The 72,089-nt window shown below is 36.5% G+C and overlaps 5 protein-coding genes across 7 annotated transcripts in view; 2 read left to right on the forward strand and 3 right to left on the reverse strand.

The window, feature by feature from the left end:
* Window positions 1–2,695, forward strand: part of LOC138320485 (calcium-binding mitochondrial carrier protein SCaMC-2-like) — a 17,636-nt gene extending 14,941 nt beyond the window's left edge. Inside the window, exon 10 of the mRNA XM_069263466.1 lies at window positions 1–2,695. This exon is cut by the window's left edge and continues 4,553 nt beyond it. The gene's annotated coding sequence lies outside the window, so the exon portion shown is untranslated.
* Window positions 2,696–6,169: 3,474 nt separating this feature from the next.
* On the reverse strand, window positions 6,170–33,186 carry LOC138320486 (beta-mannosidase-like). Of its 2 annotated transcripts, none has more exons than XM_069263467.1 (18): window positions 33,068–33,186; window positions 28,724–28,870; window positions 28,106–28,254; window positions 27,522–27,721; window positions 26,953–27,020; window positions 23,804–23,976; window positions 23,231–23,396; window positions 21,795–21,961; window positions 21,532–21,669; window positions 21,129–21,208; window positions 18,383–18,573; window positions 17,714–17,893; window positions 16,529–16,626; window positions 13,326–13,473; window positions 12,054–12,231; window positions 9,446–9,536; window positions 8,196–8,384; window positions 6,170–7,253 (listed from the first exon to the last, which is right to left on the reverse strand). In XM_069263467.1, the coding sequence occupies exons 1-18, from the start codon at window positions 33,183–33,185 to the stop codon at window positions 7,014–7,016; spliced, it is 2,721 nt and encodes a 906-aa protein (XP_069119568.1). In that variant the 5' UTR covers window position 33,186; the 3' UTR covers window positions 6,170–7,013. The 2 variants fall into 2 exon arrangements, with proteins under 2 accessions (XP_069119568.1, XP_069119569.1); XM_069263468.1 differs by having other exon boundaries at window positions 6,170–7,249; window positions 8,192–8,384.
* Window positions 33,187–35,422: 2,236 nt separating this feature from the next.
* LOC138320487 (GTP-binding protein 4-like) lies at window positions 35,423–46,249 on the forward strand. Its single transcript, XM_069263469.1, has 17 exons — window positions 35,423–35,538; window positions 36,072–36,242; window positions 36,435–36,538; window positions 36,817–36,900; window positions 37,320–37,473; window positions 37,726–37,818; window positions 39,186–39,335; window positions 40,874–40,981; window positions 41,362–41,451; window positions 41,740–41,850; window positions 42,806–42,880; window positions 43,095–43,146; window positions 43,389–43,489; window positions 43,659–43,771; window positions 44,170–44,317; window positions 44,809–44,958; window positions 45,857–46,249. Exons 1-17 carry the CDS (start codon window positions 35,491–35,493, stop codon window positions 46,007–46,009), a joined length of 1,905 nt encoding a protein of 634 aa, XP_069119570.1. The 5' UTR covers window positions 35,423–35,490; the 3' UTR covers window positions 46,010–46,249.
* Window positions 46,250–51,320: 5,071 nt separating this feature from the next.
* On the reverse strand, window positions 51,321–52,624 carry LOC138322074 (uncharacterized). Its single transcript, XM_069266128.1, has 2 exons — window positions 52,522–52,624; window positions 51,321–52,135 (listed from the first exon to the last, which is right to left on the reverse strand). Exons 1-2 carry the CDS (start codon window positions 52,622–52,624, stop codon window positions 51,321–51,323), a joined length of 918 nt encoding a protein of 305 aa, XP_069122229.1.
* Window positions 52,625–60,723: 8,099 nt separating this feature from the next.
* LOC138320488 (pro-neuropeptide Y-like) lies at window positions 60,724–70,928 on the reverse strand. Of its 2 annotated transcripts, none has more exons than XM_069263470.1 (4): window positions 70,820–70,928; window positions 63,643–63,825; window positions 62,811–62,881; window positions 60,724–60,907 (listed from the first exon to the last, which is right to left on the reverse strand). In XM_069263470.1, exons 2-4 carry the CDS (start codon window positions 63,819–63,821, stop codon window positions 60,867–60,869), a joined length of 291 nt encoding a protein of 96 aa, XP_069119571.1. In that variant the 5' UTR covers window positions 63,822–63,825; window positions 70,820–70,928; the 3' UTR covers window positions 60,724–60,866. The 2 variants fall into 2 exon arrangements, with proteins under 2 accessions (XP_069119571.1, XP_069119572.1); XM_069263471.1 differs by having other exon boundaries at window positions 60,724–60,912; window positions 70,820–70,927.
* Between the last annotated feature and the right edge of the window lie 1,161 nt (window positions 70,929–72,089).

A 72,089-nucleotide genomic window follows, 5' to 3' on the forward strand; every position in this document is an offset into this window, starting at 1 on the left:
AACCAGGGATACCGATTTTGATATGTTAATTCAGTCAAATGCTTTTCCTGATAATGTTTTTGTTGCATCTTTAAATATTGTTTGTTGTAATCTGTATTGGTGTCTTTTTTTCCATGTGATGTACATTTTCATTTTGAACTTATCAAATAAGGCTATGAAGTGTCTTGTAGATGACAAAGAAATGTTACCAAAAGTGCAGGCTTAATCACAATTCCTCTCCATCAGGATAGGAAAATATGGTAAAGTTAGAATTTGTTTTCAATGTTCCATATTTGTGCTTGAATGATTACTACACATTTTATATAGAAATAAACACTTCCTTTTTCTGGAAAACCTGTAGTATCTATTACTTCTTCAGTATTATTAATTGAGGAAAAAAAAGATGAAATCCTGATTTATGATAATTTTAAAAATCTTTAAGAATTTTTTCGAACATCTTGAATGTTACAATTATTTATATGAATATGAATGCTTTCGAAGATGTCTAACTTTAATGCGACTTTGATATTAGGAAAATCAGTTTGAAAGAGCATATTTATAAACATGTTTACATTTAAATGTTATTTGTAATACCTGACACTTTATGAATCATATCCGATGTTTTGCATATACATTGATTTTGTTGTGACTGATAGCCATACAAAATTTAATGACCATGTTTTTGCGTCATTTTGTTGGTATGTATGTTGTACAAAAGAGTGCTTCACAGTTGTGTTTTACGCAAATTTTATACAATACATGAGATAATCACAAGATATGTTTTCTTTTTATATATGTAAGATTAAGTTAAAAAAACAAAGTTTCTTGTGTTGTTTCTGATTCAAAGTTTCCATTCCAAAACGTTTTACCTTGTTGTTATGATTATTTTGTTCTTTTGTTTGCTGAATAGCAGAAGTTCCGTTTTAAATCTTCATTTCAATTTGCCACATTTTGTTTTAACTGTTTTTCTGCTGGTCTTTGCTCACATGTATCTGTTACTGGAGATGTTAGCTGTTGACAAAGTGTTGAAAGGTATTTGTAGTTACCCAGTAGTAATTTTCCTCTAGAATGTGGTAGACCTAACAAAAAAAATTGTCGTCTGCTTTCAGTTAAGTTCATCAAGTTTCAAACACCAGTCAAGCATTTGTTTATACCATAGAAAACTAGATTTATGGTCGGGTTTTGTAAGGTTCTGATATATTATGACAGCTTCTAATGAATATCGACGAAGCTTAAGGATATCAGTCTAATTCCTTCATGCTCTGTGGCTGTTTAAGAGTGTATATTGTGGAAATTTTCATCTGATGCTGGGACTTTTTGTTCCTGGTAACATACAAAACTTGGTTGAAATAATAATTTCGTTAAATGAAGACTTACGATACAAAGTTTTGAACATGTTCTGTTTAGTGATTGTCTGTCATGGGAAAAACTTTTGATGACTTATAAGCTGTTGGTCAAGTTCTATGAGCTTTTGATGCAGCAATGTTTCAAAATGCAAAGTTAACAAAAGTTCCTTCTGCTTTCTGTGTAGCACATGTCGTTGAGGTTATAAGTACGATCTGGTTCATGTGCTTATTGTGTTTCATTGATATAGAAGTTAGATGAAATCTGCCTCTATTGGATAATTACACTGACTTAAAGGCCCACTACCTTTCCAGAGTAAAACATAAAGCTTTCCTAAAAACATATATAACATCAGAAAATACATATCAATGGCCTAAGATGAGGTAATACCACTCAAACATGCAAGATTTTCCTGTGTAAGATATGATAACTGTGGAGATTGCTTTTGCTATTTTGCCGTCTGGCGCAGTGACAGTCAACTAACCGCACGGTATTTAGGACGACGACGGGAAACATAAGACGACCCGCGTTATGAATATTAATTTTTTTATTCGTTTTAATTAATTTTCAGAAGATGATGATAAGTGAAGTATTAACGGTGAGTTAATAACTTTTGCGACTCTACAAAATTATCGATCTCGTATAACATTCCCATTTTAATAATTAAAAGCTGTTTCGGAAAGGTAGAGGGCTTTTAAAATTTGTGTATTTTCTACTTATTATCTTAATTCTTCTTGTTATGATCAGGAGATGCATGTGAAAGATGATAAAATTGTTTATATCTTTATAAATAAAGACTACTTAGATCATGTATCAAACAAAGAATTGATTTGTTTCTTTTGTTCCGTAGTTTATCTTTAAAGAATTATGATTTTATCTTCTTAAGACTCTATCACATACAGAAATTAATAACTGTGACTGAATCATGACGTGGTCAATCATTTCTAGATCATATCTTTTAATTATGACATGGCCAATGATTTCTAAATCATCTCTCTCAATTATGCCCCAGATATATCGCCTAATGCACGGAAAACCTATGTAGGAACAATACTGCCAGCAAATAAAGCAGAGGATAAAATAGGCCACAAGTCAGAATTGTTGACTATATATGGTTCAAGATACAGGCCAAGCATATATATGACTTAGTATAATCAAAGAGTTATGAATGTAAGTCATTCCAGTAATTGTATATACAGTATAGAAGAAATTGACATCTGTTGTCCTGCTTTCCCCTTGGGACCCTTTACGCTGTAGACCTTTGTTACTGAAGTGGCAGATGTTTATTGCTTGCAGTTGTGAATCTTTTATTATATAAAAAAACTGCTGATTTATTGAATAAATAATTTGATTATATGTTCAACTAACTAAACCTCTACTGTACTTAGTCTCATTCTGCAAATGATGGTTCTAATATGATATTTCAGAACTAAGTGGATATACTGAAATAATACCTCTTGATCAAGTGTTATTTGTAATGCTGCTTTTTGTATGCTTATGCTGTACATTGTATTTATAACCAGTATTTATTGTTGCTTATAAAGAATATTTATAATATGTAGACAGTTATTTTTGTGGGTAAAATATTCGCAATTTGGACTTTAAAACTGAAAAACTGATAAATATTAGCAAATTAAAAATTCACAATTTGGCTTCAAGAGGGTACACGACAGATCCGATGTATGTAAACTGCTGAATAACTACGTTTGGACATCTTAAACCCCACCAGAAGTGAAGATCCACCACATTCCAAATGAGACCATACAAACAGAACTCATGATAGAATTAAATATATCACAACCCTTGGAAATCATATTCAGGAAACTATATTTAGTCGGGATATACTGAAATAATACCTCTTGATCAAGTGTTATTTGTAATGCTGCTTTTTGTATGCTTATGCTGTACATTGTATTTATAACCAGTATTTATTGTTGCTTATAAAGAATATTTATAATATGTAGACAGTTATTTTTGTGGGTAAAATATTCGCAATTTGGACTTTAAAACTGAAAAACTGATAAATATTAGCAAATTAAAAATTCACAATTTGGCTTCAAGAGGGTACATGTATGTAAACTTAAATACATGTCACTTATAATATGGTTTTGATGGGAGCAAGACCTTTACCTATAGCCATCTTAATCAATTATAAACTAATCCAATTAAAACTTTTCAGTTAGTGAGATTCTGTTCAATATTGTTTTAGACAGGAAAAATATTCCTCAACTTTCTCTTGATGTGTTTTGTAAAATGTTCTGATGTGGTTTGTAAAATGTTCTGATGTTTTTAGCCCACCATCATCAGATGGTGGGCTATTCAAATCGCTTTTTGTCCGTGGTCTGTCGTCCGTCCTTCCGTCCGTCCGTCCGTTAACAATTCTTGTTATCGCTATTTCTCAGAAAGTACTGAACGGATCTGTCTCACATTTCATATATAGGTTCCCCTAGGGCCCTAGTTGTGCATATTGCATTTTGGGACCAATTGGTTAACAAGATGGCCGCCAGGCAGCCATCTTGGATTTTGATACTTAAAGTTTGTTATCGCTATTTCTCAGAAAGTACTGAAGGGTTCTTTCTCAAATTTCATATGTAGGTTCCCCTAGGGCTCTAGTTGTGCATATTGCGTTTTGGGACCGACCGGTCAACAAGATGGCCGCCAGGCAGCCATCTTGGATTTTGATAGTTTAAGATTGTTATCGTTATTTCTCAGAAAGTACTGAAGGGATCTTTCTCAAATTTCATATGTAGGTTCCCCTAGGGCTCTAGTTGTGCATATTGCGTTTTGGGACCAACCGGTCAACAAGATGGCCGCCAGGTAGCCATCTTGGATTTTGATAGTTTAAGATTGTTATCGCCATATCTCACAAAGTACTGAAGGGATTTTTCTCAAATTTCATATGTAGGTTCTCCTAGGGATCTAGTGCATAATGCATTTTTGGATTGATCGGTCAACAAAATGGCTGCCAGGCTGCCATCTTTGATTTTGACAGTTAAAGATTGTTATCGCTATTTCTCAGAAAGTATTGAATGAATCTGTCTCAAATTTCATATATAGGTTCCCCTAGGGCCCCAGTTGTGCATATTTCGATTTGGGACCGATCGATCAACAAGATGGCCGCCAAGGAGCCATCTTGGATTTTGATAGTTGAAGTTTGTTTCTGCTATTTCTCAGAAAGTACTGAAGCGATCTGTCTCAAATTTTATATATAGTATGTTTGCAAAAGTTTAAAAGGCAAAGAAAAGATCCCTCTTTCCATTGTCAGACATAGATCATTCTTTGGTGGGCGCCAAGATCCCTCTGGGATCTCTTGTTAAAAAGACCTTTCAAGTTATTCATGTTTTGAAGGTCATTAACTTTCTATGAAGCTTTGCAATGGTAAAAAAAAATACATTTCTGTTCAGTAATTCATATGAGTGACTATATGGCAAACATATGTATAACCTTTCACTATAAAATTCAAAATTCCTACTTTAAACTAATACACTGAGGATATGATAATTATGATATCCTGATAATCATGACTTGTAATTTTGATATCCTGATTACTTGTATTGACTCATATCAATGGACAAGATCCAAGGTCATTTGCCAGTAACACTTTAACTGCATGATCATTCCATCAAAACTTTGAAATTGACTTTCACTGGCAAACATTTTTAATAGACTGATTTGGTGATTTGATTGACCAATACAAAAAGTTTACTAGAACACTAATCTTGTGTTGAATGTCGTGAGATTTTATGAATGCTGAGAGTAAGTTATTACAGATTGATTTGTATTGTGTCAAGCATGAAAAAGCGTGGTTTTCACCAGAATATATTACTTTTCCCCCTTATAATCAACAGTAGATTTTCACGTATCAGCAATAATATCAAGGCTTTCTGACAATTAAACGTTTAGAACTTTTGACCATTTACTCTTTTCTTTTTTATCAAATCCACTTTTCTCAGCCTATTTATTTAATTGAATAAAAAGTTTTATGAAATTAAGATTTAGTTAATGTGTTATAATTTGTAGAAGCTGAAATTAAGGTTGTGAAGGGCCAAAGGAACCAATTCAACCCAGAGTTGTCTTTCTATGTTCATATGTTTTTTGTTTGCTATCTGTCCTTGTATTTATTGCAACATCATTATTTTGTGAGCAAAACTCGAAAAGTTGACAGATAACTCTGTAATATGTGAATACAAACCGACCTGCAAGGACAGATAACTCTGTAATATGTGAATACAAACCGACCTGCAAGGACAGATAACTCTGTAATATGTGAATACAAACCGACCTGCAAGGACAGATAACTCTGTAATATGTGAATACAAACCGACCTGCAAGGACAGATAACTCTGTAATATGTGAATACAAACCGACCTGCAAGGACAGATAACTCTGTAATATGTGAATACAAACCGACCTGCAAGGACAGATAACTCTGTAATATGTGAATACAAACCGACCTGCAAGGACAGATAACTCTGTAATATGTGAATACAAACCGACCTGCAAGGACAGATAACTCTGTAATATGTGAATACAAACCGACCTGCAAGGACAGATAACTCTGTAATATGTGAATACAAACCGACCTGCAAGGACAGATAACTCTGTAATATGTGAATACAAACCGACCTGCAAGGACAGATAACTCTGTAATATGTGAATACAAACCAACCTGCAAGGACAGATAACTCTGTAATATGTGAATACAAACAAGGTAATTGATGTAATTTGCGATAAAATATTATGAAAACCAATAATGACTGTATTACCATATGAACAGTGTGTTTCTGTAAGTATTCTATACAAGTCATGTATATATACAATGTAAAAAAACAACATATTAAATAAATAAAATAAAACAATTTATTGTTTAACAAGATCATCAGGCTGGTGATAATTATAACAAAATAATCACAATTAACAACAAATGGGATTTCTTTAGTGCACTAGCAGACGTACAAGCAGACTCTTCGCTTCCAAATTAGGTCCTAACTGTCATGTGAGTTTTTGATGATGGGGTGATTGGATCCTGTAAAGCATTTATTTTATGGGTGAGAGGCGACATCATTATAAACCAAAGGCTGATCAAAATAAAATATTGTGTCATTAACTCATTTGGAACTATCAACATAGGTATAGGATATGATACAAAAATTAATCCAAATTAACATCAGACTACTTCTCAAGCAAATTATACTTGTGTCTCTCCCTTTCTCTCTTAATGATTGGGAAACAAGTCATTTGTAGAAGCTGGTTGTATTATTAATGAAAAATGAAGGCCCTTTACAATTGTATAAAATATCCTGTGATCTATTTCTGTCTGTAAGACCTACATGCTATACATTACACATAGGTGATGAAAGAGATCAGCCATATTACAGTATCATCACTCAGCCTTGGCCAGATAAAGAACTCATAAAAAATATACTTAAAAGTGATAATGATGAACTATCATTCACTTAGAACTCTGAGGAAAACAATATTCACACCCAGACCAGTACTTTTAATTAATCATACTCCAGACATCTCACAACGGACATAAAAATGATGATTTGATAAATATTTTACACAGTATTACACAGTATCACACAGTATCACAGTATTATCAATGATTAATTTTTCTCTCAAAATACCATTTTAAGTTTTCAGTCAAATAATCACAAATAAATGAGGATATAATCACCCATGACATACTAATGGTAGACGTCTGACAGCGACCTTACTGACAGAGAGCTATGTAGATCAGACACATTGACTGGCTGACTAGACAAGAACTGGACAATTTTTTTGGGAGTGACCATCAGAAAACCATTGTCCGAGAATCTGCCTTTAATCTGCGTGTCCAGCCATACGAACACAGAAATGGTGTTGGTTGTTATGGTAACATTAAACACCTGTTTGTCTGTAGTCCAGGCCTGTTGTACATCTGCTACCTGTGCAAAAAAAAAAAAAAAAAAAATCTATGAAAATTTAACCTTCGGGTTGCTTTGCCAGACAATTTTTTTTTTTAATTTGTTTATGCATAGAACTGCATTCAGTTGGCAATTATTGGAGTATGAATACCAACTGGATAACGGAAATGAAATATACTAACGCTTCATGTTGAATTTGCTGTTGTCTAGTTATCATTCATAATCCCATAATTGGTAAGTGAATGCAGTTCAATGCTGATAATTTAATATATTACATAAGAATTTTATAATAAAATCTTGAGAGTTTGTATCCATATTTAAAAAGAAACCAGTTCATTATCATCAAAATAAGCAGCTGAGCCCTTCATGTATTGAACATTGCCAACTACCTTGGGTAAGGTACATAGTGGGGGTGAAGTAAAAATATATATATGTAGTGAAAATATATATATGTAGTGAAAATATATATAGAACATAATAAATGTCTCTTGGTGAGTGTCAGTAGGGAGAAGATTGTCACCATTTGACGTAGTGACTTTGAATTTGACTCAAGGTCATTTCTGTGTAACATTTTACTATGATCATCAACAGAAGCTACCAGGCAAATATCACAACCCAGGATTCCATAGCTTTAATACCGAGCATAGTCATAAATGTGTTAAGAAATTTAACCCCTGTGACTTTAATTTGATTATGGATTCTTATAGAACTTTCATCAATAAATCTATCAGATACATATCAGGATTGTTGTAGTGAATACAGATCTTGTTTTGTTAAACATTTGATTTAACTATCTTTCACAACAAAACATACATTATGACATTAGGATGTGTTGCGAAACAATATGTTCCAAAATATCAAGGTCTAAACAATTAATTAAGTCAATATCCAAGAACAATGACGCGTTGGATGGACAACAAAAGCTGCATCATAGGATATGTAGTTAATAAATATATGACTTACCTGCACCACAGAATTTTCAAGCCCAACAATACTTTTATACTCGGTTAGTGGTTGCCAGGCAACAGGTTCATTACTAGGATCACCAAGATGAAAAAACAGGAAGCAGAAGTTCTTGCCCTGGTTACAGCCTCCCTGCTTCATAATAGTGGACATACTGTTACAGAAGATAAGTTCTGTGGTCTTATTCATCTGAAAAAAAAGAAGGCGCTAGTTTTTAGTTGATGTAAAGACCGTGACTTTCATAAACTTCTTTCCTTTTTCCACTTCTTGTAAATATTTTGAAGCTAAAACGAAGTATATCAGGTTCATAGAACTTTGAGACTTATTGAGTAAGGTTGTACCCAGGTTTGTAGGGGTGTGAGACTTACCGAGTACAATTGTACCCAGGTTCATAGGGATGTGAGATTTACTGATTACGGTTGTACCCAGGTTCATAGGTGTGTGAGACTTATTGAGTAAGGTTGTACCCAGGTTCATAGGGATGTGAGACTTACCGAGTGCAGTTGTACCCAGGTTCATAGGGATGTGAGATTTACTGATTACGGTTGTACCCAGGTTCATAGGTGTGTGAGACTTACTGAGTACGGTTGTACCCAGGTTCATAGGTGTGTGAGACTTACCGGGTACAGTTGTACCCAGGTTCATAGGTGTGTGAGACTTACCGAGTATGGTTGTACCCAGGTTCATAGGGATGTGAGACTTACTGAGTATGGTTGTACCCAGGTTCATAGGGGTGTGAGACTTACTGAGTACGGTTGTACCCAGGTTTGGAAGGGTGTGAGACTTACTGAGTATGGTTGTACCCAGGTTCATGGGGATGTGAGACTTTCTGAGTATGGTTGTACCCAGGTTCATAGGGGTGTGAGACTTACCGCATACGGTTGTACCCTGGTTTGTAGGGATGCTTGACTTACAGAGTACGGTCATACCCAGGTATGTCGGGGTTGGAGACTTACCGAGTAGGGTTGTACCCAGGTTCATAGGGGTGTGAGACTTACTGAGTACGGTTGTACCCAGGTTTGGAAGGGTGTGAGACTTACTGAGTATGGTTGTACCCAGGTTCATAGGGATGTGAGACTTTCTGAGTATGGTTGTACCCAGGTTCATAGGGGTGTGAGACTTACCGCATACGGTTGTACCCAGGTAGGTAGGGGTGGGAGACTTACCGCATACGGTTTTACCCTGGTTTGTAGGGATGCTTGACTTACAGAGTACAGTCATACCCAGGTATGTCGGGGTTGGAGACTTACCGAGTAGGGTTGTACCCAGGTTCGTAGGGGTGTAAAACTCTGCCAAGAGTACAGAGACATGTGTAACTGTCCAGATAGTCTAAGTCCTGAGCTGTAAATAATCAATACATTTAGTACATAATTTAGTGATACATTATTTGCATGAATATATTTCACATTCTTTACATTCAAAGTAAGAATCAATGTAAAAACACTGTACAAAATAATCATAATATAATTGTTTTTCACTTTATAATTCAATTAATCACATGAAAATAGTGTGGGCAGTGATCTACCTGTATACCTGCCAAAGGTTAAAACTTGGCAGTGACCTACCTGTAGTCTGGCCGGAAGGTGAAACTGGGCAGTGACCTACTTGTAGTCTGGCCAGAAGGTAAAACTGGGCAGTGACCTACCTGTAGTCTGGCCAGAAGGTAAAACTGGGCAGTGACCTACCTGTAGTCTGACCAGAAGGTGAGACCGGGCTGTGACCTACCTTTACCTACCTGTAGTGACCTACCTTTAGTGTGGCCGGAAGGTGAGACCAGGCTGTGACCTACCTGTAGGAGGGCAGAAGGTGAGACTGGGCAGTGACCTACCTGTAGTCTAGTAGGAAGGTGAGACTGGGCAGTGACCTACCTGTAGTCTAGTCGGAAGGTGAAACTGGGCATTGACCTACCTGTAGTCTTGCCAGATGGTGAGACTGAGCTGTGACCTACCTGTAGTCTGGCCAGAAGGTGAGACTAGGCAGTGACCTACCTGTAGTCTAGTCGGAAGGTGAGACTGGGCATTGACCTACTTGAAGTCTGGCCGGAAGGTGAGACTGGGCATTGACCTACCTGTAGTCTGGTTGGAAGGTGAGACTGGGCTGTGACCTACTTGTAGTGTGGGTGGAAGCTGAGAATGGGCAGTGACCTACCTGTAGTCTGGCCGGAAGGTGAGACTGGGCTGTGACCTACCTTTAGTGTGGCCGGCAGGTGAGACCGGGTTGTGACCTACCTGTAGTCTGGCCTGAAGGTGAGACTGGGCAGTAACCTACCTGTAGTCTAGTCGGAAGGTGAGATTGGGCATTGACCTACTTGTAGTCTTGCCAGATGGACAGACTGAGCTGTGACCTACCTGTAGTCTGGCCGGAAGGTGAGACAAGGTTGTGACCTACCTGTAGGAGGGCAGAAGGTGAGACTGGGCATTGACCTACTTGTAGTCTGGCCGGAAGCTGAGACTGGGCAGTGACCTACCTGTAGTCTCACTGGAAGGTGAGACTGGGCAGTGACCTACCTGTAGTCAGGCTGGAAGCTGAGACTGGGCAGTGACCTACCTGTAGTAAGGCTGGAAGGTGAGACTGGGCAGTGACCTACCTGTATTCTGGCCGGAAGATGAGACTGGGCAGTGACCTACCTGTAGTCTGGCCGGAGGGTAAAACTTGGCAGTGAGACTGGGTAGTGACTTACCTGTAGTCTTGTCAAAAGGTGAGACTGGGCAGTGACCTACCTGTAGTCTGACCGGAAGGTGAGACTGGGCTGTGACCTACCTTTAGTGTGGCCGGAAGGTGAGACCAGGCTGTGACCTACCTGTAGGAGGGCAGAAGGTGAGACTGGGCAGTGACCTACCTGTAGTCTAGTAGGAAGGTGAGACTGGGCAGTGACCTACCTGTAGTCTAGTCGGAAGGTGAAACTGGGCATTGACCTACCTGTAGTCTTGCCAGATGGTGAGACTGAGCTGTGACCTACCTGTAGTCTGGCCAGAAGGTGAGACTGGGCAGTGACCTACCTGTAGTCTAGTCGGAAGGTGAGACTGGGCATTGACCTACTTGAAGTCTGGCTGGAAAGTGAGACTGGGCATTAACCTACCTGAAGTCTGGCTGGAAGGTGAGACTGGGCTGTGACCTACTTATAGTGTGGGTGGAAGCTGAGAATGGGCAGTGACCTACCTGTAGTCTGGCCGGAAGGTGAGACTGGGCTGTGACCTACCTTTAGTGTGGCCGGCAGGTGAGACCGGGTTGTGACCTACCTGTAGTCTGGCCTGAAGGTGAGACTGGGCAGTAACCTACCTGTAGTCTAGTCGGAAGGTGAGATTGGGCATTGACCTACTTGTAGTCTTGCCAGATGGTCAGACTGAGCTGTGACCTACCTGTAGTCTGGCCGGAAGGTGAGACCAGGCTGTGACCTACCTTTAGTGTGGCCGGAAGGTGAGACCGGGTTGTGACCTACCTGTAGGAGGGCAGAAGGTGAGACTGGGCAGTGACCTACCTGTAGTCTAGTCGGAAGGTGAGACTGGGCATTGACCTACCTGTAGTCTAGTCGGAAGCTGAGACTGGGCAGTGACCTACTTGTAACCTGTAGTCTCACTGGAAGGTGAGACTGGGCAGTGACCTACCTGTAGTCAGGCTGGAAGCTGAGACTGGGCAGTGACCTAACGGTAGTAAGGCTGGAAGGTGAGACTGGGCAGTGACCTACCTGTATTCTGGCCGGAAGATGAGACTGGGCAGTGACCTACCTGTAGTCTGGCCGGAGGGTAAAACTTGGCAGTGAGACTGGGTAGTGACTTACCTGTAGTCTTGTCAAAAGGTGAGACTGGGCAGTGACCTACCTGTAGTCTGGCCGCAAGGTGAGACTGGGCGGTGACCTACCTGTAGTCTGGCCGGAATGTCAGGTGACCTGTGACAGGATGACGATTTTCCACAACTGGGATTTGATCAGCTATCATATCTACACAGACAGTGTCACCATTCAAGTAAGGGGAGATAAGTAGAGGTGCAAAGAAATGTCTTGCAAAGTAATGTAGCATCTTCCATTTTCCTCCATATTCTGAAATAAAATACACAAATAGTGGTAAACATAATACATGTATAAGTCTTGTGCACTAGAAACTTTGCACTTAAACATTGTTGCACTCACTACTCACTAAGATTTCCCTTTATTACCTTTATTTTCTAACCTAAAAAAGCCCAAGAGAAAATGGAAGGGGTAAAGGGAAGAGCTAGGTGGTGGTATTGCTAATAGTTACTTGGTAAGAGATGTTAGTTTAACAAGGACATAGTCATTCAGATCCCCCGCCAATGGAGATATCAAAGCTGAAGTAAGTTTGATTGTGGAGACTTATGTGTATGAAAAAAAAACAGGAAAAAGTGCAAAAAATGAAAACCTAAAAATAGCAAAAGGTACTACTTGACCATAAAATGAATGTGTCTATGAAGTGGAAATATCTCTGCTGGTTTAAGAGTTATGCTCCGTAAATGAACCTGCTACAAAAATATGATGTTTTCAGCAATGTTTCTATGGTTACAGAAAAAAGCACAAAAAGTAAAAACCTAAAAATAGCAAAAGGCACTACTAGACCATAAGAACAATGTGTCTATGAAGTTTCATGGAAATATCTCTGCTGGTTTTAGAGTTGTGCTCCGGAAACCACTCTTACACAAAAATCTGCCATTTTCAGCAATGTTTCCATGGTTACAGAAAAAAGTACAAAAAGTGAAAACCTTAAAATAGCAAAAGGCACTACTAGACCATAAGACTAATGTGCCTATGGAGTTCCGTGCATATGTCTCAACCAGTTTTCCAGTTATGCTGCGGAAACGAACCTGGTACAAAAATATGATATTTTCAGCAATGTTTCCATGGTTACGGAAAAAGTGCAAAACATGAAAACCTAAAAATAGCAAAAGGCACTACTAGACAATAAGAACAATGTGTGTATGAAGTTTCGTGGAAATATCTCTACTGGTTTTAGAGTTATGCTCCGGAAACCATTCGTACGGACAGACGGACGGACGGACGGACGGACGGAACCCATTTGTATATCCCCCGCCCAACGAAAATCCCCCGCCAACTTCGTTGGGCGGGGGATAAAAAGACTCAACATGAGAAGGGGAGTTGTTATGGGGAAAAAGATGACAAACCTAAAGAGGCCCAAGTGGGAGCCTGCCAGATATCGTTGAGTTGCCAGTACATTGCTCCCATAGTGTTCCCTCGACCAGAATCATCCAGATGATTTTGCCAGCGGCGGTAATGTTCCGTTTCTGTTTTTATACCAACCGCCTGTGTTATCTGTGGTAATACAAAGTCTAATGTTGTGTTAAAGAATTCAGAATCAGTATCACAACTGGTCAATGTGTTAAGTGTCAAAATTCATTCATAACCATAGAATTTCCTCAACATATAAGTCTTCCAATATTTCAATATCATTCAACATAAAGATCATACTATCCTAGTGGCTATAATATGAAGGTCATACTATCCAAATGATTACTACATATCAAGGTCATACTTTCCCAGTGGTTGTTATATCAAGGTCATACTATCCCAGTGGTTGTTATATATATCAAGGTCATACTATCCCAGTGGTTGTTATATCAAGGTCATACTATCCCAGTGGTTGCTATATCAAGGTCATACTATCCCAGTGGTTGTTATATCAAGGTCATACTATCCCAGTAGTTGTTATATCAAGGTCATACTATCCCAGTGGTTGCTATATCAAGGTCATACTATCCCAGTGGTTGTTATATCAAGGTCATAATATCCCAGTGGTTGCTATATCAAGGTTATACTATCCCAGTGGTTGCTATATCAAGGTCATACTATCCCAGTAGTTGCTATATCAAGGTCATAATATCCCAGTGGTTGCTATATCAAGGTCATACTATCCCTGTGGTTGTTATATCAAGGTTATACTATCCCAGTAGTTGCTATATCAAGGTCATACTATCCCAGTAGTTGCTATATCAAGGTCATAATATCCCAGTAGTTGCTATATCAAGGTCATAATATCCCAGTGGTTGCTATATCAAGGTCATACTATCCCAGTGGTTGTTATATATATCAAGGTCATACTTTCCCAGTGGTTGCTATATCAACGACATACTATCCCAGTGGTTGCTATATCAAGGTCATACTATCCCAGTAGTTGCTATATCAAGGTTATACTATCCCAGTGGTTGCTATATCAAGGTTATATCATACTATCCCAGTGGTTGCTATATCAAGGTCATACTATCCCAGTGGTTGTTATATCAAGGTTATACTATCCCAGTAGTTGCTATATCAAGGTCATACTATCCCAGTAGTTGCTATATCAAGGTCATACTATCCCAGTAGTTGCTATATCAAGGTCATACTATCCCTGTGGTTGTTATATCAAGGTTATACTATCCCAGTAGTTGCTATATCAAGGTCATATATCCCAGTGTTGCTATATCAAGGTCATATATCCCAGTGGTTGCTATATCAAGGTCATACTATCCCAGTGGTTGCTATATCAAGGTCATACTATCCCAGTGGTTGCTATATCAAGGTCATACTATCCCAGTGGTTGTTATATCAAGGTCATACTATCCCAGTGGTTGTTATATCAAGGTCATACTATCCCAGTGGTTGCTATATCAAGGTCATACTATCCCAGTGGTTGCTATATCAAGGTCATACTATCCCAGTGGTTGCTATATCAAGGTCATACTATCCCAGTGGTTGCTATATCAAGGTCATAATATCCCAGTGGTTGCTATATCAAGGTCATACTATCCCTGTGGTTGTTATATCAAGGTTATACTATCCCAGTAGTTGCTATATCAAGGTCATAATATCCCAGTAGTTGCTATATCAAGGTCATAATATCCCAGTGGTTGCTATATCAAGGTCATACTATCCCTGTGGTTGCTATATCAAGGTCATACTATCCCAGTGGTTGCTATATCAAGGTCATACTATCCCAGTGGTTGCTATATCAAGGTCATACTATCCCAGTAGTTGCTATATCAAGGTCATAATATCCCAGTGGTTGCTATATCAAGGTCATACTATCCCAGTGGTTGTTATATCAAGGTTATACTATCCCAGTAGTTGCTATATCAAGGTCATACTATCCCAGTGGTTGCTATATCAAGGTCATACTATCCCAGTGGTTGTTATATATATCAAGGTCATACTTTCCCAGTGGTTGCTATATCAACGACATACTATCCCAGTGGTTGCTATATCAAGGTCATACTATCCCAGTAGTTGCTATATCAAGGTTATACTATCCCAGTGGTTGCTATATCAAGGTTATATCATACTATCCCAGTGGTTGCTATATCAAGGTCATACTATCCCAGTGGTTGTTATATCAAGGTCATACTATCCCAGTAGTTGCTATATCAAGGTCATACTATCCCAGTGGTTGCTATATCAAGGTCATACTATCCCAGTAGTTGCTATATCAAGGTCATACTATCCCTGTGGTTGTTATATCAAGGTTATACTATCCCAGTAGTTGCTATATCAAGGTCATACTATCCCAGTGGTTGCTATATCAAGGTCATAATATCCCTGTGGTTGCTATATCAAGGTCATACTATCCCAGTGGTTGCTATATCAAGGTCATACTATCCCAGTAGTTGCTATATCAAGGTCATACTATCCCAGTGGTTGCTATATCAAGGTCATACTATCCCAGTGGTTGCTATATCAAGGTCATACTATCCCAGTGGTTGCTATATCAAGGTTATACTATCCCAGTGTTGCTATATCAAGGTCATATATCCCAAGTGTATATCAGGTCATATATCCCAGTAGTTGCTATATCAAGGTCATAATATCCCAGTGGTTGCTATATCAAGGTCATACTATCCCAGTGGTTGCTATATCAAGGTCATACTATCCCAGTGGTTGCTATATCAAGGTCATACTATCCCAGTGGTTGCTATATCAAGGTCATACTATCCCAGTGGTTGCTATATCAAGGTCATACTATCCCCAGTAGTTGCTATTTCAAGGTCATACTATCCCAGTGGTTGTTATATCAAGGTCATACTATCCCAGTAGTTGCTATATCAAGGTCATACTATCCCAGTGGTTGCTATATCAAGGTCATACTATCCCAGTGGTTGCTATATCAAGGTCATACTATCCCAGTGGTTGCTATATCAAGGTCATACTATCCCAGTGGTTGTTATATCAAGGTTATACTATCCCAGTAGTTGCTATATCAAGGTCATAATATCCCAGTGGTTGCTATATCAAGGTCATACTATCCCAGTGGTTGCTATATCAAGGTCATACTATCCCAGTAGTTGCTATATCAAGGTTATACTATCCCAGTGGTTGCTATATGACGGTCACTTACCTGTGTTAGATAAATGATGTCTTTAAATCTCTGTTTGAGGTCGGTGTTGTTAGGGAGATTAAACAGTAGACTGATCTCTGCCATCAACTCTACATTACCTGGAGAGCAGAGAGAGGGAAATATGGATACAGTTTCTATACTTTTAAAGGCAGTAAATCCGTTTGATGGCGTAATATATTTTACTCAATTGGATAATTGCTACCTGTCAATGCACCACTATGCATATACGAACAGTGCTTTTATCTCAATGCCCGGCATTTATATATGTTCAATTTCTCAAAACAAAAGTGCATACTTAAGTCTTATGTAACTTAAGTTAATATTTTTGACTTAATTCAGATACTGACTTAGGTTTGTTTCGAGAAATTGGGGCCAGAACTCCATGTTACAAGTTAGATTACAATATCAAATAGTAACAAGAGATCCCAGAGGGATCTTGGCTCCCACCAAAGAATGATCTATGTCTGACAATGGAAAGAGGGATCTTTTCCCTGCTTTTCAAACTTTTTCAAACATACTACATATGAAATTAAGACAGATTGTTTTATTACTTTCTGAGAAACGGTGATGAAATCCAAGATGGCGGCCGGTTGGCTATCTTGTTGACAGATCAGTCTCAAAGGTACTATGCACAACAAGGGCCCATATGAAATTTGAGAAAGATCCCTTCAGTACTTTCTGAGAAATAGCAGTAACAAACTTTAATTATCAAAATCCAAGATGGCTGCTGGTCAGCCATCATACTGACCCATTGGTCCCAAAATGCAATATGCACAGCTATGGCCCTAGGGGAACATATATATGAAATTTGTAAAAGATCCCTTTTGTACTTTCTGAGAAATAGCAGTAACAAGAATTGTTGACCGACTGACGGACAGACGAACGGACAAATGGAAGGAAGGAAGGACGGAAGGACGGATGGATGACGGACCACGGATGAAAGGTGATTTGAATAATCCATCATCTGATGATGGTGGGCTAAAAATTAAGAACTAATCATACATCTATCTGGTACATAAGCTATTCTTAGCTTACCAATGATTGATGTCACCTGAGTGAATATAAAGCGATCTTGTGGGCCTTGAATTTGTAAACCAGAAGTAACAATAGAAAGAAATCATTTGCCAACACAATCCTGATATCTAATACAGATCATACTACCCCAGTTGATAGGATTAAACATACCTGCTGGATGATGCTGTCTGTAGTCGTTGAGATCTGACCAGTAAGTTAGGTCATCAGGAGCATAGACCTTGGCCAGAGTGTCGTAAGACGGATAAGATTGGAAGCCATACTCGGACGAAAACCTCGGAATCCTGTAGGTACCATCCAGGTAGAATGGTTCCAGGTATTTGTATTCATGGACTGAAAAATTGGGTAGTACTCCATAGAGCAGCTTGTTTGTGTGGGCAATTTATGTAATGTACTTATATTTAAGATACAATATGATTTAGTAAAAGACAAATCTGTTCAGAAAAACACTGCATCTAATGTTCTTCATTGGACTACTACACAGTAGTGCATGTACCACTTTTAAAAAGTATACATAAATTTCTGCTTGTGTTGAATAAAAGAGGAAGAAGCATTATCATCTATTTTTTTGTAGAAAAAACTGAGCGAGATCGCCAACTTAAATTGTGCATGCTTAATTATAAGCAATTTAAATTAGAGTTTGCTAATGGATGCTAATTGCCAACATGGTATCATTGAGTCGAGAACTTTTTTCAATGCTTAAAGAAAAAGCACTGCATCTCGTACATAATACTGAGACTTAAAAATAACTTAAAAAGGTTAACAACAAGATAAAAGGTATCAGTTCAAGTATTCTACTGTAAAGATCACAGTGATACATACTGTCTCCGTAAAGCTCGCTCCACGGCTCCGCGGCCATGCCCCCTTCCTGTACACTCTCTACACCATTACCAGGACTGGACAAAATAAAGGGCCGACTGGAATCCTCTCCGGTGACCAAGGGAGCCATCAGTTCTTTATATAACGTCAGGTAATCATTCTTGTACAGGGTAAAGTTCCCATCTGTATTATACCTATAAATAACATTCACACAATGATAAACTTTATAAGATTGGATGAAATATGTTTGAAAATGCAATTATATATATACATATATATAATATATTTTTGACATTCTGAGACTTTGAAAATGATAAAATTCACTTCACTATTAAAATAAGAAAACTGGCATACGCAATTAATGTATTAGCTACGTATGTAGTTTATGGTATATGTATATGTCAAGAGTCTTGTGAAATTAAGTTTTGTAGATTCCTAAACCTGATAATTTACAGTTATGGGTATACTTTCTTTCAAGGACAATAACTGCACAATTTAGAAAGTTGTGATAAAAGTAATCTTATACCACATAAATTGTCAAACTGGTATAGTCAAAATTGTATACTGGTGTTATTTATTTGCTCTTTTATTATATAGTTATTAAAACCTGTTTACTATACCTCATGTTTGTAACAGCGTCTGTGATTAGTTGAAACACATTACATGACAGGGAAATAAAATGTTGTATTTCCCTTGGAGTTGTCTCCCCTTCCAATTGTATAACAATGACGAATGAAGAGCAAAACGTCATTTTTTAACTCATCGTAAGTTTAAGTAATATTAAACTAGCAGAGTAGCAAATTGTGAATTTTTGGTATAATAAACAATTGATGTCCCAAGTGGGAATGTCATATGAATGTTATTTACCCACAGATGTGATATTTCCCTCAGACAAGCCCTCCGTCACCTAAATAAACCTCCATATCACACTGCCACCAGGGCTGTAAAATCCATATTACAGTAAAACATGTTTATAACGAACACACTTACAACGATTCCGTGGTTATAACGTATTACTTTTCATTCCCCATCAATGTTCTTATAAGATGTTTATAATGTGTGTATAACAAATTATATCTATAACAAAGAAGTTCGTTATAATGGTGTTTTATTGTAATAAGATAACTTGGCTGTACCATTCAAATATGCCCATCTCAATAACATCTGGTTTAGACACGTTACACTCTGGGCCAATGATTAAGGGGAGTTAACTCATTACAATATCAGCACCCTCACAACCACTCAATACTATTAATCTGGATCAAGGTTTTCTCATTTTCATTGTTTCCTTACCAACTTTGGATCAAGGTTTTCTCATTTTCACTGTTTCCTTACCAACTTTGGATCAAGGCTTTCTCATTTTCACTGTTTCCTTACCAACTTTGGATCAAGGCTTTCTCATTTTCACTGTTTCCTTACCAACTTTGGATCAAGGCTTTCTCATTTTCACTGTTTCCTTACCAACTTTGGATCAAGGCTTTCTCATTTTCACTGTTTCCTTACCAACTCTGGATCAAGGCTTTCTCACTGTTTCCTTACCAACTCTAGATCAAGGCTTTCTCATTGTTTCCTTACCAACTCTGGATCAAGGCTTTCTCATTTTCACTGTTTCCTTACCAACTCTAGATCAAGGTTTTCTCATTTTCATTGTTTCCTTACCAACTCTAGATCAAGGCTTTCTCATTTTCACTGTTTCCTTACCAACTTTGGATCAAGGCTTTCTCACTGTTTCCTTACCAACTCTAGATCAAGGCTTTCTCATTGTTTCCTTACCAACTCTGGATCAAGGCTTTCTCATTTTCACTGTTTCCTTACCAACTCTAGATCAAGGCTTTCTCATTTTCACTGTTTCCTTACCAACTCTAGATCAAGGCTTTCTCATTTTCATTGTTTCCTTACCAACTCTGGATCAAGGCTTTCTCATTTTCATTGTTTCCTTACCAACTCTGGATCAAGGCTTTCTCATTTTCATTGTTTCCTTACCAACTCTGGATCAAGGCTTTCTCATTTCATTGTTTCCTTACCAACTCTGGATCAAGGCTTTCTCATTTTCACTGTTTCCTTACCAACTCTAGATCAAGGCTTTCTCATTTTCACTGTTTCCTTACCAACTTTGGATCAAGGCTTTCTCACTGTTTCCTTACCAACTCTAGATCAAGGCTTTCTCATTGTTTCCTTACCAACTCTGGATCAAGGCTTTCTCATTTTCACTGTTTCCTTACCAACTCTAGATCAAGGCTTTCTCATTTTCACTGTTTCCTTACCAACTCTAGATCAAGGCTTTCTCATTTTCATTGTTTCCTTACCAACTCTGGATCAAGGCTTTCTCATTTTCATTGTTTCCTTACCAACTCTGGATCAAGGCTTTCTCATTTCATTGTTTCCTTACCAACTCTGGATCAAGGCTTTCTCATTTTCACTGTTTCCTTACCAACTCTAGATCAAGGCTTTCTCATTTTCACTGTTTCCTTACCAACTTTGGATCAAGGCTTTCTCACTGTTTCCTTACCAACTCTAGATCAAGGCTTTCTCATTGTTTCCTTACCAACTCTGGATCAAGGCTTTCTCATTTTCATTGTTTCCTTACCAACTTTGGATCAAGGCTTTCTCATTGTTTCCTTACCAACTCTGGATCAAGTGTTTCTCATTTTCATTGTTTCCTTACCAACTCTGGATCAAGGCTTTCTCATTTTCATTGTTTCCTTACCAACTCTGGATCAAGGCTTTCTCATTTTCATTGTTTCCTTACCAACTTTGGATCAAGGCTTTCTCATTCTCATTGTTCCCACTCCAAATCACAATAGAGGGATGGTGTTTCAATCTTCGAACCTAAGTCAAAATCGTCCAAAAAGTCATACTTACAGTGGATTTTTGAATTGAAAAATTAATCATAACCATGAATATTTTCAACCACAAACTCCTTGATAATTAAGTTGGTGCACATGAATATAGCTTCAATAATATCTATAGTTACATTAACTGTAAATTTCAAGTTGAATATAATCGTCATAGTTACGGTAATCTGTGAAGTATTTATATATTTTCCATGGTAACTTTAATCTCCACCATAACTATTTAATCTCCATGGTAGCTATATAAACTCCATTGTTACTGAAATCTCCCAAGTGATCTCCAAGGTTGATCTTACTTACCTGATGAGTAATTTCCATGGTTACACTATTCAGAAATGATTTATGAACTGGGTACATAGCACATCCAAACATAAAATCTTGCCAGATCATGATACCAAGACGGTCTGCAGCCTCGTAAAATTCATCCATCTCATAAACCTGTGCAAATAAATTTTCCTTAAATTAACAAATAGATTTGGATACATAAAAACAGACTAACATTTCATTCAAAGTCATATTTTTTTTATATAAGATGAACTCCCTTAATAAATTGCCATACTAACCCCTCCTCCCCACACCCGGAGCACATTCATGTTGACATCTGCTGCTGCCTGCAGCAACTCATTAGCATAAGCAGGAGTTACTCGATCCAGGAAAACATCGGCAGGAATCCAATTTGAACCCTTGAAGTATATTGGTTTACTATTAATCCTGAAGTAGAAGGTTCGACCTGAAAAATGTTTGAGAACACAGTGTGAGTAAAATGGAGACAGGGGTTAATCACAGAAATCAGGATGGTTTTTAACAATAAGAGGCCCAGAGGGACGGTATTGCTCACCTGGTTTGTAATGCCAAGTATTGTTCTGAATACAGGTTCATTGTTTATTGTCTAAAGGAATTTGAATATTGACCTCTAACTCCCCTTTTGGGCCCTGCCCCTCCTGCCCCCAGGCGGTAAGAGACAAAATTTATACAAGTTCTGTTCCCCTTCCCCCAAGGATGTTTGTGAATTTGGTTACAATCCATGAAGAACTCTAGGACAAGTAGCGATTTATAGGATTTACCTCAATTTCCCCTATTGGGCGCCGCCCCTCCTGCCCCCAGGGGGGCCAGAGCCGCAATACATACAAGTACGTCCCCTTCCCCAAAAGATATTTGTGCCCAAATTTGGTTGCAATCCAGGCAGAACTCTAAGACAAGTTGCGATTAATAGGATTTTACCTCAAACTCCCCTATTGGGCCCCGCCCCTCCTGTCCCTGGGGGTTCAGAGCCGCAATACATACAAGTTCTGTTCCCCTTCCCCCAAAGATATTTGTAGCCAAATTTGGTTGCAATCCATGCAGAACTCTAAGACAAGTAGCAATTTATAGGATTTACCTCAATTTCCCCTATAGGGCCCCACCCCTCCTGCCCCCAGGGGGGGCCAGAGCCGCAATACATACAAGTTCTGTTTCCCTTCCCCCAAGGATGGTTGTGGCTAAATTTGGCTACATTCTGTGAAGAACTTTAGGACAAGTAGCGATTTATAGAATTTACCTCTATTTACCCTATTGGGCCTCGCCCCTCCTAGCTGCCCCTAGGGGGGGGGGTCAGAACCAAAATTTCCCCCTTCCCCCAAGGATATTTGTGGCCACATTTTGTTAAAATCCATGAAGAACTCTATGACTAGTAGCGACATAAGCTCATGTTTAGAACCAACACATATAGAGATAGCATACTGCATATACCAGTAACTTACTTTTAATAATCATTGGTTTGTAGATTCAGGTTCTGTAAATTTGTACTGCTTTAGCAGCAACTTTATTTTACAAACATGAATGACACAAACTGGTTTCCATCACTGAGGTATACAGAATCTGTCAATAGATTGTTAATAACATTATCTATATTATTGAGAAAAGGCCATTTAGCATAGGAATCATTCCATAAGTTGGTTTAATATATATTTGATATTAAGTGCTGATATTTTTAAAGAGTTTTATGTACCCAGAGTCTTACCAAAGCTTTGATTTGTTGAGACAAAATCTTGTACAAGCTCCACAGTTCTGAAGCCAATGTTAACCTTCTTCCCTGACATTTCCTGTCCGCTGGAGAAGAAGGCGTAGAGTGTGTACAATGTCTGATTACCATAGCCATTTGGCCACCACATCTTGATAGGCTCACTCTAAATTAAACAATCCAGAAACATCTCATTTTATAGCTCTCTAAACTGACCTATCGCTAATAGAGTAACAAATGAATCTTGATTTCATTCCCAGAAATTCTACAGTTCAGAAATTTAAATCCCTACCAGCAAACCATAAATCTTGTTTATAATAAGTCTAAGATTTCAATACATACTAAAATGCACAAATCCAAGCAATTAACAAATGAAATTTCAGAAAAAAATATAAGGATCGAGCTGTCTGATATACAAAATTATCATAGCAATCTAAAATGTCCTTACTTAGGATGATAGCAGACTGACTTATATTATTTTCTTATCATCATCATCATAACCATTCACTAAAGACAATAAAGTGTGTACATGTACGGTATATAGAAATAGAAAACAAGAAATGTTTGTAGTACCTTAGGAATAACAATGGATACAGATAATGAGCTGTTTTCTCTGTTCAAGCTGACCACTTGTTGGTGAGTGACCGATGTTCCATCCAGTCTTAATTCAAGGTCACCAGTGGTCACTTGATCAATTGGGACATTGAAGAAAACCTCAGTGTTGAGGATCCAACTGCCATCACTTCCTGTTAAACAAAAATAAAGACACCACTTTGTCTTTAATTCTTGTCTTTTGCTAGAATTAAATTGAAATGAATCCTAGTCAATAATCCAATCTATTCCCTGACTTCTCCAGAGTTTTCCACACTTCAGTGTCTGAGTTATCAGGAGTCCACAGTAAGACACAAATCAATTTACAAAAGGTATATTAAAACAAAAACAGTCTGCATTTGATGAAGATCACAATTTTGAATTCAAAGTAAGAAAACTTGAAGCCTCACAATGGGGATGAGCCACGTCTAGGGACAGGATGATCTTATTGGATTGAATATATGTCATTAAACAGTGTGCATATTGTTTGTTGGTAGAGGAAACTTAGAGTTCCCACCACCCCATTTTCCATGTACCATCATATTTTTGTCTTGAATCCTTTGTGGTTCTAAAACTTGTAACTCGTACATTGAACTAACACAAGGAAGGAAACGGTGACCGCCTTATATTCCTACGGCCCAATAGTCCGAAGGCCCATTAGTCCTAAGGCCCGTTAGTCCGAAGGCCCAACAGTCCGAAAACAGATGATACATTATGTATAACTGGAATTTATATGCGAGCAGTACTCGAAATGAAACAAACGTTTATTACGGTTTTCGATGCAAATTACACGTATGTGACTCTATAGATTTGATATGAAAAATTATAATAATCAACGAAATGTTGCGAATTAAAAAAAGAGCATAATCTTGAAATACGTAAACGTATCTGACATTAAAAAAGTATATGCATTTTATATGTACAATGCATTCGGTTTAACATCTCCCCCTAAAATATCATTATGCAGACCATTTCCGTCATTATGGGTAGAATTAATAACAAGTCATGCAAAGGGGAAGGAAACGCAAAAATAAATCGTTAAAATATGTACACAATGTACAATATAACGACATTTACAGGCAGTGGCATAGTGCCCGTGCATGCTTGCATGCTCAAGCATGCAAAAAATATTCTGACTTACATTTTTATACAGTCAGAAAAAAACACAACATTTGAATACACGTAACGCTGCAGAATATAAATTACGTATAAATACATATGATATGTCCAACTATATGCCTAACATAACTTTGTGCACATTAGAAAGACTTGAAGATTGGCCATTCTGGAAATATATTATAATAGTCTATATATTTCCGGTTACCACGTGCATTTAGTTGTTAAATTTGATTGTTTGAATCTTGTCGAAGACAATACATGTATTAGACTTCTTCACAAAAATCCCTCAAGCAAATGTGGCTTTTGAATCGGGAAACACTTACGAATACCAAAATAAACAACATCACATGAAAAGTTGGAAATATTCTAAAAGCATATAACTATATTAAAATGATATCAAATCAACTAAAATAGCAATTGCAACATGTTCTTGGCCAAAATTTTAGTTCACTTCCCGCCCCGTTAAAACGCGTGTTAATCCATGATTTTTGGTGTCTACTCATGAAATAGTTGACTTTTATTTTTGTCGAATATGAACAGATTGTTGATTTAGAAAATATTTTTTGTTGTTGTAATTGTTAGAATTAGAACAGAATAGGTAGAAAAATAGGTTATAAATACTATGTTTGATTATTTTTATTGAGGTGGTCGTGGACTGGTCCCTTCTTACGCAATTTACGCCATTTTGACAGTGGTCTTTGACTGGCTGTCATAAACAAACCAACACGTAAACTTAATTTCAATTTTGTTTAAAATATTCGCCATAAGTTTTTCATCAGTTGAAATAACACAAAATTCTCCCATTGCTTACTATTTTTATTTTTACAGACAAAAATCCGTGTTTTTTTTTCGAGCACTTGTCAGGGGAGTCTGGTACAGTACGATTATATGTATATAAAAAAAATCACCACTGTTCTAATTTTGTGTATAGTTCTGCATGGTTATCAACTAAATATTGTGAACTCCATTTAACCATTGGAGTAAAATGGTTACTACATTCAGAGATTTAAATCTCTGCTACATTGTAACAAGTTCCCGTCAGCTTCTGGGGGGCTTCGCCCCCCATACCCCCTACCGGGGCATCGCCCTTGGCCCCTGAGCAGGCATGCAAGCCTATCCAAACCTAGCTACGCCGCTGACAGGTATAATAATGCTCATTTTTCGATTCGTAAGATTTGATTATATACAACATTTATTCACGGAGCAACGTTAATCCTAATGCAATCAAATTACAATGTACATAAGGCTTACAATCGGACATCTTAAAGCTTGTATGTTCGTAAGATAATTCATAGAACGTATGCTTGTGAGATATATCATAAAATACAACATATCAACTTTTTTATTATTATCTTTTTATATTTTGATGTAATTTTGACCTTGCAATGCTCCATCAGGAATGACAAGTTGACTTCCATAGAAATTGTCAGATAAGCAGTGCAGAAAAAATGTTTTCGTGAAAATACAATTATACGTTAATTTTAACAACTATATAATTAACAATATTTACTGATTTTCGGACTAACGGGCCTTCGGACTATTGGGCCTTCGGACTTAAGGGCCCTCGGACTATTGGAACTTCGGACTGTTAGGCCGTAGGGATATAAGGGTGTCACCGAAGGAAACTATATGCATTGCCCATTATGTAGATGAATCTGCTCCTACCACTTAGTGCACATACCATCTTTTCTTGTTGACACCATGATAGATGGACTTGTTGACACCATGATAGATGGACTTGTTAACACCATGATAGATGGACTTCAATAAGTATAGAGGACATTCTATGAGAAGAGCTTTGATTCATTGGGTACTATTTGAAAATCAAAATTACAATGTGATACAAATATACATAGATGACAAAAGACGCAGCAATAATATGAAGAGATATTTCCCTTGCGTAGGTGCACATTTATCTTCTACATACAGTAGCTATATGCTGTATACATGAACATCATTAGACAGTCAGCCTTAATCACACTCGTGTATTTCCTTGTTAACCTCTAGCTTACCTAAGGTGGTTTCAGCGGTAACATAATCGATCACCCCATGGTCATAACTCCGGACATAAATATGTTTCCTGGAATACAATTAGCAGCAGTGTTATATTTTATAAAGGGAAATTAGCTCAATAACAACTTATTAACTTCATATTCTACAATGAATGCTTACATTAGAAATATCAGCTGCTTTATTTAACATGATCACTTGTTTTTGACAACATATGTCTTAAGACCAATAATTGCTAGTGCAGTCATTTGAGAAAGAGTGAATTACAGAGAGCTTGATTGTTAACTGTTTTAAGTGAGATCTGTAGCCCCTCCCCCCATCCTTAAGACTTTTCATCCCTACACCGTGCTTTTAAAACATATTAGTGGTAGGCTATGATGCCTGTTGGGGTTTTTAAGTGTACATTTCCGTATCATTAGTCTCTCCCTTGTGGGTCTCCACTAAAATCCAGCACAGTATTTGCCCTCTTAGATGTGCCATATTCTAGCAAAGCTCAATATTTTATTAATTTTGTAAATAGAAATTGACAAAAGCAATTTTTATATCTATTTATTCCGATAATTATTCTTACCATATACCCTGCGTTGGAAATGATGGACCCCAATCCCAGCTGAATGAACTTTGCATTTTCCTGATCATGTTTGGGTGACAGTCACCGTGATAGGAGGGTACTGGACACTCCGGGGGGACAACATAGGCACCACTCTGGGCTTGTTGTGCTGCATAGGCTACCGCTGATTTGAAATTTATTCTTAATCTATTTGTTCCAACCTGTGGACAATAAGAACAATGTAGGATACAAATAGTCCTGTTAAGTACAGGTCCAGAATCAGGCATCTATACAAATCACTTTCAAGGTTTAGCTGTCAATAATGTTCTTGAATCTATAGATGCTGTTTTGAAATACTCCCGTTAACTAGAAAACAGATATAGTCAGAAAGGACCTCACTTCCAGTACTAAGTTGATCCTCATCTGCAGTAAATGAGCAGATGACTGTGTATAACTAATACAACAATGTTAATCTGTTTTCAACATTATCATATAACAAACTGATGCCTTCTAAACATGCTAAAAACAATTAATTTTTACTGAAAGTCAGCTAGGATGAATGGGTTATATGTTAATGTAATATAAATAGAAGAACATGTACTTACACCTGCGGCCTTACTGATGTCGTATATGTACTGAACAAACATGTTGTCTGATTCTCCTACGAGTATATCATTGACAAACACCTCAGCCACTGTATCTAATCCTTCACAGACCAACTCCAAAGCTTTCTGTCCCATCATTGGCGAAGTGACTTAATGAACACAAATCAGAAACTTAGTTATTTCTGTTTAATTTTCAGTGTATGTCTGGTATCACTATAGACTTTGATCATTGTACAGTTGTAAAACACAAAGGATTAATACCCAGTGTAATTGAACTTGCACATATTGTACTTAAAAGGGCGTAACATTCAAATGTAAACAATTTCATATTTCTTAGATAATTATAACATTTTTAATCAAAGATTAGACAAATTTCAATTTATACTTAACACAACCATTTATTGAAAAAATAAATGACAAATTTTGCAAGTTAGGGTAACAACTATACAAAAGTAAACAACTTATAAGGGTGAGCAACACATATAAGGGATATACACAAACACAAGGGTGATCATCACAGACAATTTTGAGCCACACATACAAACGTCAACAACACATTGAACAACATATACAAAATAGTGAATGCCTACAATGGTGAACAGTTTCATATCAACAAACCTTCAAAGGTACGATTATATGTCCAGTCATCTCTGGAGATCCAGCCATATTCTTGGTCATTTTTCCTGTAGTATGGATCACTTATCTTGTGACTCTTCATGAGAGCTGTATGCACATTACCAGGGACATTCCCAGTAATAGATATACCTGTAATGTGGAAATTAAAGTAAAATTCATGAGAGCTGTATGCATATTACCAGGGACATTCCCAGTAATAGATATACCTGTAATGTGGAAATTAAAGTAAACTTCATGAGAGCTGTATGCACATTACCAGGGACATTCCAAGTAATAGATATACCTGCCTTTTTACCTGTAATGTGGAAATTAATTAAAGTAAACTTCATGAATTAGCTGCGTGCACATTACAAGGGACATTCCCGGTAATAGATATACACCGTACCTGTATTATGTGGAAATTAAAGTAAACTTCATGAGAGCAGTATGCACATTACCAGGGACATGCCCAGTAAGAGATATATCTGAAATGTGGAAAGGTCAAAATTATATACAAGTACAGAATTTTGTTGCATGATATCAAGCTCAAAGATTCTATTACTGTTTTGTATAAGTTTTCTGCTAACTCTTGATACATTGTATATTATTGCAGTGCAAGGATCCAAACCACAGCATACAAAATAATTAATGTGGCTTGTGATTTCGAATTCCCATGAAATCTACAAGCACATCTTAGTTGTGTGTGTCTAATCTAGATATATCAAATTAACAGTTTAGCTTTCTGATAATAGGAGTAAGAGTAAGGCCAAATAAAACAATATTATGTGTTTCCAGTGACACCCTTTAAAACAGATGGTAGCTACATACATTTATATGGGTAGGTTTTTTTCTGTTTTTGTTTATTCTCTCTTCATCTTAGTTTTCTTGCAAAAAGAAAATCTTTTATGACAGAATCTGTGCCAAAACACAAATATTTTTTTATATGACCTAGTTTTTTATACATGGAACAAATCGATTGTTTGATTGAACAAAGAAACATACATTGAGCATGATCTGTCAGATAAAATGTTTGTATTATAAAGCTCTGATGTATAATTATGATAACAATGCAAGGTTAACCTTTAGCTACTGTTTTTAAAAGTCATCAGTCAGATGGTGATATCTTTTTCGCTTCACCAGTAGCTAGCTAGGTTAACTTTATAATACCGGGTACATGCATGCTCATCCAGTGCATTACAATTTACATGTACGCAAAAGCGAAAAGTGTTCTACCACTGACATGGACACTAACACAGGTAAATAATGTAACATAAATCCCTGAGTCAAATGGCAAAGTAATATCAGGGCACGCATATATACATGTATATGTACTACTACATACAATGTATTGACCGTAAATCCAATAATATTGGATGCTCAACATTGAGAAAGTTGTTATGTCTGGCTATAGGCATACATACGTAACTCTAATATTGCTGTAGTGTATAAACCGTAGTGGACAGGTGGAATGCATAGACTGCGGTTCTGAGACCAGTTTTCATTTATTAAGAAGAACCAGTTCTACCGTTTGTTCTTCTTAAAATTTTAAATGCCGGGTTCACTATCCATCAATAATGACGATTATTGGCATTACGACATGGGGAGGGGGGTTATATACAGTGCTTTATTTTTTGTGCTGAAATCGATAAAAGCAGATAAGGTAAAAACAAGATAAAAGATGAAGTTTTCACTTATGAGTGGGGGCTTCAAGTGCTACATTGTTTATATTTCATTTCATATTATTATTTTATATTTGCCTTGAAGCCCTCCAGTGTAGTGCTTTGTACTATTGCCACAGGGAGGAGATTCCAGTGTGTGATGGTGTGTGGGAAAAAGGAATACTTAAATGTATCCTTTGTGGCTGCGATGTGTATACGCATAAGGATGAGTGTGTCTAGTGCGGTTGTCAACAGGTATTAGATATTGTTCTGGGTTGATGGCAACGAGGTGGTGTGTGATTTTATATAGAAGGATGAGTCGTGATTGTAGACGGCGTGTTTGTAGTGTTGGCCATTAGTACGGTGGCTGATTTGTGCCAGAAGGGGCGAAAAGACGAGAATTAAGAAACCTTAATTTTCGTCTTAAACCTTAATTTTCGTCTTTTCGTCTTTTCGTTCCGAAAAGACGAAAATTAACAAACCTTAAATTTCGTCTTTTCGTCTTTTCGCACTGAAAAGACGAAAACTAACAAACCTTAATTTTCGTCTTTTCGTCCCGAAAAGACGAAATTTAACAAAACTTAATTTTCGTCTTTTCGCCCCGAAAAGACGAAAATTAACAAACCTTAATTTTTGTCTTTTCGTCTTTTCGCCCCGAAAAGACAAAATTTAACAAACCTTAATTTTCGTCTTTTCGCCCCGAAAAAAGACGAAAATTAACAAACCTTAATTTTCATCTTTTCGTCTTTTCACCTTCCAGTCCGGTGTGGAAGTCATTTTGAAATCTTTTTATCTTAATATTGACTTAATTGTTCAATATGGAAGCATCAAAGTAGTTTATGATAACAATCGATTTATTAAATTGATAGTATTACAAGTATCGTCATCAATAACTAAGATTAGAAGTTTTAAAACAGAAGTCAACATGTTTGTTTACAGCAGTTACGTAGATTTCTCACACGTGGCATATGCGACGTGCCACTAACAGATTCATCATTCCGCAAATCCTTTAGCGTGATTGATACATTTTTTAAAATTCATTAATATCTTATTTTTTGTGTTCTAATCGCCCTCTTTAGCAATTACGCTTATCAAAACATTGCCGTGTATATGTTAGGACCATAATGAACTTAAGATGCTAAACATAGCACTTACAGGAGTTGCCTCCCCTACACAACTTGAAAAAAAAAGTTGCCGGCGGGTTATATTTGAAAGCGTTTGAACCACGGATAAACTTGTTAACAAAATAATTTTTGAAAGACAACTCGTGAAGACTTTGAGTTTAAAGGAAGGACTTGTACCAAGAAATTGCTCAAATACAGTTAATTATAACAGTCAATCAGTAGGTACAATGTACTGTGTATTATTTGAAAAGACATTTTGACTACATACATGACATGGTCTTCATCATAATTGTACATTAGAAATTACATTATAATCTCCATCGTATATGATAGATGACAATGCATATCTGTAATTTGTATTTTTTTCGGGGCGAAAAGACGAAAAGACGAAAATTAAGGTTTGTTAAATTTCGTCTTTTCGGGGCGAAAAGACGAAAAGACGAAATTTACGGTTTGTAATTTTCAAAAGACGAAAAAAGACGAGATTTTTGAAGGCGAAAAGACGAAAATTAAAGGCGCTAATTAGCGTGCTTCACTTTGGTCTTTTCGTCTTTTAAATAAATTTAAATTTGTTACTTTTCGTCTTTTCGGGGCGAAAAGACGAAAAGACGAGAATTAAGATATTTAATTTTCGTCTTTTCGGGGCGAAAAGACGAAAAGACGAAATGGCATAAATCAGCCACCGTACATTAGAGAGTGTATAACATGTCTGTGACTGATGAATATCTGTTGTGTACATATCGTGCTGCTCTGCGTTAAGTTTTTTTCTATTTGTTTCGTTTTAGGAAACCTAGTGTTCTGTTTGCAGGCATGTTTAAGTCATTTGCAGTTTTTGATACAGGTCTGTGAGGGCTTTGTCAAAGCTCGATTAAAACCAATGTAAAAGGAGCGGGTCGGTGTGACTTGTAAATAGTGTTAAATACGGTCTCTGTCACTCAGCTGACGGAGCATGCTTCTTTGGCTCAGTCGGTAGAGGCGTAGATTTCCACGCCGGAGACCCGGGTTCGATTCCTGGTCGGGGCACTCGACAGGAATGTGTATTTTCCCTGTTCTTCTACATTGGCGCCCAACTAAATAACCCATGGTAGGTGGTTAAAGAGTCTCGGGTTGAGATTTAGGAAATCTCAAGAAAAACAGGGGGAGTAGTGTAAAAGGAGCGGGTCGGTGTGACTTGTAAATAGTGTTAAATACGGTCTCTGTCACTCAGCTGACGGAGCATGCTTCTTTGGCTCAGTCGGTAGAGCCGTAGATTTCCACGCCGGAGACCCGGGTTCGATTCCTGGTCGGGGCACTCGACAGGAATGTGTATTTTCCCTGTTCTTCTACACCGATATAAAATCACCAGGTCCGTCTTGAATTCATAAGCGAATAAAAACGTTTTTATATAGTATATAGGTATATACTATATAAGTATATAGGTATATACTATATATTATTGACAGAACGTCAAATTCCTGTGGTCCAACCAGTAGATGAAACTTTGTTGGTGTCAGATCAAGGAAATGGAATCGCCGGTTGAAAAGGTAGGCAAAAATGATTTAATTTCGCTCGTCTCCTGGTCTTACCTCTGTTTTCATCTCGAATCGTCCAACTACCACTAAGATCAATAGTGACACCGCCACAATGAAAACAACAGAGTAAAAAGGCAAACAAGCAAAGAAGTCCTGTGTTTTGATGCGCCATTTTTTTGTCATGTGAGTATTAATTGTACACTTCCGGGGTGGTCATGTGATTTCATTTTTTACGCGGGAAAATTTAATGAAATTAACAAAAAATCTGTAAAGATCTGAGAGTTAATTACGATATGATTTTGGACCTAACAGAATATCCATATAACATTAAAGATTTTTCTTTTGGTATTAAAGTCTCTAAATGTAGGTAGACATACGCACTTTCTTATAATTTCTGGTTGAACCATGCATGCAGCCAGATAACAGCAGAGATACCGGCAACTGTAAGTGCATTTACGTTTTCTTAGAAAGCGTGAAGTATTAAACAACGTAATTATAAAGGATGTACGTGTATGTGCGCTTGTACTGTAGATATATATTTGCAAGTGTTTAATACAGAAATCATAGTTATCGATATACAAGTTGTCTAAATGGTATACTGGAAGCAGGAAAGGAATAATATCATTACATGTACATGTAGGTCACTGCCTGCATGGATTTATAAGTATTACTATTAAATCCTTGCTGCCTGTTATCATTTTTATACTTAAGGATTAACGTGAAACGATTTTTTTATGTTATGGAGAAATGAAAACAAACATCTGGGTGCATTCTAAACAGAGGCTTAATAAATATAATTATACTATTTAAATCTCTGCTCTAAATAAACCGCGATGAGAGTACACTCAGATTGTTGTGTTATATCTCCATAACATTAAACAAATCTATTCAAATCAATCCTTATAATTCAATTTACTGAATATAATCTCTTCAATATTCAAAATTCATTTTGGGACTCTTTCGTCTATGAAATAATTACGCCGTTATCTCAGCCAATCCGAAGCGACGCTACAAACGGCGGCGCCATTTCTTTCCTTTATGGGCTGGCATGGACGTTTATGAGACTTGGGGCTTGTAATAAGTAATTTTTAAACCAATGAAAATGCTCGTTACCAGCAAAATTGAATTATGATAAAATATCTTAAATAATTAATTGTGTACTCTCGCTTTTTTAGCTACGGTGATAGGCTCTTAAAGAATTGATTAAAGATCATCCTTCACAGATTTTGCTGCAAATACAAGCATTTATTAGATGTATGTATGAAACAGCAGGAAGCGTACAAAACGTGTTAAATCTTATATGTATGCTGTCAGCATCGGAGAGTATTGTCATTAGTAAATGAAATATTTCAAAAAATGTAAACGAAACTCCACCCCCCCCCCCCCACACCACCACCTCTCCCCACCTATCTGTATATCTTACTGTGTCTGTTTTCTACCTCCACTCCTTCCATCTCCAATCTATCTCTCCCTATTCAAATTGTACATTTATATTGACATCTTGTTTGTGTATTTATTATTATTTTGTATTTATCAAATTGTATTGGAAGAGGGTCTTAAAATATGGTGGACAACTTGTGTCCGATCCCAGTGTATATGTTTGATACATCAAATAGAATACATGTATGTGTGAATCAAATGTATGCATTGTACGTACATATGTATAGGGCTATATGTTTCTTCTCAAATACAAAGCTTTTTAAAAGTCCACGCCCACGATCCTGTTACTGTTCCGAAACAAACTTTTAAAACATATATTTTGATATCAGTATATAACTTTTTTCATGGATTTGGCATGTACAGGTATATACAATTGATGACCTAAGATGAAGTTACAAATTTCCAGAATATTTGTTATTATATTATACGTTTGAAAAAATTGAATATTCATGTCGCTTTTTTGCCGCAAGAAGTTGATATGATGATTTTCAGCCCATTACTGGACGTGAAACACAAGACGACCCAGTTTATGTGAATTCACATTTAATTTATTGTTTTATTGTTTTTTTTAGAAAAGGGTGGTTATGCGGGAAAATATCAAGTTCGTTTTGAATTGTAATTTAGTCTAATATAAGCGAAGTGTACATGAATGTAGCTTTAACATTATTTTGCTAATAAAATAATTTTTAAAGGGCCATGCATTTCAGACCAATTTGATATGGCCTACCATATTCTTGGCTAACTAATTATTGGTTTGTGGTTTTTTCAGATGGTAAAACCCTCATCTCAATGTATTTTTCTGTTTAAAACGACTTAGAAATGTAATAAATACCTAATTTACAAAAATAAAATAAAACAAAATGAAATATTTTCCCTTTTTCTTTCGTGCGAAAAACATGGAAAAATAATGGTGGCGTGACACCTTTATATTGTACAATATAATTACAGCCAATCACAATCGAGGATTTTCGTGGCTCCGTATCAATAACCACGACTTCCTTTCCACATGTGAGCCGATAATTTCACCATCAGTCAAGATGGCTCACTATAATTTTAAGAAAATAACGGTTGTACCACCGGCAAAGGTATGTATATCTTATCTTATATTTGTCTTGTGATTCAACTTTATCAAATGAAAAAGCTGTTAGATGGAGCTCATGACTGTAAAAGACGTGTTTATTGAGCAACAGGGATGGGGATTTAAAACTGTTCTGATCTGTATCGACTGTCACCTAATTATTTTGGCAAATTCGCCCGTGTCTCATTTCATACTCATATATTATGTACATATGTAGCTACTAGCTGTCTCCGGCAAGGTCTCTCTGTAAGGCTACGTTATCACAACATTAAAATGTGATAACGTTAGACATGTAACAGCCATAGTAAGTTATCGAACTGTCTTCAATCTAATGTACAGTAATATCTAACAGCAATTAATTCTAAAAGATCACAGTCTCTGGCCAATTTAGATTTTATAAAAAACATTATTAGTTTTGATTGTTTTAAAAACCTATTACGATGTTGATACTGGTCCTTTCTTCTTTCTGTATAACCAGACCTTCTTGACAAAGAAGATTACCTGGAGTGCATCATTTATACCTTATTTTGTTTTTTGCAGGATTTCGTTGATATTGTTTTATCCAAAACCCAACGAAAAACGCCAACCGTTGTGCACAAACACTACAAGATCTCCAGAATTAGGACATTTTACATGAGAAAAATCAAGTTTGCTTCTCAAACATTTCACGACAAGTTTACACAGATTATTCAAGAGTTTCCTAAACTTGAAGTAAGTATCAGTTAATTATAAATCTACCACATTTTCTCCAAAAGAATGAAGTTAGTTTGGGACTTAGATTTGACATTGCTTTCTGAAGAGATAACATCATAAAAAAACTGTTCTAGTCTGGTGGATCAATTTAAGTTAAAATGCTTATTGATAGAAGGAAATGAATTAATAATGTTGTTATTTTTTCTTCAGGATGTCCACCCATTCTATGCTGACCTGATGAATGTTCTCTATGACAAGGATCATTACAAACTTGCTCTCGGTCAAATCAACACTGCTCGTCACCTTATTGACAAGTAATATTCTACATACCAATAATTTACACTGATATTAGGAGACACTTAAAATATCATCAGTCTCAGTCCATAACTCCATATGACAAGTTATTGAATGTTTTCATGAAATGTAAAGCTTATACATATAATTGAATGGGGAAATACCTAATTTCCATTGGTAGTTCATTATTCTATTATTTGATATGAAGTCAGGAGTTGTACCCCCTCTCATTAAAATATCCACCCCTCCAAAAATTATCTGGAGTTTTGGTACTAGGTTTATTATTTCTACATTACAGTGTGGCTAAAGACTACTATCGACTCCTCAAATACGGGGACTCCTTGTACAGATGTAAACAACTGAAAAAAGCAGCATTGGGAAGGTAAGTAATTAAAAACTGCATAGACATTTGACGAAGTAAAACATTATGGAAGTGATAACCCTAAATTTGATAAACTAATAGATTAATAATTTAATATTAAGTTGTGATCTATGACAATGCAGGGGTTTCGAGTTTCCAAAACGATGTGGGTAAAATCTACTTACAATTGATTAGTCCCACCTTCTGGTGATTCTGTCACGAATCTCATTTCAAATGATGACTTTATAATCACCAGATGGTGGCACTAATTGATGGTAAATTGTACTTTACCCACGTCGTTTCGGGATCTAGAAACCTCTGTATTACCACAGTGATTGACAATAAAAATTTGTCCTAGAAAGCTGATATACAGGTTTTGAAAGATAATCACAAAATGAAATGGAAACAAATTGATTTTGTACATTGTATTTGATTGCCAGGATGTGTACGGTGATGAAGCGACAGAAACAGAGTCTAGAGTACCTGGAGCAGGTACGGCAACATCTGTCTCGTCTGCCCTCTATAGACCCCAACACACGAACACTACTCATCTGTGGCTTCCCCAATGTGGGGAAATCCAGCTTCATCAACAAGGTAAGTCTATATTGTCAACAAGCAATCCTTTATCTGTATTATATCTTTCTTAAAGACATATTGCTCATCCCTTCCTTCTTGTCACCAATAAAACCCACATGTGGTCAGAGCTGTTGTAATACACATACAGAACCAACATCTGAAAGAAAAAAAGACGAAAAAAATCAATGCAGGCCAAGATGCGTTTTCTGAATAGTCAGATTCTAATACAGATTTTTAGATCAAATATTGTTGAATATTTCTTACTTACAGATCACTCGGGCAGATGTAGAAGTGCAGCCTTACGCCTTCACAACCAAGTCCCTGTTTGTAGGTCATACAGATTACAAGTACCTACGCTGGCAGGTATGTATGAGCAATGATGACATGGAAATGTACACATTTATCATATAAAACATGTTTCAGCAACTTTCTTCCTACTTCAAAAGGATTTGTGAAATTTATGAAAATAATTTTGAACTATAACTTTTGGAAAGCTAAAAAGCAAAGAAAGTTTCCTGTCTGAATACATGACATCGTAAACACCACTTGAAGGAACTTCCTCTTAACTTTAATATTCCATTTTTAGCTCACCTGGGCCGAAGGGGAGTTTGTATAAATTTTGGCTATGACCCCTCGGGGGAGGAGGGGGGGTGGTGTCTGAATAGGGGAAATAGAGGTAAATCCTACAAATCGCTACTAGTCCTAGAGTTCTGCATGGATTGAAACCAAATTTGCCCAAAAACATCCAAGGGGGAAGGGTAACCAAGCTTGTATAAATTTTGGCTCTGACCCCCCGGTAGAATGAATATACGTACCTGGCCTACTATACCTTTCAGCCGGGTACAAATTGGTCCCTGTGTGCCCTAGTGGAGCAGTGCCTCCGAAAAATCACTCGGGAACAATTTTCTATACTTTTTTGTAGGTTTCCAAGTATTTTGTGCATATACAAGCATTTATTTATTATTTTTGTCGAAAACAAACATAACTACCATTCTTAATATCTACCGTACCGCTCACAAAACGTCAAATTCATACTTTGTAGACTTGCTGTATAAATTCACTGCGGAAAGGTCTTCATTTGTGTATATGTAAAATAAAATGTCTCGCTGAGAATTTGATATTTTATATGGTTCAGTTTTATTGCCTAGTAGGTAACCGATATAAAACAAATACAATAAAATGCATGCAAACATTTAAATAATGGTTTGCATAACCATTACTTTGCTCCATTAGCAGTAATAGGCACCAATTGTAGTTCTAAAGACGACAGCATTTTCTGTCTAAAAGTCTTTTGAGCTAAAATATTGCAGCTAACCTCTCAGGAGCAGGAGGGAGGGGGCCCAATAGGGGAAATAGAGGTAAATCCTATAAATCGCTACTAGTCCTAGAATTTAGCAAGGATTGATTCCCAAATTGGCCAAAAACATCCTTGGGACAAGGGGTACAGGATTTTTATAAATTTTGGCTCTGACCCCCTGGGGTCAGGAGGGGCCCAATAGGGGAAGTAGAGGTAAATTATCAATTTCCTTCAGGAAAGAACAATGAACCTGTATTCAGAACATGACTTGGCATTACAAACTAGGTGAACGATACAAGCCCTCTGGGCCTCTTGTTCTTGTTTGTATAATGATTGAAGAAATAGGAAGGATTTTGCTAGATATACAAAGGTATGTGATATGTAGATGAAACTGTTTCTATCTCTGAAAATTGTTGTGTCTCTTATTGAACAGGTAGTAGATACGCCTGGTATCCTAGATCACTCTTTGGAGGACAGAAATACGATCGAGATGCAGGCCATCACAGCTCTAGCTCATCTACGCTCCGCGGTCCTGTACATCATGGACGTGTCGGAACAGTGTGGTCACTCACTAGAACAACAGGTAAAAGTCATTTCCTAAATCAACTTAAGGTCATAGAAAGCCTTCACCGATTCTTTGAATAAAAAGCTTTGGTGTAGGTAAGAGTAATCTCCCTTAAAATTAATAATGAACCTTTGTTTTTATATTTTATTTCATACAAAGATTAAACCTTGATAACTGAACTTGTATCACTCAGAAATCCTGTTGATTTGAAGTATTTTGTAGATCCCTCAGGAGTGTAAAAATCCACTAGCCTGATGTCTGGAGCTACCAAATTTTCAGCTTGGGCCAGTGGAAAATTTAGCCATACTAGCCCATCATACTAGCCCGGGCTAGTGAGTTTTTTTCAAAAAACTTATAAAATGAAAAGCATCAAAATTAAGTCAAAATACTTTTTTGAAACATTGCAGTTCTAAGTAATATTCCTATCTAACTTTAAATCTTAATCTGGAGTCATGTTGCCTAATTTACTGACGATTGTAGATGGGTACCAATTATCACAGTGATGCATAGCATTTCAAGTGAAAGTTATGTATAAATTTGCAACACAAATTCTAGAAAAACAATATACAAACCACCAAATAAGTCATCTCAGCCATCAGATCAGTAAAATTTGATTCTTACAAAAAAGTTGTCAAAGGACCAGGCACGGGCAGCCATATTTGTTATGGTTATTCTAATATCTGGGTCAAAGATCGTTGAAATTTTAGTGTCTTCTAGCCCTCGGCTAGTGCTTTGAAATAATTTTTTATACCCCTGTCCCTGATACACTTTTCACTGTATATACAACTGTGTTGAATTTTTGATTACTCTGAAACTATTTTTATTAAATGGTCCCACTGGCCTCAAGTTTAAGAGGCTAGACTTTTAAATCCAAAAGACATGTCTGATCACAAGATTTAAGTGAATTTTATTTTTCACTGAACAAAGTCAGACATTGAAATGGTTTAGTTATCAGATTACTACTTACAGCGTATAAAATTCAAGTGTGAATGATCAAACATAAAAACATATGTACCGCCTGTCGAATGAGCATAATACCTTGTATAACATTTGAAACCGCCAACCTCGACTAACAAGCATTCTGATTGGTTGGGGCGGAGCTACAGAGAATTTGGCAGCCGAGTCTAGACAGACCACATGCACTGACATTATAACTAACGTTTCGCACGTGGTATTTGTTTGTAAGCATTAATATAGATCAATGTTCAATCAAATCAAACAATAAATTCTTTTCATATTGGGTTGATTTCTTACTTATTATCAATGCAGCATTTTATTATTGAGTTCTTCTGTTATCCATTATGTTATCGTTATTGCATCGGGCGAGTCTTCTTTCGAAGTATGTTCAATCACGGCCAGTCAATCTCCACAACACATGTATCCACAATGGCTGAATTTGCTTGTAGTCGGTACACATGTATGATTGTTTGATCGTTCACACTAGAATTTTATTCGCTGTAATGAATGGGATCTGAAGTTACAAGACTTAAAGATAAACAGGCTTAGCTTAATATACTTTATACTTTAGTTAGTGGTGCAATATTCTTTTGTTTCAGCGTAACCTTTTCAACAGCATAAAACCGCTATTTACAAACAAACCTCTCATAGTCGTAGCTAACAAGATTGATGTTATGCAAGTAGAAGATCTTCCAGAAGATAAACAGGTAAAATAATGTATTATGTGTGTAAATTATGATGACATTTTCTCTGGAAAATAAGGAAATCATTAAATAAAATAGAAATTTTCCATTTTATGTGGAAAGATTGAGTGCTATTCAGATAAGGACTTTACTGCCCATTTAAATATGCAACAAAGATATAAAAAAAAATTGACTATATGATAAATTGATGTCCAGCTTCATCATGCCAATTTTAATAGACTCTTTTTATTAAAAGAACTAAATATAATAGATTATCAAACTTATATAGCTTAGAAATGAAATACATACATCATGTTAATAAAGAAAAATAATTATAATTTTACTGTGAGTGAACAAGGCAAAAAAAGAAATGGCTTATATTATGGTTCTCTACTTTCTAACAGCAAATATTTAAAGATTTTGAAGAAGAGAATATTCCGGTGTTAAATATGAGTACTTTAACAGAGGAGGGAGTGATGCAAGTTAAAACAGACGTGAGTAACTCCTTACTTTTTACTGATTAATCTATTGTATACTAGGAACATTTGAAATGAATTCTAGAAGTCCATAAAGACCATCGTTGGAGAACACATTTTACCTGACTAAATCATGGTAGGTCTCAAAGTCTTTGATTGCTGTGTATTTTAAAGAGCTAGTAAAGAGCTCTATTAGATTATTTCTAAAAATGTGAATACCTCTTTGGAAATTTTGGTTTTCATTCATATAAGCAAGTCTACCACAGTATAAAGTCAAGTGTTAATGAATTATTTGCTTTCCTACAGGCATGTGAAAAGCTTTTAGCTCACAGAATAGAGACGAAAATAAAACTAAAGAAAGTATCGGATGTGATGAACCGACTGCACGTAGCCATGCCAGCCAAGCGAGATAACAAGGTACAGCCAGATGAGGACAATAGATGAGGATCTACAAGTCATATAATCATCAGTAAATTCTGTCTTGTCTAAACTATGAAAAGATAGCATGTACTTGTGTACTTAAAACTGGTTTAATTGTAAATATTGCTTAACTTTTACTACTCTATAACTTTGAACCACACCTACAAGTTACATAAAATTACATCTTTGCCTATGACAGTAACCTCCCATGCAGTTAGGAAATCTATTGTGATGTAATTATTAGCTCACCTGGCCCAAAGGGCCGGTGATCTTATGTCATGGCGCGGCGTCCATCGTCCGTCCGTCTGTCCGTCAACATTTCCTTTAAATCGGAGGGGCGGGGCCCAATAGGGGAAATAGAGGTAAATCCTTTAAAACGCTACTTGTCCTAGAGTTCTGCATGGATTGTAACCAAAATTAGCCACAAACATCCTTGGGGGAAGGGGAACAGAACTTGTATAAATTTTGGCTCTGGTCCCGGGGGACAGGAGGGGCGGGGCCCAATAGGGGAATTATAGGTAAATCCTATAAATCGGTACTTATCCTAGAGTTTTGCTTGGATTGTGACCAAATTTGGCCATAAACATCCTTGGGGGAAGATGAACAGAACTTGTATAAATTTTGGCTCTGACCCCCTGGGGGCAGGAGGGGTGGGGCCTAATAGGGGATTTAGAGGTTAATATTAAAATTCCTTCATAAAAGAAACAATGAACCTGTATTCAGAACATTACTTGGCATTACAAACCAGGTGAGTGATACAGGCCCTCTGGGCCTCTTGTTTGTTCTCTATAAAGTATAACATTATGCTTCCAACCAATAACTACCCGCAATGGAGGAAACTGTAATATGCAACTACATATAACAAGGTTCAATCTCTTTCATACTGTTAAATTAGCTCTACTATTGTTATAGCCATGGAAATATCTCAGAGATTTCTCTTTTATGTTTACAGGAAAGGCCGCCATGTATACCACCAGGCGTCCAGAGAAAGGAACAAGCAATGGACACAGGCAGCAAGAAAAAGACGGTAAGTTACGCTGTCATAATACAACTATAATGTAATCGTATTTGTCACCTCCAAGTGGAAAATTATTGTGATACCACACTATCATCATTCTATTCACCAGAATATTATGAACAGAGTTTTAGGCCTAATTGAGTGGGCTGTATTAGCTAAGTGCTAGATTAAGTTTTTTTTTTAACTAGAAAGTTATTCATACAAATCTTGATTGAATTTGCAGGAGCGTGATTTAGAGCTGGAACAGGGAGATGACTACATCCTTGATCTAAGAAGTAAGTGTTTGTGGCATTGTGTTGAGAGTAAATGAAATATCAGACCCTATGACACAATATTACATTATGAAACTTTGAAAATTATGAGTATCAGTCAATATCTAGTTTTAATAGTTTTCATAGTTATTTCTGTTTTATTATTCCAGGTATCACTGTTCTTCAATTTCCTTGTTTCCAATTTTATTTGATTCAGATATAAGAGTAAATTTTCAGAGTATCTATGGTTAATTTTTCTTCCACAGAGACATGGGATTTAGCGAAAAAAGAAGAGGCATACGATGTGATCCCTGAGATCTGGCAAGGTCATAATGTTGCCGACTTCATCGATCCAGACATCATGGAGGTTGGTATAGATCAAACAGTATCAACTCTTCTAACAATTTAAAGATTTTGTTTTGAATCCCAATTTGCTCATGGCATTTGTTTGTAGCTATCACAATTACAATCTGTTATTTGTATCTGTCATATTTCATCAAAAAATTATGTTTTTATTTTTTATTTTTTTTTTTAAGAAACTTGATGCTTTGGAAAAAGAAGAGGAATTACGAGAAAAGGCTGGTTATTATAACAACGAAAGCAGTGAAGAAGATGAGGAAATGAAATTCATAAGACGCACAGCTAAAAAGTGAGTCAACCTTTTTTTGTTAAAATCTTGTTCAACAAGCAACCTGTCCTTTTAGAGGAAGCTAGTCATTAAGCCCTGAAGACACATTCCGGTTCTTCTAAATTAAAAGCTAGACCAGTCCGTTTTGAAATTTCATGGGTGGTTGTTTAACAAGGATTCTGTCTTTTGATAAATTGAGAGTATTCCTTTGTGTGCCATTCATATTTCATCTACAATATAATATATTGTTTGTTCTTGTTAACACAGTCACCATCTTATAATTTGGTAATGATATTTTCAAACTTTTAAATTTAATCCAGTTGATCAAAGTCAAAGCATCTTCGCATCTTTTATTAAATAAATGGAAGATGATTTATTTCCATTGATTATAAGATAAAATATTTTAATGTTTTCTCCAGAATCAAAGAAAAGAGGAAGATAATGGTTATTGAATCTAGAGAAAAGCGCCGCATTAATAAGCCACGTCTTCCAAAGAAAGCTAAGAAGGTAGATACAAACGACATGGTGGCTAACCTGGAGGATATGGGCGTAGAAATGGAAGAAGGAGTAAGTTATCTCCCTTATCAGACTGAAGAACAGAATTATTTGATAATGCTTCCGCACAACAAAACTTCATCTTTTCTCTCTTACATGTAGAAGAAAATTGGTCTGCCAAGTAGACAGTGATATCTCATCCCGAGTACACAATATTGGCCAGGCAACACTTTAAAGGCGTCTTATTAACCAGTCAATGTTTTACACTCTGGCTGAGATATCGTCTTGTTAACCAGTCAACATTTTTACACTCAGGGTGAGATATCCTTGACCACTTGACAATTCCCATGTGCGATTTGATTAATCTCCCTGTTCGAAGATAAATAAATGGAATAAAAGAGGTTATAAACCCTCACTCTATCTGACACCCTTCCTTACCAAACGTACATTTCAAGGTTGGTCAGGAAATATACATTTAGATCACTTTCCCATAGATTGTGAGAGGAGTATTATCTGGGTGTTTGTATAGCATCATATCTGGTAACGTAATAATCTCCTTGTAGACTCACCTGGCTAGAGCTAGATCAAGAAGTGCCAGCAAACAGGCCATGAAGAGGAAGCGCAGTGAATCTACCGCTATGGAGACCTCCACCACTAGAAGTCGCAGTAGCTCAAAGATGCCGAGGGACCGATCTGGTGTCCGTGATGTTGTGGTTAGTATATCAGTGAACAGAGCTGGGGGATGGAGCTGTTTGTTGTTAGGGTTTTACAATGAACAATAAAGAATTAAGTAGACAATCAAGATTTTTTAAAGCTCATCTGGCCCAAGTGGCCAGTGAGCTTGTGTCATGGCATGGCGTCCGTTGTCTTTTTGTCCGTCAACATTTCGTTTAAATCGCTACTTGTCATAGAGTTCTGCATGGATTGTAACCAAATGTGGCCACAAACATCCATGGGGAAAGGGGAACAGAACTTGTGTAAATTTTGGCTCTGACCCCCCAGGGGCAGGAGGGGTGGGGCCCAATAGGGGAAATAGAGGTAAATCCTATAAATCGCTACTTGTCCTAGAGTTCTGCATGGATTGTAACCAAATTGGGCCACAAACATCCTTGGGGGAAGGGGAACAGAACTTGTATAAATTTTGGCTCTGATCCCCGGGGGCAGGAGGGGTGGGGCCCAATAGGGGAAATAGAGGTAAATCCTATAAATCGCTACTTGTCTTAGAGTTCTTCATGGATTGTGACCAAATTCACAAACATCCTTGGGGGAAGGGGAACAGAACTTGTATAAATTTTGGCTCTGATCCCCCTGGGGGCAGGAGGGGTGGAGCCCAATAGGGATATTAGAGGTAGATATTCGAATTCCTTCAGAAAAGAAACAATGAATCTGTATTTAGAACATTACTTGGCATTACAAACCAGGTGAGCGATACAGGCCCTCTGAGCCTCTTGTTTACAAAAACTATTCAGGCATAAAGAGTAGGTGTCCAGTGAATGAATTTGAGACAACTCTGTTATGTATTAACATGAAGTGTAGTGTTATTGGACTGTTAATATGACCTCAATAAATACAAGTGCAAGCTTTTAATTTAATGACTTATCTTCTCTCCAGATGGCTACCAAGGTAAAGAAGATAGCGAGAAAAGCACAGGTTCCACGTAACAGAGACGCGAAGAAGGGTGAGGGTGATCGCGTGATTCTCAACATGATGCCTAAACATCTGTACGCTGGTAAACGAGGAACAGGCAAAACACAGAGGCGTTAAAATGGTGGACAGTACAGATTAACCAGCAAATACAATACTACAAACAAATCAATTAAAATAGTACAAACAATGGAGATCAAACCGAATACTAACAGTATGTGTAGTGTCGGTAAAGAAAGAAGTATCCTTTCTTGATGGATGTGACAACAGAAAAAAAAAAAAAGTTAATGATCATGTGATTGTTACTTAACCTGTAACAACAGACAGGTTTTACCCTTCCAATAAATTCTTATTACCGTGGATTTATGTTTTAGTTATTTTGGCATTACTACTTAACCTTTATGGCTAAAATAATTAAACATAGTCTAAGGTTATTTTTGGTTCATAGTTAAAGGGTACAGGTATTTATTTTCGGGAATCTCTGGCAAAGCCAAGCATTTTTCACTTTTAGGATAAAATCTTTAGTCTAACACATAGAGTGGGCTCTAGAATTTTGCTACTCACTTGTTGATTGTCAATTGAATTGTTTCTGATCTTGAGGTAGAAACGAGAATAGAAGATTGTGTTGGCTTCATGAAAGTATTGCTAAATGCAGGTGACAGTAATAACACCTTACCAAAAGGTTTCTAACAGAAAACTTGGTTCCTATGCCCAAGGATTTCCTTCGTCAACCAATGGTGCTTATGGATTTACCATTTAATTCCTTTGAAATGACTGATACAAAATGATGCAACAAAATGTAAAAAAAAAAAAGCATGAGTATAGACAAATCTAGTCCGCTAAACCTGCCTATATTATTGGGCGTTTTTAATTTTTTTTTTTGCCTAATATATAAAAAAAATTAACAAAATTAAAAAAGCCTAATAACATAGGCAGGTTTAGCGGACTAAGACAAATCAAGCCATGGAGTATTTTTCATACAATTTATAGCTCCAAATTAAGTTTATGAGTGTACAAGAAAAAGGGAAGCTTCCATGTACATTTGTAGATCCGTTTTATTGCAAACATAAGCAAAGCATAATTAGATTTTCTTGTATGGTGCTTTTGTTTTATTTCAATTTACTTTTACTGTAAAATTGTAATTTGACATGCCACGTCGTAAATCAAACCTTAATTATGACATACGCCATTACTTAAGGATAATGTGAATGTTTTAATACAGTTAAGAGAGGTTTTCCTTAAAAAAATAAAAGACTATGTAACGTATGAGGACATAAATTACATATGGGTCTATTTTGTACAGTTTCATTTTTAGATCACCTGAGACGATATCTCAAGTGACCTATTCTAATCGCCTTTTGTCCGTCGTCGTGTGTCGTCCGTCGTATGTCCATAAACAATTTACATTTTTGACTTCTTCTCAAGCAATTCTCTTAAGCAATTTCAATGAAATTTTGCATAAAAGACATAAGGCCAATCAAAATTGTGAATTATATGGTCCCCACCCCCCAGGGGGCTGTGGGAGGGGTAAAATGGAGTAAAATTTCAAAAATCTTCTCTACTCACAGATGTGGTAGAATCAAATACTTTTCATAGATAGAAAGGTCTTAAGGTCCTTTACAAAAATTGTGAATTATATGACCCCAAGGTCTCTCGTTTCCCCCTGGGGAGGGGGTTAAGTTTACTATAGTATATATAGGGAAAACACATTTTTGAGCATTATTTGGTCTTTTGTAATAGAAAATGAGTCAAATGTTGTCAGAATTATCAGTATGAGATGGCCATTAAATCCTATTCACAAATTTTCTATGACTGACCCCCAGGGGCCTTAAGGGCGGGGTCAAAAGGGGTCAAATAGGCTAAAACTTCAAAAATCTTCTGAAATTCTGGAAATGGTAGAATCAAATACTTTTCATAGCTAGAAAGGTTTTATGGTCCTTTACAAAAATTGTGAATCATATGACCCTGGGGTCTCACGTTTCCCCCTGGGGAGGGGGGTCAAGTTTACTATAGTTTATATAGGGAAAACACATTTATGAATGTTATTTGCTTATTTTTTATAGGAAATAAGTCAAACTGGGTTAGAATTATTAGTCTGAGATAGCATTTTAACATTATATCCATTTTGGTCCTGGCTGACTCCCTGGGGGCAGAGGGGCGGGGCTTAAAATGGTAAAACATTCTTAAACTTCAAAAATCTTCTTCTAAAATTCTGGAAATGGTAGAATAAAATACACTTTATAGATAAAAAGGTCATAAGGTGTTTTATAAAAATCGGAATTATATGACCCTGGGGTCTCACGTTTCCCCTTGGGGAGGAGGTCAAGTTTACTTAAGTTTATATAGGAAAAATATATTTATGAACATTATGAACATTATTTTCATAGGAAATGAGTCAAACTTGATTAGAATTATTAGCCTGAGATATAGCATTTTAACATCCATTTCAGTCCTTAATGACCCCCTGGGAGACCAGAGGGGCAGGACCAAACAGGGTCAAAATGATTAAAATTTAAAAAAATACTTCTAAGTTCACAGGTTTGATGGAAGCAAATACTCTTCATAAACTTAAAAGTCAAATTAAATGAAATTTTATAAATCACTGACTAACTTTAAGGCCCAGTATATAGTGTTTATATGTCTTTAAATTTGTTTCATTATATATTCAAACTCAGGTGACCGTTAAGGCCCATGGGCCTCTTGTTTCTCTCGAAACAATTGAGCATCAGTTACATTTTGAAAACTTTTTTTTAGTTCTAAAAATTAATAAAATTGGACTTTAGATTAGGTTTGATGTAATTGTTTAATCTTTTGATGTAGACGTCTAAATTACTGCATTTCAATTGGACTTTAGATTAGGTTTGATGTAATTGTTTAATCTTTTGATGTAGACGTCTTAATTACTGCATTTCAATTGGACTTTAGATTAGGTTTGATGTAATTGTTTAATCTTTTGATGTAGACGTCTAAAGTACTGCATTTCAGTTGGACTTTAGATTAGGTTTGATGCAATTGTTTAATCTTTTGATGTAGACATCTAAATTACTGCATTTCAATTGCATTTAATAGTGTCTTAAAACATTAAGAACATAGAAGAAAACTTCTCTTTAAAAAAGAACAGATATAGAGGGCCTCCATTTTCTAGATTGAAGATATGTGCCAAATCTTGTATGAGATGTTTGATGAATATGTTGGACGGATGCACACTTCCGAAAAAATCGCTTTCAATATAACATCAACGGCGGATTACTGGTCCACCAAAATGACTTAGTAAATGTAAGAATCATAGCTTCATTAACTGATTAAGTGTCGTAACAAATAGCACACGCCTTTCTACAGTCAATAACAAAGGTCTGGCCCTATACACAGCATGGAGGGAATTTGGGTCTGGGAAAGGCATCTACTGAATAATTCCTTAAATACACAGCCTTTATTCCAACCAGATCCCGCTTCTTTTGCAGACTTCTGCTTTTTATCCCTCGCCCAACGAAGTTGGCGGGGGATATACAAATGGGTTCCGTCCGTCCGTCCGTACGAATTGTTTCCGAAGCATAACTCTAAAACCAGTAGAGATATTTCCATGAAACTTCATACACACATTGGTCTTATGGTCTAGTAGTGCCTTTTGCTATTTTTAGGTTTGCATTTTTTGCATTTTTTCTGTAACCATGGAAACATTGCTGAAAATATCATATTTTTGTACCAGGTTCCTTTCCGGAGCATAACTCTAAAACCAGAAGAGATATTTCCACGAAACTTCATAGACACATTGGTCTTATGGTCTAGTAGTGCCATTTGCTATTTTAAGGTTTTCACTTTTTGGACTTTTTTCTGTAACCATGGAAACATTGCTGAAAATGGCAGATTTTTGTGTAAGAATCGTTTCCGGAGCACAACTCTAAAACCAGCAGAGATATTTCCATGAAACTTCATAGACACATTGTTCTTATGGTCTAGTAGTACCTTTTGCTATTTTTAGGTTTTCATTTTTTGCACTTTTTCCGTTACCATGGAAACATTGCTGAAAATATCATGGTAAATGGTAAATGTTACTTTGCAAAACTCCACCCATCTTTGTGTATATAGTCTAATATAAATGTCAAGTCTGTATACCTGATTCAACAATTGCAACCCCGCTCTTCTTGAATTATACTCCATTTTTCTTTAGCTCGACTTCCTTTTTCCTGGGTTTTTTTCATACACATAAGTCTCCACAATCAAACTTACTTCAGCTTTGATATCTCCATTGGCGGGGATCTGAATGGCTATGTCCTTGTTTCTTCTCCGATCTGCCTCGAGAAATGGGGTATATGTTGAATCAGGTAGCCTTCACGAATGCGAAGGCTTTATGAAACATGTGTACAGCAGACTCCTTTCCGTCTAAGACCTTGCTAGTGACATCAACTTTAAGGCACAGGAAACATGTGTATAGCAGAATCCTTACCGTCTAAGACCTTGCTAGTGAAATCAACTCTAAGGCACAGGAAACATGAGTAGAGCAGACTCCTTACCGTCCTTACCTTGCTAGTGACATCAACTTTACGACACAGGCATTTACATCCTACTTTATTTCTCTAAGACCTTTAACAAGGTCGCTCGTGAACAGGTACTATACACAAAAGTACCTTATGGTTAGAGCACATACGCTTGCAACTAAAAAAAGTATTATCATAGAAAAATATCCTTGACAGTTCTATATAGAGTCCCGGAAACCAATATAAGATCATATTTCAAAAGCCAGTGGCTAGAGGCTCAACATCGGATTAGCTGACAACAAAGAACCGGAAGTAGTTCTGGAAACGCCAGTTTATCAGACACTGCACCAGTAAAACCCGGTGTTCTCCAGATGAACATACAATGTTTGCTGATGTTCCTTATAAAGTGTAATCACCAATGATTTGCTCAAGTACAGGCACCACTAACAATGTTACAATGTTCGATTATTTATCGGCGACCGTGTGCTGTACCACACCACAAGAACTGCAGTGGTCTTCAACAAGACTTCGGAAGGCAATAGTCAGTAGGAGTCGAACTAGCAAACGGAGTTCCAAAAACATTCTGAAGGTTAAACAAAGATGAATCGATAAATGACAACTCCAGATACAGCAGTGTTACTTAGATGTTGAACAAAGACGGACTGAGTGTAAACGGTCTCATTACAATGCCATCTTGATCTACCATACTACACTATAGGCCTACAACAAAAAGCTAAGGAACACTCCTTTCTTTTTATACCTGATTCGATTTTTGATCAACAAAATGCAGCACGTATATTGTAGAAGCTATTGCGATCCTGAATTATGTCTATCGGGGTGCATATCAGCTCCAACTCCGTTAAGTCATGATTCTCACACATAACCTGCACTAATACGAAAAACTTTATTGGAAGATATGTTGCAAAAGAAGAATAAATTGTATAAAAATGAAAATTTCAAGAGTGAGATTCCAAGAGGGGTTTCTCCTTTTTGTGATGCTCCATACAGAGTCTGTAACCCAACCAAGCGAGTTTAGTTCCCAGAGCCAATGACGCAAACACAAGAAGAGCGACGAGAAACACGGACAACGAATATCTGAGGCGGAGATCGTAAGAACGATAGAGCATCCCACAGACCGTCGCAATGTAGACGACATACGGAGAAAATGTCCACTGTGTGTAGTGGTAGAACATCACAATGTCTAGGAAGGAGCAGGTGAACATCGCAGCAGCCATTAGGGAAAGCGCTATCAGACATGACAAGTCGTGACCGATGCCCCATCGAAACGTCATACACATACAGAGATTTAAAATTGTCGAGATGGTCAGCAAGCTGCCATAGAATGCAAGACATTCGTGGATGAGGATGCGTATAATCCAGATGTCCTTTCCAAGTTGAAGTCGTCTCATTAAAGTGTCTAGGGTGTGGAGATGTATGTAGGAAAGGCACAAAGACACGGACAGCGTCACCAATAACACAATGGACAGAATCAGACATCCTTCTAGTATATATTGGTCAAATGCTATCAACCAACCGCCGTGCACGAACAAGTTCACCGCCATCAACGCTAACATGGTTGATGGATATACCGGAAGTTCGTATACATAGGCACAAGTGGTCTCCCGGAAGACGCAAAAGATGACGTAAATTATCCAGGTAAGATGCCAGATATAGACCACGAGGTGGAACCATAGTTGGAGGATGACGTCAATCGGGATAATATCCAATCTAAAGGAGTTAAAGGTATCCAATGTACTTCTTCTTAAAATACCTACAAATAGAATGATATAATCAATGAAAGATACGATGGAACTCAGTTTTACACGTCAAAATTTAATAAAACCAATGCTTCTTGCCTCTATTTTATTTATCAATTGGATAAATTGAAAACTGTCCAGTTGTCTACTTTGGAAACAGGCCAAAAGACAAGTCTAGATTAATGCTTTTAGAGAAATTCCATCAAGACAATTGGCATGCTGTGTATTAAAATGTCATATATCAAAGTAAAATTTATGTGAATATCGTTTGTACAAAAATATATCTTATTGAGTTTCATTTCAACACCATTGAGTAATCTCAAATGAAAATAAAAAGGCACCTTTATGAAAGGTTTCTTTATCAAATAAAAATGATTAATGCAGTAAACCAAATTCTTACCTGTTTTAATTCCAAATTGACTGACGAGGATAGAAAATGCCATTGGAAGGAGGAGAAAGAAGATGAGAAATACTTTGAACCAGGTATGTCGTCTGAACGCCATCTTGTATAAAGACATTGACTATACTAGTATGGGATTTAGACGAGTTAGGAGTATTCAACTTCTACGAAAAGCATTGTTAGCTTGTAAAACATCCTGAAGTCAAAACAAATACGTCTACGTTTATTCTCGTGTTTGTTGCAATAACAGTGTATTTGTATCAAATATCAACTATTTCACGTGTAATTTTGTTTGGTGTGTGGGCCGTGTATAGCAGATATATTCCAATATTGTGTAACCGTGATGAAGCTCACCATTTGTCTGTCAGTATAACAATGAGCAGGGGCTAAACGGGAGGGATCGAAATATAAATAATCTATTCGAGTTGTTCACCAACAATACCAATGCAAAAACGCAATTGAACTGGTATCTTTTTAATGTTTGAAACTATTTTTAATTCTATAACATGTTCCCTTTTTATTTGCTTTTTTTTGTCGTTTGAGGGACCGTTCAACGTAATTCATTAAGACAACTATGACTGAAATTGAATAGTTAGCTGTGTAAGGTGATGTTTATCTTGTCGTTTCCAGATTGTGTCATGATTTTTTGGTTTTCAAATCCCCATAGAAACCAGTTCCAGCAGCTGTAGATTTCCTCCATCAGTAGTATGATATTTAACCAAGATGTCTTGTCTTGCTGACCCGTGTGAAGGTGTTCTTTGAGACCACGTGGTAAGCTCTACTTATTAGGTTGTGTTTAGTTTTAGATTGTGTTTGTTTTGTTAATGTATACTAATAGGCAATAAGTCTTATCCTTCTATTAAATTTGCCATTTGTAAGTTGACGGGACAAGTAAGTTTCATTAAATGTGTCATCATCTATCATTGGTTATTGTTTGGATTCACATCTGATTTCTACATAACAGACTCGTAAGGTAATCATGAATACTTTGTTTTTCAGAGGGTAACATATTTATTGTCTCGTGATTTCAAAACAGACATTAAGGATAATTCATATTGATATAACTGGTTTTTTATTTGTTTTCATTCTAAATCCGACTTTCTGATTGGCAGATACTTTTTCTTCATACTACTTCGAAGAAAAATTCCGAGAATGGCGCGAAAACCCGACGTTATCATGACGTCACAATAGAGACGTCGACATTACTTATTCATTTAGAAAAAAATAATACATTTGGAAATTAATGGAATAGTACGTTTAAGCGAAAATTAATAATAAGCATTGATGTAACTATTTTTTAACTTCTTCGGATTATGAAATTAATTTTGTTTGCAAACTTTTGTAAACAGTTTGCAAACAAAATTTCTTTCATGCCCCGATGAAGTTAAAAATAGTGACATCAAGGTTTAAACCATTTATGTAATCATATGGATTATCTTTATTCTAAGTTTATCATCGAACCAAATCTAAGTGATCACGAGTCATCTCTATGTATACATTAAGACATTTCTAACTAGAGCGGTCACCTAACACAAGCACTAATTCACCAAAATAGTTCGTCCCTGTTCACACTTCATTGTCTGCTTACGAAACAGGAATTTTGTACTATTTTTTGTTTAAACAGATTATTGTAGTTTTTTTCCGATTAAGATGTTAAATATGGTTCATTGATATGTTACTGAAACTCAAAACTAAGCAGTTCACCTGGATTGTTTTCACCAATACATTCAAAGCAGGAAGTCCGCCTTGTTGTCAAATTAAACTTTCAAGCGTTTCGCCTATATCTGATTTTTTTTTATTACATATAAGATATATCGTTCAATATGAATTGTGTAGGAGTACAGAAAAAAACCATATGAGGACTGTTTTGTAGTTTTGTAGATTGTAAATCCTTTAATAAACGTTATTGTTTTAGCACATTTAAATTATAACGGAGATTAAAAAAAAAACCTGTAAATTATGACTTTGTAGCGTGGATATAATATTGCACTTCTCTGGTTCAATTCCGGAAATACTTCACTCAAATATAATCGCTGAACATTAATTAGCGCTTCCAAGACTGCGCGAAAAACCGCTAAAACACAGTGTTGAACTACGCTTACAGTATATGTTTCTGCTAAAAGATGTCAATATGAGTTTTATACCACCTCTCAGGTTTAAGACACCCATGTAGACCATTATCTCCATTCATAATAAGTACATACATAGCTGAACACGTGATGGGAGTTTTATTGGCATTCCTAACAACCTATTCCCCGCTACCCTGGCTACCATGTAAGCGTATGTTAGATATAAACACTTATGCTCCACCGCCGAGAGAGCATAAATGATATTCATCATTTGAACAATAATGGGTACTTAATCGTGTATATATAATCGTGTATATATATGCCTAATTAACACAAAAAAAATAATATGAAATAATTTGTTTCGCCTTTGGTGTATGCGCTATCAGTACTTCATTCCATATAGTATATAGTGACACAGAATTTGTTCGGGATGCAATTAATTATTTTTCATATATTTAACTTGAAGTAAAATTAGAAGCTCAAATTTTTCAATGGTGGTAATGGTGTAAAGAAAGTAACCTTTGTAACTGAAGAAATATACTAAATCGTCTGCTCACGTTTTTGATAGTGAAAAAATACCATTTGTCAGCAGTGGAGCATCTTTAACTGTTATAGCCAAGATTCATCAGTTTGAATATATTAAGTATTTTATTCATGTACAAGTTGAGTGCTAAATTTTGTTTAAAAGGCAATCTGTTTGACAGGCGTATCTTTATATGTGTCGCTTTTACAGTGCCGATTTGGTCTTGAACTGGTGCAGCGACACATGAACAAAACCTATTTGTATAAGGATTATATCCAATTGAACACTCACTTTAGTACAACATTTAATTCATACATATTCTATGTGCGAAATGTTTTCTGCCGTCACTTCGGGAATATCACATAGATGCCTCCTTAACTATAACCATTACAAACACAATAAATGCCAAAAGTATACGTATACATTGTCAAACTATTTTCATACAGATAGATTTCTTACTCTACTTGAAATACAATAAGAAGCTGCCAGAATAGTTACAGGTTTAACCTCTTTCGCAAGTAGAAATTCATTATATATGGAAACTGGTTGGGACACATTATCGGAAAGACGGAAGCAGAAAAAATTATTATTATTTTATAAAATTCATCATAATATAGCTCCGTCTTATTTACATGATATTTTACCTGATAGGGTTAATGAAAGTACCGTTTATAACTTAAGAAATAATCATGATTATGTGTCGCCTAGTGCTAGTCGTTGTTTATTTCCTATAGAAAATGCATTTCATTATTTTTTCCAATGTGACCAATTCAATGACCACCGTGTCATACTTATGAGAAAATTGTCTTTGTATAATACGAATATTAATTTGAAGTTGATACTTAATGGTTCTGATACACTTAGTCCGAAAGATAATGAAAGCATACGCCTGACAATTTAAGAATATATAAGAAATACCAATCGCTTTGTTTGATCGAACAAAAGTCACTGATTGCTAAATGATGATCGCTGGCATTTCAATGTCAAAACTTGTTTCATGATATTTTTTCTAAAAGAACATTGATGCCAAAATGTATTTGTAAGATATTAATTGTAAAATCATTTATATATCATTTTAGATTGTTTACAAAATTCATGTTCAATTGTATGGAATTAGTCACGTCAAGATTGTGAAATGTTGAAACAATTTTACATGTAGCTATAAAACGTGGGTGCTGGTATGGCTAAACAAATCAAATGTGACCACCAATAATTATTAATGTTTGTTTGTTTCTTTTTTCTTTCTTTCTTTTACATACAATTTGATATACAATCATTAATGCTGCTATTGTATGTTTGATTATGTAACATCATACACATTTGTATGGGAGAGGGCAATTCTAAGTTGTATAACTTGTGCCTAATTCCTTTTGACTTTGTTCAAATAAAATATGTTTAAACTAAACTAAACTCTATTTGAACTACTGAACGCCAAGTAGAGTGGAACCCATGAATTGACAGTTTTCGACGTAATGTGGAAACGTTTCTTTGAGGAATGCGCTTTAATAATATTTTATCTCATGAAATTGTTTGTTTAAAGAATAAATCATTTGAAGACGATTGATATTTTATCGTTGTATCATCATCAAACGTGTCTTCATTATATCCTTTTCATCTTTATCATGTCTTTATCGTTATCACCTTTTCGTCCTCTTAATAATGAGGTCTTCCTTGATCAAGATTTCTTAATGTAAGTTTACCAACTTCGAATGCAAACCATGTTTGCGATATGAAAGCAGTAACAGGTCAGTTTTATTTTTTGTTTCCATATAGTATTTTTAAAGTGAACAGTCGGGCAAGGAAAGTTAAAGTTTGTAAAAATGGAGTGATTGTATCCGGCATAATTTCTTATGGAATAGAAAGATAAAATCCCCCGTCAAAACCTCTCTGCATGCGAAGAAATTAATTTATAGTTTAGGAATCCTAAAATGTCCTCCCGACTGACTATGTCCGTGATTACATTTCCACGCAGCCTCGCTTTCAAAGAGTTATTTCAATGGTCAGAACTGGGCAACGTAAGCAGAACTTGACCGTCGTTCTAATATGTGAAAACATTTGGAAGGCCAATGAACGCACTTAGACTGGTTTTCTTTGCCCGACTATTCACTTTAAACAGTTCATCCCCTTTTCTTGATTTAGAATCAATGTTGCGTGTTAATCATTCATCTATATCAGTGTTAATAAGTCATCTATATCCGTGTAAATCATCTATATCCGTGTTAATCAAGTCATCTATATCCGTGTTAATCAGTCATCTATATCAGTGTTAATCAGTCATCTATATCAGTGTTAATCAGTCATCTATATCAGTGTTAATCAGTCACCTATATCAGTGTTAATCAGTCATCGATATCAGTGTTAATCAGTCATCTATATCAGTGTTAATCAGTCACCTATATCAGTGTTAATCAGTCATCTATATCAGTGTAAATCAGTCATCTATATCAGTGTTAATCAGTCATCTATATCAGTGTTAATCAGTCATCTATATCAGTGTTAATCAGTCACCTATATCAGTGTTAATCAGTCACCTATATCAGTGTTAATCAGTCACCTATATCAGTGTTAATCAGTCACCTATATCAGTGTTAATCAGTCTCCTATATCAGTGTTAATCAGTCATCTATATCAGTGTTAATCAGTCTCCTATATCAGTGTTAATCAGTCATCTATATTAGTGTTAATCAGTCACCTATATCAGTGTTAATCAGTCACCTATATCAGTGTTAATCAGTCACCTATATCAGTGTTAATCAGTCACCTATATCAGTGTTAATCAGTCACCTATATCAGTGTTAATCAGTCTCCTATATCAGTGTTAATCAGTCATCTATATCAGTGTTAATCAGTCTCCTATATCAGTGTTAATCAGTCATCTATATCAGTGTTAATCAGTCTCCTATATCAGTGTTAATCAGTCTCCTATATCTATATCAGTGTTAATCAGTCACCTATATCAGTGTTAATCAGTCACCTATATCAGTGTTAATCAGTCTCCTATATCAGTGTTAATCAGTCATCTATATCAGTGTTAATCAGTCACCTATATCAGTGTTAATCAGTCACCTATATCAGTGTTAATCAGTCACCTATATCAGTGTTAATCAGTCACCTATATCAGTGTTAATCAGTCACCTATATTAGTGTTAATCAGTCATCTATATTAGTGTTAATCAGTCACCTATATCAGTGTTAATCAGTCACCTATATCAGTGTTAATCAGTCACCTATATCAGTGTTAATCAGTCACCTATATCAGTGTTAATCAGTCATCTATATCAGTGTTAATAATCATCTATATTAGTGTTAATCAGTCACCTATATCAGTGTTAATCAGTCATCTATATCAGTGTTAATCAGTCACCTATATCAGTGTTAATCAGTCATCTATATCAGTGTTAATCAGTCACCTATATCAGTGTTAATCAGTCACCTATATTAGTGTTAATCAGTCATCTATATCAGTGTTAATCAGTCATCTATATCAGTCACCTATATCAGTGTTAATCAGTCACCTATATTAGTGTTAATCAGTCATCTATATCAGTGTTAATCAGTCATCTATATCAGTGTTAATCAGTCACCTATATCAGTGTTAATCAGTCACCTATATCAGTGTTAATCAGTCATCTATATCAGTGTTAATCAGTCATCTATATTAGTGTTAATCAGTCACCTATATCAGTGTTAATCAGTCACCTATATCAGTGTTAATCAGTCATCTATATCAGTGTTAATCAGTCATCTATATCAGTGTTAATCAGTCATCTATATCAGTGTTAATCAGTCATCTATATCAGTGTTAATCAGTCATCTATATCAGTGTTAATCAGTCATCTATATTAGTGTTAATCAGTCATCTATATCAGTGTTAATCAGTCATCTATATTAGTGTTAATCAGTCATCTATATCAGTGTTAATCAGTCATCTATATCAGTGTTAATCAGTCACCTATATCAGTGTTAATCAGTCATCGATATCAGTGTTAATCAGTCACCTATATCAGTGTTAATCAGTCACCTATATCAGTGTTAATCAGTCACCTATATCAGTGTTAATCAGTCATCTATATCAGTGTTAATCAATCATCTACCTCAGTGTTAATCAGTCATCTATATCAATGTTAATCAGTCACCTATATCAGTGTTAATCAGTCACCTATATCAGTGTTAATCAGTCTCCTATATTAAGTGTTAATCAGTCACCTATATCAGTGTTAATCAGTCACCTATATCAGTGTTAATCAGTCATCTATATCAGTGTTAATCAGTCATCTATATCAGTGTTAATCAGTCACCTATATCAGTGTTAATCAGTCATCTATATCAGTGTTAATCAGTCATCTATATCAGTGTTAATCAGTCACCTATATCAGTGTTAATCAGTCATCTATATCAGTGTTAATCAGTCATCTATATCAGTGTTAATCAGTCACCTATATCAGTGTTAATCAGTCATCTATATCAGTGTTAATCAGTCATCTAGATCTATATCAGTGTTAATCAGTCACCTATACCAGTGTTAATCAGTCACCTATATCAGTGTTAATCAGTCATCTATATTAGTGTTAATCAGTCACCTATATCAGTGTTAATCAGTCACCTATATCAGTGTTAATCAGTCACCTATATCAGTGTTAATCAGTCACCTATATCAGTGTTAATCAGTCATCTATATCAGTGTTAATCAGTCATCTACATCCGAGGTTATTATAAAGGTGATACGAAGACCAAGAGAAAACTATATTTACCAGGTATAAATATGGTTTTCTGTTTTACTTTCAGGTGTCAATGTTTCTGTGCCTTCCTAATGATTGAGTGTTCTTTAGTCTTATTTAATATAAGATTTGTATGTCGGTTGCCTAGGAGACAGGGAACTCTTTCTCTTTCTGAGCTTCTGGTCGTTTCCGAAGTTTCCGTACCGAGTTTACAATTGACACATTTCATAGATAGGATACAACTTCAATGCTTTTAACCTACGTCCGTACAGCGAGAAAAAAAAATGGCAACTACAATTGGTCCCTTCTCATCAGCTTTTCGGTTTTATCACATATAAAACATTCTCCCATACTTCAGAAGGATATTCCGTGGTTGTCAGGGCAAAGATAATTCTATCTTACACAGGGGGGTGTAAGACAGCTCAAATGCACTAGACAATTACGCAATGTTATCAATACATGCAGGCGTAACCGCGACGTGCATTGCCATCGATTTCAACGACGTTCATGTGATAATGGCGCGAGAAAAAAGCTGGAAAGCAATTGAAATTCCTATTTGTTTCTACTATGAAAAGTATATAAGAAAAAGAATTAAACATGGATCTGTCGAGATATCGCAACCCCCAAGAAAGATATTAGCCACCAAACGTCGGCAATCCTCGGTTTGACAACCTTAACTCTTTCACTCGGGTTTAGATATCCCTATCCAGTCGACAGACCCATGTAAGATTCTATTAACGCTATCGAAATCTTTGGGTCTATGGAGTAGAAGTAACGGAGAACTAAGAAAGAAACCGATCTGTCCATAACGAAGAGTTTCCTGTCGAGGATTAGCACTAATGCTAACGGAGGTAACCTAGACAAGAACCACTGAAGAGTCAAAAGGAACATATTTCATAATCTTTAAATTTCATTTATTTTCTTCGTACAACAACCGACGATTGTAACAAAGTAAACAATTACAAAGGGTCTTGTGAATGATAAATGCTTTCTTCACAAAGTCGTCTTCTCTCCTGGTGATGGGATTTCCGTGCGTCATATGTAGAAGTCGCGTTCGTCTTCAAACATAGGGTAGTCTATTCTACCAAAAGAAGAAAAAATGACTAGTATAAATAATGAACTATAAATTTATACCAAACACGAGTAACTAGAGATACTTACAATAATATAATAATAAGATAATAAGCCAAAAGGCCACATATTTTTGGCTAATTCATGTGACTACATATAGCCTACATATTTATTTTTAATCTCAATCTTAGTTTGTGTGGCTAATTTATGTAACTACATATAGCCTACATATTTATTTTTATCTCAATCTTAGAGATGTGTAGCTAATTTATGTGACTACATATAGCCTATATATTTATTTTTATCTCAATCTTAGAAATGTGTGGCTAATTTATGTAACTACATATAGCCTATATATTTATTTTTATCTCAACCTTAGAGATGTGTGGCTAATTTATGTGACTACATATAGCCTACATATTTATTTTTATCTCAACCTTAGAGATGTGTGGCTAATTTATGTGACTACATATAGCCTACATATTTATTTTTATCCAAATCTTAGAAATGTGTGGCTAATTTATGTAACTACATATAGCCTATATATTTATTTTTATCTCAACCTTAGAGATGTGTTGCTAATTTATGTGACTACATATAGCCTACATATTTATTTTTATCCAAATCTTAGAAATGTGTGGCTAATTTATGTAACTACATATAGCCTATATATTTATTTTTATCTCAACCTTAGAGATGTGTGGCTAATTTATGTGACAACATATAGCCTACATATTTATTTTTATCCCAATCTTAGAGATGTGTGACTAATTTATGTAACTACATATATAGCCTACATATTTATTTTTATCTCACTCTTAGAGATGTGTGGCTAATTTATGTGACTACATATAGCCTACATATTTATTTTTATCTCAATCTTAGAGATTTGTGGCTAATTTATGTGACTACATATAGCCTACATATTTATTTTTATCTCAATCTTAGAGATGTGTGGCTAATTTATGTGACTACATATAGCCTACATATTTATTTTTAATCCAATCTTAGAGATGTGTGGCTAATTTATGTGACTACATATAGCCTACATATTTATTTGTATCCCAATCTTAGAAATGTGTGGCTAATTTATGTAACTACATATAGCCTATATATTTATTATCTCAACCTTAGAGATGTGTGGCTAATTTATGTGACTACATATAGCCTACACATGTAGCCTACATATTTATTTTTATCCCAATCTTAGAGATGTGTGGTTAATTTATGTGACTACATATAGGCTACATATTTATTTTTATCCCAATCTTAGAGATGTGTGGCTAATTTATGTGACTACATATAGCCTAAATATTTATTTTTATCCCAATCTTAGAGATGTGTGGCTAATTTATGTGACATTGATCCGTCTTATTTCCATATATGAAAATGACCTTTCGAAAGTCTACAGAAGCCAGTGTCAAAATATGTGCGTCCTAAGCAGGATTGCTTCGAGATAGCATCGCATTTCCTACTATCCCCGAGTTTACTTTGAGGCTGGATACTGAGGGTAAGAATGCCTAGGGACAACCTTTAACACAACCCAGATGTACCCGTTAAGCCACTGAAGTTTATTCAAGCAAATGCGCTTTAAATCATTTTTCTCTTTTCTTGATTTCAAAAAGATAACTTCATTGTAATTGCTATGGCTGGAGGAGGGCAATGCTGACCGTGGTTATGTAGACTTTCATACAAATGTAATGCACTGATACGTATTGTAATTCTGTATGATAATACTGATTATGTAGTTTATGTATCTGTGTTATGTCATCTTAAATGTATTTGTTTGATTGACCTTTTGAAATAAATATGAACTTGAAACATTGAATAAAACCTCATGGTTCATGTTATTTTGCGTTCATGTTACTTTTCAGGCTCACTTGCTTTATATTGCGAAATGTAACTCACCTTCTGGGCTGAGATCTTCAGTGTTAAAGAGGCTATTCTCAAGAGATCGTTTGTTGACACTTCGTCCAAATCTGTGAAAATTCAACGGCATGTGTATGTTTATGTAACAGTTACTAAAACGTGGCCCGATAAAGCAAAATCTGAGATGGCAATCTGAACAAAATAATTATCGTTAATTTACACAAGCGGCGCACAGATTTTTTTAAAATTCAAACTTGCCATGAAATTAAAATGACAAAAGTAAAATAATGCTAAGACAATTAATACATGATTGTGCCTATCTATTTTCCCCAAGTCTCAGTTTTCGCAAATTAAATAATTGCGCGACTACACATCGAAATTAAGACTATCAATATTTGTATGTTTTGGTAAACGATACTACAGTCGTCTTATATGTAGAAATTCAAATATAACTTTTCAGTTACACTACATGTACAGTGATTTTGATAATCATTTTTGGAATCTCAAATAACACCATATACCGAATTTAATCTTTAGAAAAGAAAGACGTGCATTCCCAAATAATGCTAAACGTTCCAACGATCTATTTTCATAATTGTCTTCTATTGTTTGGTTTCAAATCCAAAATAAAAACATATCCCATCAACATGGTTGTGACCTCAACTAGTCTTTCTTCAGCGTTTCATGGACAATTTTTCTTACATTAAGGGATACAACGACAATATTAGTGTGACACTTATTGAGTCGGCTGACAATGAAGTAATATCTAAGTGCGTTGCTTACCGGGGTCGGCTGACAATGGAGTAATATTTAAGTGTGATGCTTACCGGGGTCGGTCGACAATGAAGTAATATTTAAGTTTTATGCTTACCGGGGTCGGCCGACAATGGAGTAATATTCGTTAAGGGCTCGAAGGTAGCTCCTGAGTTGGTCGGGGGTTCTGAAGCTGCTAGGCCTCTGTGGGGGCGCTAACATCGCCTCCTGGCATGTTATCTGACTTACTACAAGGGCACATACGATCACAACTGTTGTAAGGACAAACTTTTGCATATTTCTGAAAAAGAAACTATTTAAGTCAATTTTGGGTGACCTTATAAAGACGTTGCGGAATTGAATTTTATTTTTGAAATTGTTATTTCCTCTCTCTCTTGAACATACCTAACCAGGCTTTAAATGCTTGGCCTCTTGTATAATGTCTACGTGTGCTCTCATGTCGTGCCACATAAGTATAGTCTTCCGAAAATGCCGAACAAGACAGATTTACCTAAACAAATTACTAAAAATAAATTTGCGAACCTTTGTATAATCCAACTTCCATAAAAAGGTTACTTTTTCATTTTATCGAAAGATGTTATATATATCTGTCTCACCGATAAAGATGCTATGCATGAAACTGAAATAAATAGTCATATATTTTAAAAATTCAAAATAACCTTATGACGCGGAAACCAAAACATCGCAGTTATCGACAAGAAAAGGAGAATATCTCCGTTTCCTTTGTCAATCTTCTTGTTTAATGTTTTGTACTTTTGCACTGTAAACGTTTGTGGTTTCATGTTGTATGTATATTTAGATGAAAATATATGTGCAGAAGTAACTTTACAATGAGTACTACTATCACTGTAAAAATGTGAATGAAATTGTAGACCCCCACTTGACTTCATGATGCGACCATGTTCAACTACACTGTAGACTTATATGTATGGATTTTTGGCAAAATTCAGCTAGAGCTCTCATTTGTTTTGTTTAATTCAAACCTTTACATTGTAACTATTGTTATAAAAACTTTTAGTGGTGACTAAAGATGACTTCTGGATTCGTCAGTATGAAAATTACGGCGCATATAACTTTAAAGATGCTCCACCGCTGACAACTAGTATTTTTTCACTAACAAAAAAAAAAAGGAGACGATTTTGTATTTTTCCTCAGTTAAAAAGGTTACTTATTTTACACCATTACCACCATTCAAAAGTTTGAGCTTCTGATTTTACTTCAAGTTAAAAATATGAAAAATAATTAATAAGGCATTTATATACACAATTAAACACCAATTATTGTTCAAAGGATGAATATCATTTATGCTCCGTCGGCGGTGGAGCATCTTTAAATGTCCCAAACTATTTATATGAGCATGTGTAACGCACATAAAACTTATTTTGTTATTATTTTATTGACTGTTCTTATAACGCCGCATTATCAAAGTAAACGTTTCCTTTGGACATCCCTAGTATCAGTTGAATATCCCTAGTATCAGTTGAATATCCCTAGTATCAGTTGAATATTCCTAGTATCATTTGAATATCCCTAGTACCATTTGAATGTTCCTAGTATCAGTGGAATATTCCTAGTATCAGTTGAATATCCATAGTATCAGTACAATATCCCTAGTATCAGTTGAATATCCCTAGTATCAGTGGAATATCCCTAGTATCAGTTGAATATCCCTAGTATCATTTGAATGTTCCTAGTATCAGTGGAATATTCCTAGTATCAGTTGAATATCTCTAGTATCAGTTGAATATTCCTAGTATCAGTCGAATATCCCTAGTATCAGTTGAATATCCCTAGTATCAATTATATATCCCTAGTAATCAGTTGAATGTTCCTAGTATCAGTGGAATATTCCTAGTATCAGTTGAATATCCCTAGTATCAGTGGAATATTCCTAGTATCAGATGAATATCCCTAGTATCAGTTGAATGTTCCTAGTATCAGTTGAATATCCCTAGTATCATTTGAATGTTCCTAGTATCAGTGGAATAATCCTAGTATCAGTTGAATATCTCTAGTATCAGTTGAATATCCCTAGTATCAGTTGAATATCCCTAGTATCAGTAAAATATTCCTAGTATCAGATGAATATCCCTAGTATCAGTTGAATATTCCTAGTATCAGATGAATATCCCTAGTATCAGTTGGATATCCCTAGTATCAGTTGAATATCCCTAGTATCAGTTGAATATCCCTTGTATCAGTTGAATATCCCTAGTATCATTTGAGTATCCCTAGTATCAGTTGAATATTCCTAGTATCAGTTCATTTGGAAATCATCCTCTATTTATTTATCTCGACTAGAAATGTTGAATTTTATAAATCATCAAATATTTCTTATTGACCAGGACCTGTTGTAAGAAGCGTCCGTTTTACGCTCTTCTTCAATTATTTGATTTTCGGAGTTAATAATAATATATAAATATTGGTATCGCCAATAAAATGGTGAAGAGCACTATTGTTGTATACGAGACTTATTATACAACCGCTGTTTTTAAATAAGGTTGTATACGAGACTTATTATACAACCGCTGTTTTTAAATAAGGTTGTATACGAGACTTATTATACAACCGCTGTTTTGATATAAGGTTGTATACGAGACTTATTATACAACCGCTGTTTTGATATAAGGTTGTATACGAGACTTATTATACAACCGCTGTTTTTTATAAGGTTGTATACGAGACTTATTATACAACCGCTGTTTTGCTGTTTTTATATAAGGTTGTATACGAGACTTATTATACAACCGCTGTTTTTTATAAGGTTGTATACGAGACTTATTGTACAACCGCTGTTTTTACATAAGGTTGTATACGAGACTTATTATACAACCGCTTTTTTTAAAATAAGGTTGTATACGAGACTTATTATACAACCGCTGTTTTTATAAAAGGTTGAAATTCGTTTTCAGTGTCAACTTAAACTTGTCGGCTTAAACTAATGTCTTAGTCCCCTAGAATGTGTCGGCACTAACTAATGCCTTAGTCCCCTAGGATGTGTCGGCACTAACTAATGTCTTAGTCCCCTAGGATGTGTCGGCACTAACTAATGTCTTAGTCCCATAGGATGTGTCGGCACTAACTAATGTCTTAGTCCCCTAGGATGTGTCGGCACTAACTAATGTCTTAGTCCCCTAGGATGTGTCGGCACTAACTAATGTCTTAGTCCCCTAGGATGCGTCGGCACTAACTAATGTCTTAGTCCCCTAGGATGTGTCGGCACTAACTAATGTCTTAGTCCCCTAGGATGTGTCGGCACTAACTAATGTCTTAGTCCCCTAGGATGTGTCGGCACTAACTAATGTCTTAGTCCCCTAGGATGTGTCGGCACTAACTAATGTCTTAGTCCCCTAGGATGTGTCGGCACTAACTAATGTCTTAGTCCCCTAGGATGTGTCGGCACTAACTAATGTCTTAGTCCCCTAGGATGTGTCGGCACTAACTAATGTCTTAGTCCCCTAGGATGTGTCGGCACTAACTAATGTCTTATTCCCCTAGGATGTGTTGGCACTAACTAATGTCTTAGTCCCTTAGGATGTGTCGGCACTAACTAATGTCTTAGTCCCCTAGGATGTGTCGGCACTAACTAATGTCTTAGTCCCCTAGGATGTGTCGGCACTAACTAATGTCTTAGTCCCCTAGGATGTGTCGGCACTAACTAATGTCTTAGTCCCCTAGGATGTGTCGGCACTAACTAATGTCTTAGTCCCCTAGGATGTGTCGGCACTAACTAATGTCTTAGTCCCATAGGATGTGTCGGCACAAACTAATGTCTTAGTCCCCTAGGATGTGTCGGCACTAACAAATGTCTTATTCCCCTAGGATGTGTCGGCACTAACTAATGTCTTAGTCCCCTAGGATGTGTCGGCACTAACTAATGTCTTAGTCCCCTAGGATGTGTCGGCACTAACTAATGTCTTAGTCCCCTAGGATGTGTCGGCACTAACTAATGTCTTAGTCCCCTAGGATGTGTCGGCACTAACTAATGTCTTAGTCCCCTAGAATGTGTCGGCACTAACTAATGTCTTAGTCCCCTAGGATGTGTCGGCTTAAACTAATGTCTTAGTCCCCTAGAATGTGTCGGCACTAACTAATGTCTTAGTCCCCTAGAATGTGTCGGCACTAACTAATGTCTTATTCCCCTAGAATGTGTCGGCACTAACTAATGTCTTATTCCCCTAGGATGTGTCGGCACTAACTAATGTCTTAGTCCCCTAGAATGTGTCGGCACTAACTAATGTCTTAGTCCCCTAGGATGTGTCGGCACTAACTAATGTCTTAGTCCCCTAGGATGTGTCGGCACTAACTAATGTCTTAGTCCCATAGGATGTGTCGGCACTAACTATTGTCTTAGTCCCATAGGATGTGTCGGCACTAACTAATGTCTTAGTCCCCTAGGATGTGTCGGCACTAACTAATGTCTTAGTCCCCTAGGATGTGTCGGCACTAACTAATGTCTTAGTCCCATAGGATGTGTCGGCACTAACTAATGTCTTAGTCCCCTAGGATGTGTCGGCACTAACTAATGTCTTAGTCCCCTAGGATGTGTCGGCACTAACTAATGTCTTAGTCCCCTAGGATGTGTCGGCACTAACTATTGTCTTAGTCCCCTAGAATGTGTCGGCACTAACTAATGTCTTAGTCCCCTAGGATGTGTCGGCACAAACTAATGTCTTAGTCCCCTAGGATGTGTCGGCACTAACTAATGTCTTAGTCCCCTAGGATGTGTCGGCACTAACTAATGTCTTAGTCCCCTAGGATGTGTCGGCACTAACTAATGTCTTAGTCCCCTAGGATGTGTCGGCACTAACTAATGTCTTAGTCCCCTAGGATGTGTCGGCACAAACTAATGTCTTAGTCCCCTAGGATGTGTCGGCACAAACTAATGTCTTAGTCCCCTAGGATGTGTCGGCACTAACTAATGTCTTAGTCCCCTAGGATGTGTCGGCACTAACTAATGTCTTAGTCCCCTAGGATGTGTCGGCACTAACTAATGACTTAGTCCCCTAGGATGTGTCGGCACTAACTATTGTCTTAGTCCCCTAGGATGTGTCGGCACTAACTAATGTCTTAGTCCCCTAGGATGTGTCGGCACTAACTAATGTCTTATTCCCCTAGAATGTGTCGGCACTAACTAATGTCTTAGTCCCCTAGGATGTGTCGGCACTAACTAATGTCTTAGTCCCCTAGGATGTGTCGGCACTAACTAATGTCTTAGTCCCCTAGAATGTGTCGGCACTAACTAATGTCTTAGTCCCCTAGGATGTGTCGGCACTAACTAATGTCTTAGTCCCCTAGGATGTGTCGGCACTAACTAATGTCTTAGTCCCCTAGGATGTGTCGGCACTAACTAATGTCTTAGTCCCCTAGGATGTGTCGGCACTAACTAATGTCTTAGTCCCCTAGGATGTGTCGGCACTAACTAATGTCTTAGTCCCCTAGGATGTGTCGGCAATAACTAATGTCTTAGTCACCTAGGATGTGTCGGCACTAAATAATGTCTTAGTCCCATAGGATGTGTCGGCACTAACTAATGTCTTAGTCCCCTAGGATGTGTCGGCACTAACTAATGTCTTAGTCCCCTGGAATGTGTCGGCACTAACTAATGTCTTAGTCCCCTAGGATGTGTCGGCACTAACTAATGTCTTAGTCCCCTAGGATGTGTCGACACTAACTAATGTCTTATTCCCCTAGAATGTGTCGGCACTAACTAATGTCTTAGTCCCCTAGGATGTGTCGGCACTAACTAATGTCTTAGTCCCCTAGGATGTGTCGGCACTAACTAATGTCTTAGTCCCCTAGGATGTGTCGGCACTAACTAATGTCTTAGTCCCCTAGGATGTGTCGGCACTAACTTAATGTCTTAGTCCCCTAGGATGTGTCGGCACTAACTAATGTCTTAATCCCCTAGGATGTGTCGGCACTAACTAATGTCTTAGTCCCCTAGGATGTGTCGGCACTAACTAATGTCTTAGTCCCCTAGGATGTGTCGGCACTAACTAATGTCTTAGTCCCCTAGGATGTGTCGGCACTAACTAATGTCTTAGTCCCCTAGGATGTGTCGGCACTAACTAATGTCTTAGTCCCCTAGGATGTGTCGGCACTAACTAATGTCTTAGTCCCCTAGGATGTGTCGGCACTAACTAATGTCTTAGTCCCCTAGGATGTGTCGGCACTAACTAATGTCTTAGTCCCCTAGGATGTGTCGGCACTAACTAATGTCTTAGTCCCCTAGGATGTGTCGGCACTAACTAATGCCTTAGTCCCCTAGGATGTGTCGGCACTAACTAATGCCTTAGTCCCCTAGGATGTGTCGGCACTAACTAATGTCTTAGTCCCCTAGGATGTGTCGGCACTAACTAATGTCTTAGTCCCCTAGGATGTGTCGGCACTAACTAATGTCTTAGTCCCCTAGGATGTGTCGGCACTAACTAATGTCTTAGTCCCCTAGGATGTGTCGGCACTAACTAATGTCTTAGTCCCCTAGGATGTGTCGGCACTAACTAATGTCTTAGTCCCCTAGGATGTGTCGGCACTAACTAATGTCTTAGTCCCCTAGGATGTGTCGGCACTAACTAATGTCTTAGTCCCCTAGAATGTGTCGGCACTAACTAATGTCTTAGTCCCCTAGGATGTGTCGGCACTAACTAATGTCTTAGTCCCCTAGGATGTGTCGGCACTAACTAATGTGTTAGTCCCCGATGTTTAGTAAGTGACGCATTTTCTCTCGATTTGTCAACGTTTTATATGTGATAAACGCTGCTAAGGTAAAAGCACAATCTCCGTTGTACAAAACATGAAGAATAAATCTTAACTAAACAATAGAATAATCATTAAAAGGCATTGAAGATATCATACGTTGTAAAACATCAATCAAGCCTACATAGATATTGCTGATTATAAAATAAGAGTTGAAATATTATCATTATTTAATTGGCAATTCCTCATTAAGTATGCGTTCGTAATATTTAAAACATATATGTGTTTTACATGAGTTTATCAACAAAATTTGATTAAAGTAAAAATATCAAAATATCGCGTGGATTTTGAAATAACAAATTTAGACTAAGAAAAGTAAAGTACGTACATGGGCACATTGTTGTATAACAAAACAAAAAAAATTTCTCAAACATCAGGTTTTTTCAAAATTTAAGACAATAACTAAATGTTTTAATAGAAATTCTTATAGACGAAATAAACTCTGATTGCATCGCGACGGTCACTTACATTGTGTGACTATATTATTATATTAAACAAATTGAAATCAGACTCACCTTGGTGACGATGTAATGTCCAGATCTAAACTGTATGTCCAGTGTCCAAGCCCCTAGTGGTTGTAGTTTCTAGGACCCTGGGGATGTATATATATACCCTGGACATATCTGTACAAGACAGGTCAACAACTCGGGCCTCTAATGTATGCATAGAGACACCAAATTTTCTTCTCTATTCAGCCGGATGACAGGCACGCCCAGTGCGTAACTTGTTTAGATTCAGAAACCGTCCGTATTCTTATTAGCTAGCAGGAGATGCGATAATGTCCCTGAATGGGTTGTTTCGGTGTGTTATTGAATATGTTTGAAACACATGACGATTCCCTCTCCACAATGCCGACATTCGAATGTGACTGAGGCTCCCTGCTGGGGTTTGTTACAGTTCGGCGTCCGTCTGTCAAATACACAAACCACTGTCCGAGGTTCCTGCCGCCAGCACTTGTAATTGTCTTTACTACAATTTCCTTTATTTTCAGACATTTACATATTGGTGACTTTGTTTTCAAGATTAGCTCTTCTACGCTGTTCGAATCTGTCCGTTGTTTTCTAAAAAACATTTCCGAACGCGAATGACGTATTTCCGTTGTAATAGTGAGTGAAAATATAATGTAAAGGTAGAAATACGTTATTTATATGGTAAATGGAGGGGGACATGGGAATGAATGCTAGGTGACGATAGAGGAGTGGTATTGAAGGTAGTGGGTGGATGGTACGTAATAAGAGTCTAAAGGAATACGTCTTCATACATGAAGCAACATTTTAAACGTTCGTTATCGTCCATGAATATATAGGTTAAACGATATATAATTTATAGATATTTCAAAATGATTTTTTTTTTTTTTTTTTTTACAAAAACGATGTCAGGAATTTCGCAATTAGACCAAGCCATATATGGTGACATTGTTATCCGCTTTACATTATCTATTTCAGTCATTTTGAGAAAGCGAACTGCGGTAAAAGTGAAAATTTCAAAGCATGATACACTGGACTATTTCATAGTAAAACTGAAGGCAGCTCAGATTTCCTTTGAAGACTACAGGGAGAGCGACGCCCAACTTCAAAGCCACACAGTTAACCAAAGAGTACCGTTATATTGTTCTTTTGATGTTCATCAAACGACTAAATTACCTGTTCTGTTATGTTGTCACCAATTTTAGATAGTCCAGAGGTGCAGAGAAATTAAGTGATCGGAACCCCTGGAGTATCGAAGATGGATGCACCGAGACTCAGCTGTAACACACTGTTTGCCAATCAATTTTGCTCCAAAATT

This window comes from Argopecten irradians, chromosome 4 (genome assembly GCF_041381155.1).
Source record: "Argopecten irradians isolate NY chromosome 4, Ai_NY, whole genome shotgun sequence".
Lineage (NCBI taxonomy): Eukaryota > Metazoa > Mollusca > Bivalvia > Pectinida > Pectinidae > Argopecten > Argopecten irradians.

What these genes read in the sequence shown, in the direction of transcription:
- LOC138320486 (XM_069263467.1), bottom strand. Translation starts at nt 33,185, where the DNA reads ATGGCGCATCAAAACACAGGACTTCTTTGCTTGTTTGCCTTTTTACTC. An exon ending in ACATCATTTATCTAACACAG is followed by an intron (nt 13,474 to 16,528) that starts GTAAGTGACCGT and finishes GTATTACCACAG; the next exon opens with ATAACACAGGCGGTTGGTAT. An exon ending in CCTGGGTACAACCCTACTCG is followed by an intron (nt 8,385 to 9,445) that starts GTAAGTCTCCAA and finishes CTTTTTTTTCAG; the next exon opens with ATGAATAAGACCACAGAACT.
- LOC138320487 (XM_069263469.1), top strand. Translation starts at nt 35,491, where the DNA reads ATGGCTCACTATAATTTTAAGAAAATAACGGTTGTACCACCGGCAAAG. An exon ending in ACAAGTACCTACGCTGGCAG is followed by an intron (nt 37,819 to 39,185) that starts GTATGTATGAGC and finishes CTTATTGAACAG; the next exon opens with GTAGTAGATACGCCTGGTAT. An exon ending in CAGCCAAGCGAGATAACAAG is followed by an intron (nt 41,851 to 42,805) that starts GTACAGCCAGAT and finishes TTATGTTTACAG; the next exon opens with GAAAGGCCGCCATGTATACC.
- LOC138322074 (XM_069266128.1), bottom strand. Translation starts at nt 52,624, where the DNA reads ATGGCGTTCAGACGACATACCTGGTTCAAAGTATTTCTCATCTTCTTT. An exon ending in TCAATTTGGAATTAAAACAG is followed by an intron (nt 52,136 to 52,521) that starts GTAAGAATTTGG and finishes TTCTATTTGTAG; the next exon opens with GTATTTTAAGAAGAAGTACA.
- LOC138320488 (XM_069263470.1), bottom strand. Translation starts at nt 63,821, where the DNA reads ATGCAAAAGTTTGTCCTTACAACAGTTGTGATCGTATGTGCCCTTGTA. An exon ending in TCCATTGTCGGCCGACCCCG is followed by an intron (nt 62,882 to 63,642) that starts GTAAGCATAAAA and finishes GAATTTTCACAG; the next exon opens with ATTTGGACGAAGTGTCAACA. An exon ending in TGAAGATCTCAGCCCAGAAG is followed by an intron (nt 60,908 to 62,810) that starts GTGAGTTACATT and finishes TTGGTAGAATAG; the next exon opens with ACTACCCTATGTTTGAAGAC.